This window comes from Lactuca serriola, chromosome 4 (assembly GCF_051521515.1).
Source record: "Lactuca serriola cultivar US96UC23 chromosome 4, Lser_US96UC23_V15, whole genome shotgun sequence".
NCBI classification, from domain to species: domain Eukaryota; kingdom Viridiplantae; phylum Streptophyta; class Magnoliopsida; order Asterales; family Asteraceae; genus Lactuca; species Lactuca serriola.
In genome coordinates, this window is record NC_136411.1 from 18,315,742 (window position 1) to 18,387,830 (window position 72,089).

Consider the following 72,089-nt stretch of genomic DNA (forward strand, 5'->3'; position numbering starts at 1 on the left):
TTGACTAAAATAATTAAACAACTATTAAAGGACAATCCAAAGTTCGCCAAGGATTAGTCGCTTGTGAGTAGTTGGAAGTATAGTATTGGAAAATATGGAAATGTTTCCATATTGGATGGACCATATCGACATTATTACGAATAGATAAGATTCTATTAAGAATGAGTTGTCATATGGAAAATATGGAAGCGTGTCCATATTGGGAATTGAATATTGAAAATCTATGTCTAGATTAAAAACTTTTATGCAAAAGGATGTTCAAAGGAATGTACTTTGAGTGAGAGACATCATATCTAAGGAATTGTCTTGTAACAATGTCCAATAGAGGACTTTGTAATATCATTGGCAATAGTCTTTGTGACTTTGGTGCAGTGACATTACAAAAGGATCATTGCATTGAATGTTAGAATCTAGCATATTTTTTAAGTAACAAGAAATTGATATTCTCACACTTATGAAAAGGATTTGGAGTTGTGAAATGAGAAGGATTGGAAATGTGTTCAATTTGATCTATTTCACAAAAGTAAGAACCATAGGTAAACATTGTGTGCATGCTAAGAGCATGGGACAAGTGTAATAATTCAAGTAAGAAGTTGATTACCCGAAACGAAAAATAATGAGTAATCGATATGATGATAAATAAAAGGAGTTTTATTTATACTCAAAGGTTTGAGGCCATATATTATTCTTGTGTTTCACATTTGCATGTTTTGACTTCCAGAATAATTGAATTTATTAAGAATAATCGAATTATTCGAACGGGCCACAGTCGTTCATATGTTGGAAGTAGATATGAATGAAGACTGTCATGAATTGGTGTGTGGATTGTCTATAAGGTATTAGACATAAGCAAATGTTTGCTGCAATGTTCATGAGTGCTTATGAATATGATTTGAGCATTGAATTAAACCCACGCTCACTTGGATCACTCCATGGATTGTATCACGAGTGATTGGTGAGACGATAACATCTTATATTCTTGAAACCGAGATGTGTGAGTTGTATCTTGCAAATCGGTTGCACATTGATGATATGTAAACGCACTAGTAACTTGGTGTTATAAAACATATTGTTGTGTGTAATTCGGTGGGTGAGTGCAAGCGAGCATTGTATCAAAGTTTATCCGTTCCTTTTATCCAAAGTAGGATAAAAGCGATATCTTTGGGCCCCTCGATGATTTAGTGATGACAACGTAAATGCTCGGCCGGGCTAGGGCTAATTTGATTTGTTCAATTAGTCAGTCGTCATAAATCGGAAATCGAGATATAGTACAAAGAGAATGATTTGAAATCATATCTCATATGATATCTAGAATGGAGGAATATATGATCCCTTATCTAAGGACACGCGTATCTGATAGGATCAGAGTTGACAGCGGCTTTGGAAAGCTACGATTGCAGATCAGGATCTGAAGTCATACGCATAATAGTTATTAGACTTATCCAAGTGGGAGACTGTTGGATTAGTGTCTAAGTCCATAACTATTTTGGTATGTACTTGACTTGATGGTGCATGGTCCTTTTGGGTTGCCTTCACCAAAGCAACTTGATAGGATGAATTATGGAGAGAAAGGATTAAATATGATTTATTAATATATTATGGGAATAATATATTAAAGGAGAAATCATATTGTTTAATTAATATTAGTCAATAATTAATTGGTAATTAGTTTTGTGACTAAAAGAGATTAATTAAACTTAAGGGACTGGAATTGTAATTATAAGATAATTGCGATTTGGGCTATGGATTGCTTTATATTAAGGAGTGGACGAATTCTATGGGGAAGCCCATAAGAAATCGTCTAAGGCCTTAAGGAAAGGGATCCATGGGCTGCTTAGGGCTTAAGCATCCAAATTAGGGTTTCCTTGTTAGATAACCCTAATAGCCTCCTATATATGCTTCCCTTATGACCCAAAAACGTGGAGAAGCATTATTCTAGGGTTAGAACACGTTTTGGGCAGCCTCCATCCTCTCTCCTCCTCATCCTCTTGCTTATGGTGTTTGTGAACCATTAGAGGAGTGACATTTGTGACTCTAAGCTTTCTAAAGTCAATACAAGGAGATTTGGGATTGTTATTGCTACATAACAATCAAGGTAACATCTTAAACCTATTCCCATGTTAATATGATTACTTGAATGCTAGAGTTAGGGTTTATAGTCTTGGATAACTTGCATGTACAATAGAGAAACCTAGATCCAAGCATTAGGGTTTGTATGAGCACATAGGATGTCTTATGACCAAAAAACCATCAGTAATAGTCTGGGTTAACCTTTGTAACACGTTTTGAAATAATAGAAGTGTATTATTTGAGTATTATGTGTTTTGTGCTTAACTGTGTGACTTAATTGAATTAAGTATGAAAATAAGCATCAAAAATGAAATGTTAGATAAAGCCGACATCTATGAATAATGTTGTAGTAGTTGAAACGAGGTTTACGAATATATAAAGAATGCCGAAATCTGAGTTATAACGAAGAAGTTATGATCTGTCGAAGTTTCGCGACACAACCAGCACGACGTTGAATGACGTAAAAAGTGAATTTACGATGGAGCGATATTTAGCCTTAGTGATTTAAACGAAGATCGTAGAGTTCATTAAACCGAGAGCGTGCATAAAAAGAATGCCCAGATCTGACTTCGTATGAGGAAATTATAATTTTTCTAAGTTTCAACTTAGCAGTATGCAACCCGAAGTTCGAGTACGAGATCGAGTGATTTCTAGCCGAAACAATCTAAACGAGAATTGACGATCTCTTTATTAGTAGTGCAACGATAAAAGGACAGACGAAAACGGACGTCAGATGAAGTAGTTTTGAATTTATAACGGAGTTTTCCTGTCCCGACCTACTACAAATAATATAATAAAAATAAATTCAAAATTAGCCGACGGAGTCTAAACGAAAGTTGTAGAGCATAGTCTCACCTACGCGTGGATATAAAGAATGTCGAAAATGGAGTTCGTATGAGGAAGATATGGATTTCTGAATTTTTTAAATAATTAAAATATATTTATTTAATTATAAAATTGGATAATACCAAACCCGTGACTCATCCGGCCCTATCCACCCGGTACGCCCAACGTACATGTCGACGAAGGATTACACCCAACGTAATTTGGGGTTACGCCCAGCGTAACTCGGGGTTTCAGCCCCTATAAATTGAAGTCGAGGGCTGCCGATCTCTTTGCCAAATTTCTTCCTTTCTCTCTCATTTTTGCATCGTTTTGCGTGTAAGAAATACCCCGAAGCCCCGGTATCTTTCCCGAGACCCGAAGCAAGTCCCGAAGCCCCGAGGATCCCGAGAAGTAAAGTTTCCGAGCCGAAACCCTGCCCGCGTAAACCTCGGTTTTGGAGAAAACGTCCCGGTTTTTATCGGAAAAGATTATTTTAATAGACGAGGTGCTGTCCGATCATCTTCTTATCAAGTGAGTGTGTAGTTACTTTCTTCTAACACATATTTTGAAGTATTTGATACGAAATACGTGTTATGTGTACATATTGTTGTTTATATGTGGGAATGTATATTCACTTTCTTCTAACTCATGGATATGATTTATTCTCTATGAAATACGTGTTATGTGTATGTGTCTCATCTGTTATCTGGAATATGTATTGAATGAGCATGCTATACAGGTTTTAAACTATGTATAAAAATATATATTTTATCTACTAATATGTTGGGTAGAACATAGATAGATAGTTGATGTGTGATAAATAGATGAGAAGCCTCGATGTTGTTGTTGATCTAGTCATCTAGCGGAGTATGGGTGACGACCACCGACTCTTTCTAGACAGTCCAGTGGAACGCTGGCAGGTTCATAACATGTAGATGTTGTGAACGACGTGTTCACCGATGTACTCTATCCCCCTCATGGTTGTCTTAGGACATTCATTGTTGAGGAAACCACTTGGTAGTAGTGTTCATCCCGATGAAAATTCTAGATTAGGTCCGTGGTAATAGATGTTGTTTTAGGGACGTAAAGTGATGATAACAGGAATGAGTAATCGGGTTATTGTTGGTTGGTGAAATTAAATATAATTATTTATTGTGGGTTGAAAACCCTATATGCTCACCTAGCTCCCAAGTCTGATCCACTCAGTTTTGTTGTATTACAGGTAGTGGCGCGAGAGCATAAGTTGGATGACTTATCAAGATCTTTTGATATTAGACCAGTTGTTATATGTAACTGTTATATGGTGTATCTTATGTTGTTTATGCTTTTTGTTTTGTATCGGAATATGACATTCCAAGTTTTGATATCTAATGAAAATGCATTCCTTTATGAAATGCTTTGGTAAATATTATTTTATCCTATTTTGTTTTTTAGAACAAATTCTGCAACTCTTTTAAATCAATGGATTTACTCTAAAACTATTTTAAAAACATAAATGAAACTGGTCTTTTTTGGCTGTGATATTGGGGATGTCACATTACGTAACAATGAGAGTAAAATTAGTAAAATATTTTAAAGAGATGTCACCACTTTTTACTTGTGTCGCAACTTTAAGCCCATGTATCAATGTTACATGTATAGAGGCTTTACTTACTAAAATTTCAACCTCTTTAGGTTTGCACAAAGAGGACTCTCGCTACATCAGTAACCAAATCAACTCTTTCAATAACACTTTTAGTAGTTTGCTTGACATTTACACTAGAAAATATGGTGAAATGCCAAACACTTTTACTATTGTATCCGAAGTTACTAGTAGTGCATCATGTAGTAGTGGAGGTTGGTCGAATTTTTAATCTCAACCTTTATAACTATCTTTTGGAGGAACAAACAAAAGATCACATACATTAACCCCTAGTAGCGAACTTGGAATATATATATATATATATATATATATATATATATATATATATATATATATAGGCCCAGACTTTTTAAAATTCATGAGTGCACTACAATTTAAAATTTTGGATCTGTTGGCTCAACGGATAAAAAAAAGCACACCATCCTATTTTCTTCGTCATGGTCTGCGATTTACTAACTGTCTAAGTTTTCACAGTAGCTTCGAAATCAACTTTTTCTTTTAGTGGCAGGTTTTGCTAAGGTTGAGAGCGAATCCTACCCCGTTGGAAGTGTGGGTTTGTGTTTGTTTGAGGGATTACTTGGATTCAGTGGAGCATATACACCATTTGGCATCACTCAAAGCCCCCTACAAGACAATGTCGAGTCGGGGATAATAAAACAAGAATGGGAACGAGTCATAGCAACGTCTCCAAAACCTTCTCTTGAAACCGACGACGACGAAGACGAAGATGAAGACGAGGGTATTGATGAGACCCCTATCGATTTGCATGACGGTTGAACAACAATAAAGTGAAAGCGAACCCGAAGTAGAAAACCAAAAATTGAAGACTATTTGGTCAAATGTTATTATGTCGCTTTATTATTATTATTATTATTAATAGTTTACTAGTTTAATATTGGGAAAATGACTTACGAGGGTAATTATCTTTATCGATTTGTTCACATTTAGTTATATGTGTTCACATATTTACAATGTCACCGGCTATAGCAGGTGACAATGCTAATATGTGAACAAATTAACAAGTTAAATAATTAAATGTGTAAAAAGAAAGAAAATTGTCTAAATGTGAATAAAACAAAAAGTTAATTACCCTGATAAGTCATTTTTTGCCACTTTTAATAGCAATTTTATTTTTCATATTTGTTTGTATTATTTTTTTTCAAACGTTATATTTAAAATATCCATATTTTCCTAAATATTAATTAAATATTGTATATGCTTAAAAATATTGTATATGCTTAAAAACAAAATAAAACAAAAATTATAAGAGGCTATATAAAATATTTTGCAAAACAAAAACATATTTATTAATTAAAAAGTAAAATTTAAAATTGGTCAATATTTAATTAATATGGATATTTTAAATATAACGTTTGAAAAAATAATAATACAAACAAATATGAAAAATAAAAACGCTATTAAAAGTGGAAAAAAATGACTTATCAGGATAATTAACTTTTCATTTTGTTCTCATTTTGGCAATTTTTTTTCATACACATTTAACTATTTAACAAGTTAAATGATAAATGTGTACAAAAATAAAAAAGTTACCGAAATATGAACAAAACGATAAAGATAATTACACTCCTAAGTAATTCTCCTTTTAATATTAGCATCAAAACTCTTTCCATTTTGACATTTGATATGTGTTTTAAAAATTCTAATGAATCTACGTTGTATTTTATGTTATATATAAGTGTTTAAAAATGTATTTTTTTAAGAGAAAAAAAATCAAATTCTGGATCGGTTTAAACTGATTTGGATCTTGCAACTGGAGAACCGTTTTGGATTTAGGACAAGCAGGCTTGTCGTTGACGTTAACGAAACCGGATCAGATCGGATTCGGATTTAGGTTTTGTGCCAAAGGTCCAAAACCAATAGTTTAAGGGCACATCATTCTTTGGTTTATCCTAGGGTTCAGAATTGCCCCAATTCGTTTGAACATAATTTAGCTGCTGCCCTTGGTCTTCCTCTCCAGTCTCCCTCTTCGACGAGGAGGTTTCCAAATCTGTCTTCAAGAACACTAGATTGCGACTTGTTCTTAGCAAGATGTCGGATAAACGAAACATACAAGACCAGAAACGCAGATTGCTCGGTGAGAAGTACGAATTGAGGAGAAAGCTCTACAAAGCGTTCTCTAAAGATACCGATCTTCCTAATGATGTGCGGGAGAAACATCGTTGTAAGTTGGCTGATTTGCCGAGAAATAGTTCATTTACTCGAGTAACAAATCGGTGTGTTTTCACTGGTCGTGCTCGTTCCGTTTATCAGATGTTTCGAGTTTCTCGTATCGTGTTTCGTGATTTAGCTTCTCGAGGTCTTTTGCATGGTGTTAAGAAAGCGTCGTGGTAGTATCATCAAGTCAATTCGAGAATAAGGTTAGCTTTCTCTGATCTGTTTGAAGAATCTCGATATTTTGATCGATGATTGTTGTTGGATACTTGGATTAGCTACCTCTTTGCTTCCTTTTAACTTTTTTCACTTATGAGTTCACGAGAATTTTAGATGTGATATAGTTAAGATTCAATTGTTTACTGATTTTGTTGAATAGCAAAGAATGTATGTAAAATCTTGAATATAACAAATAGAGGAAACCTTACCAATTTTTATATATTATAACTTCTCATTCTATATTTCTATAGAATTAATAGACATGAAGTAGCTGAATAACCCTCCATCAATACTAAATGCTGACTAAGTAAATGCCTTTTAAATACCCCATTTTTGTAAGCATGTGTATACAAGTTTCATACGAATTAGCTGTCGATAATAGTTCAGAATCTTGTTTTGTTATACCTAATCATCATCAATCCAATGTGTAGTAAGACATAATTAAAATTCTGAACTTAAGACCAAGTTTAAGTGGCAAGATACATTGTTTGGCCTCTTAACAACTTCTTGAGTATTTTGGTCTCTTCTCTATAAATGGATATACATTGTTAAGCAAAGTCCATTAAGATGGAAACTTAAACAACGGATTCAAATCTCATACAATGTTGAGCCGATGAAAATAAAGTGGAAACAATAACCATGTCTTGATGTTGAAACTAGATGAAATTCCATTTTTTTTATAATGTTGGTTATAGCTATAAATATGAAAATGTGTTTCATATGTATGCTTATTTCATTTGTGGGGACCTTGAAGACGATTTTGAAGGGTGCATATGGAAACAAGAAAAGTAGAGTAATTGGTGTTTCGACTTAAGTGGATTGAGAGAAAGCTAAGTATTTTATACTTTTTTAAATTTATGCATATATGTCGTTTGTCTTTTACATACTATGTTATGTTTTATTTTGTCTTTAAAATAAGATTTTTATCAAGTGTTTGTAATTTTTTTTTTCTAATGTTACAATCAAGATTTATGGTTTCAAGTATGTAAACATCGAATATTTTTTTCCTGAGCTTGTGACAATGCAACCATCAAATGCATGTGCTCTAGTCTCAATGAAAGAAAAATTTATAGAACAGACACTATGACAAATATTGTGACAATATAGAAAACATGAATTTCCTGTTGTTTGTTGTTGCTTTGTATCAACACAACAAGATTTCCCCACCTCACGTTCTGTATACAAATGATTTATGGCAAGGACATTTTTCGGTTTTCAACATTAAAAAAGTATCTTCTCAAACTGATAATTTGTTGCCCTCTTACTCAAAGGGGACCTCACCTCGCCCCTTGTGGTATTGTCATCTCCTCGAAATATATTATCATTCGGCCAAATCATCAACCAATGAATCCATCCTTAAACAAGATGAGAAAGGTAGAGACAGACGGCATCAATGTCTGCTAAAGCTAGAAAACTCCCAATTGCCAAATACTTGTAATAGGTTGAAGAAACTGATTTTGCTAAATGTTCTTATATTACGAATAATGGAGTTTAAAAATATGACTAAACTAGAGTCATTCATTATTACTTGAAAACCAAATATGTACTTGTGTTGATGTCATTTCTCCTTTGTGAAGAAGCTTACACGGGAGAGAGTCATGAGAGTTTCGTGAAAGGTTTGCGAACGTTGGGTCATTTCCAAGAGCTCACGTCCTCTAATTTGAATCATAGATAATGAAATCATCAACGATTTGACATTTCTGAACTCGGACTATAACTCACTGAGGTCACATTAATGGAGACCTTACTATTTTGGTTAGTTTCTAAATAGCCGCATATCACATAAATAACTAAATAAGCAATTATTTAAACCCATGGTTAAGCTCTCTTATCATTCTACAAGCACAAAAATGATCCCCGTCGCACAAGGACTATTTCAAAAGCAAGATTTGATCTGTACATGGATAATAGGATCCTCTGACTATCGTTATAAAATTTTACCCCAATTCGGTCCCACCCCTTTAGTTTTTATTTTATAGTCAAATTTTTAGTTTTCCAAGCCCTAAAAATTTGTGCATTTAACTTGAAATCGAACATTGAATATCACAAAGAGCCTCATAAAGCATTATAACTTTATCCATTCGTCTCAAGAATTAGACAAAGCATCACGAAAACACAAGTTAGTCCTATATGATATTGTGCTTTTGGTTGTATATGGTCACCGTGATTTGTCTCTTTTTATGTTTAACATGTTATTGTTTTCACTTAAAAAGGTTCACGTTGTGATTGTGATGTTACAATGGATACCTCACAAACATGATTTTATGAAAAAAATTTAAGACTAGTTCATTTTGATAAGATCTTTCGATTTAGATTGTATCTTACAAAACATAAAACAATTATTAACATGCGATTCATAAAACTAACCAAAATTAGAGAATATTCATGGAGACGCTCCCATTCATAAACCTTTTATGCATAGATTTGGAAAACATATTTCTTAAAATAAAAGTTGATTTAAGAATATAATTTGAAATACTAATTAATCACTCGGCATAATTTAATAGGATAATAAACAAAAAAACACAAGGTACAAGTACCAATGCACATTTTGCACTTCATAACATGTACTCATCTACGTGTAATTAATTAGAGACGTTGTGCATTGTGGATTGATTATAGGAAACAGAAAAAAAAAATGAACTTTTTGTAGCCATTTTCGTTTTCGTGACACTAAAATAATATTTAAGTGGAGATAAAATTGTTGGGTTTTGGGTGACTAAAACAAGAACTCAGAATCTGATAATTCGAGTACTTTGTGAATCCCAATTGGATTCACACCTGGTCGGAATGCATTTCCTTCGATATATCTGCAAAAATATGCAAACATTAAATTAAAAAAAAATACATTTCTTAAAATATGCAAAATCAAGAATGTATTTATGTAAGGTAAGGCTCACAGTTCTTTGAGATAAGGGTGCTTGTAGAAAGCATCTGGAATCCTCCCACTCAATTGGTTGTGATCAAGGTACCTAACAACCAGACACTCCCCCACTTAGATGTGAAATAGAGACAACATTTTATTTTATATTCCTACTAATATAATATTTATTATTTAGTAATAGTAATAATAATAATAATGCTTACAAGTAAGTTAGCTTGGGAATATGAGCAAGTCCAGCTGGCACGATCCCCGACATCTTGTTGTAAGATAAATACCTAAAATCATTGCAATTATCATAAGATTTCAAGAATTTCACTACAATGTTATAATTTTAAAAGTTCTAATTGGATGAAAATACTACTTACAAAATTTCCAGATTAGTCAAGTTGGCAAGCTGTGCTGGAATTCCTCCGGTCAGATAGTTATTATTAAGATAACTGCAAAATTCCAAAAAATAATATTTAAATGATATATATATATATATATATATATATATATATATATATATAAAGTCTTTATTTATAACATACAGATTGCGGAGAACCGGAAAACATCCTTCTATGCGTATCAGCTCCCTTATAGTTCCAACCAAGTGATTGTTACCAACATCTCTACAAAAAGTAAATTACATTTTACACCATGATTTAATTTAATTTTAATTTAATTAATTAAAAGAGTTCATTTATGATTTTGATTAATATAAGGGGGTTGAAGTGTACAGGTGGCGAAGATTTCTTAATGTGCCCAATTCTGCTGGGATTCGACCAATGAAGCGATTTTCATGAAGATGAAGATATTGTAAATCCGGAAGATTAGCAAGCTCCCTTGGGATTTCACCTTTAAAGCTATTGAAACTCAAGTACCTGAATGAGTGTAATTAATTACTAATTTGATTAGTGGTGTTTTATTTTTATATATTAATAATGGAGTTTAAATGAATAGTGTGAATGAATACTCACAGATGTGTTAGTTTCTTTAGTTCACCTATTTCAGGAGGAATCACATCCTGCAACTTGTTCCACCTCAAATTACTAGAATAAGATTGACACACATCAGCAAAAATGTTGAAAATAATATTATGATTTATGAATCAAGTAAAGGATCATAATTCATACAGTACTTTAAGACGCTTCAAACGCCCAATTTGAGGTGGAATTGGACCAGTCAACTTATTGTTGTGGAGATCCCTGTAGAAAAGTCAAAACAAAAGTCAACACCCATGACTACATGATAGTAGTAGAAAAGAGAGTCTTACAGTCTTGTAAGATCCAAAAGATTGGTTACAGCAGTAGGGAAAGGTCCAATGATTGACACTGCGTATACTTCCCTGAAATTAAACAGTTGAATACAATGTCAGACAATTTCTGATGAGTTGCATTGATTTGTAAGTGTTTTAGTAACTAATATAAAGACATAGTGAAGTTATACTTACAGTTCAGTAACTACTCTATAATCACCTTGTGTGGAGCAGGTGACTCCAGACCAGGCTGGTAAATCACCATCTCCACATGGATCATCTCCAACCCATGCATACACCACCCTCCATCCAAGAGATGCTTTAATTTCATTGAGGGCTTTCACTACATTAAACAAGAAATCACTATTAATTCACTCCAAGCAGATCAATCCTATACTTCTGTTTCCATACTTCTCTCAAATCCAAATCAATTATATGAGTAGTACCAAAATACATCAAAAAATGGGGAAAGATTCATGGATTTGATCAAAACTCCTTGAGCCAAGGCAAAACAAAAAGCACATACATGATCTCCCTTGAGGATTGTCACAAGAAGAGTGTAGATTATCATCATCTAGTCTTTGAATTTATGTTTTCAACTTCATTTCCATGGCTAATTTAGTGATATTAGAATAGCAGACAAACAAATTGAACTATGATTCCTGCTCAGATTACATGCTAGTAAACGCGCATATATAAACATGAACTTATTCTGGCAGCTGCTCAACCGCATAAATTTTTACCAGGCACTAAACTAAGACATATAACTATTTCAGGTTTAACAAAATATCAAACAGATTCACATTAAGTAAATGTTGAGTCGATGACAATAAGATGAAGAAGCTACCCCCAATTTCAACTCTAAATCGTGGGATCTAAGATCAATTGAAGTAGTTAGAGTAAATATCCCTCTGAATTACAAGATAAACAACTGTATATGTATATCGCATCTTCGTACACTAGGATACATAGAATACATAACATAATCACGCATTCATAATGAAAATTCTGAATATAAGCGAGGCATTACCGTCTCTTTTTAGCGTTTTGCAGTCAACAGCGACATTGAAAAGGAAAGAAAGCAAGATAATCAAAGAAGCTGCTGCATGTACACGAAAGCACACCATTTTCACTCGAATCAATTGCGATCCCCTTTTGTTTTCAGAGTTTCAAACTCTCATTAGTTTGTAATATGTGTATACATAAGATTGAGAAGCGGATCGAGAACAGATTAAATCAGAGTAGGATCTCAGTGGAGATGCAGAGGGAGTGATAGAGATTTTCAGCAGAAAGACGACGCGGAGGTTGGGCCTGCTATCGTCGGTGGATCTCGAACTCCGTATTGTCTTTGTTTGTTTTTATTTTTTCATTTGATGCCCTTCCTTTATAACTAAATCACAACGACACTCCTCATACTTTTCTTATTACAGTGAATTCTTTCAAAATTTCAAATAAATACTTTTTTTGAGTAAATTACACGAATGGTCCCTATGGTTTGGGGTAATTTGCGTTTTTGGCCCCTAACTTATTTTTTTAACTCGGAAGGTCCCTACTGTTTGTTTTTGTTACGCGCTTGGTCCCTACTGTTTGTTTTTGTTACACGATTGGCCCTGTCTTACCCAAAACGACTATTATTTAAATAGGAAAAAATGATGGGGTAGGTAAGGTAAGGTGAGAGGGATGGGATTGGGGGTGTGTTTATTTAAATAAATTAAAAAATCAAGGACAAAATAGTTTTTTATGTATGACAGAGACCAAACGCATAACAAAAACAAATAATAAAGACATTCCGAGTTAAACAAATAAATTAGGGACCAAATGCACAAATTACCCTAAACCATAGGGACCATTCGTGCAATTTACTCTAATTTTTTTTTATTAAAAGCTCAAAATATAAGGAAAAATAAAATAATTTATTAGTTAGCCCCTTAGTTTATCCATGACAATTAATTGATAAACACAACTAAATGAATAACTTTCACCCATTATATAAAGTTATCATTTAAACAAAACTTTATTATATACGATTGAATTCTTTCAAAATATTAAAGAAACTACTTTTATTATAAACCTATTAAATAAAAAAAAAAATATATATTTATATAGTGTTCCATGAAAATTGTGGTTAAATACTTTCAAATTTGAACTATGCAAACTAAATTCTTTTAATAAATTTAGATGTTTGGTAAAAAGAAATAATGATTAATTCAATTATATATATATATATATATATATATATATATATATATATATATATATATATATATATATATATATATAACCACAACCAGTCATTTAACCACTAGTTTTATTTTTAATCGTTGGATCATACCTAAAAGTAAACATTAGTCGTTATAATTCGATATCCTTTTAACCTTGAAATACCTTCTTGCAAATTTAAAGAAAGTGCTCCTTCCACGATCTCTATATTCATCTCCTCCATCCATGATCTTCGCCTCCTCGCCTTCAACCTCATACGATCTTTCTTCATATCTCCATTTGGGTTCATCGATTCCTTTAAATTTCTCATCTAATTCGTTTACTTTTTTAAATTTCTACTTATTTTTTCGTTAATTCATCGATTTTTTTCATTATACATAATGAGGATTTTGGTTTTTTTATCGTGCAAAAGGTCTATTTCTCACATCATTCTGCTAAGTTTATGTATAAACTAGGCGTAACCTCGCACGTTGCGAAAAAATGCATTTAAGTGGTTAAAATAATCATGGAAAAAATAGAAATATGTTGAAATTTACGTTTTTAGTCATGTTTTGGATATTAATCGAAATATCAAATAACATAAAAATTCATCAATTTATATTTTGATACTATCTAATATAGTCTATACCTTATAAACTTTACTTCTACTTTTATAATATCTAATATATATTATAAGTTTTTGTATAACATCAATATAATCTACTTTTCTTATGTCTGATAATTTTGGATAAAATACGAAATAAGTTGTTTTTAATGAGTTATTAATAACCAATATTAAACTAATAAACTTTGTATTACACTATTTATATTATACCAAAACATTAAAGTTTCATATATGACATTTCAAATATTAAACATTGAAATTAAGAATGAAGTCATATAAAATATATCATTATACATAAATGTCATCAAGAGTTTTAAAATAAGTCGATTAGTAAATATGATATCTAATTTTAATTATATATTTTACAAGGCGTACGTTTGACTTTATGTTGGTGCGCAGATAATCCCCTTCCTTAATTTGTACCTAAAAAATTAAGGTGAATAGGAATATAAAATAGATATTACTAAGCATTAATATAAATAATTAAAAAGAGTATGTTGATCTCTTACCACCGGTTAAAGACAACATAACTCTCTAGTGGTATCGATTCCTATGTGAAGTTGAAATAATCATTCTATATACACCTTGTTTTCTAATTACATAAACAAATATGAGTAACCAAACATAAAAATGTTATCTTTATGTAGAAAAAATATTTTAGTTACTAACAAATAAAATAATATATGTTTAAGAGTTAGGAGTTTCAAAACATTAATATTTTTATTAATCAATCAATTAAGTAATACATGTTGAAATTTTTACAATCATTATTAAAAAACATTTGGGATATTAGATTTTAATTGAATTTTGGTTGAAATGTTTTGACATCTATTATATATATATATATATATATATATATATATATATATATATATATATATATATATATATATATATATATATATATATAGAGAGAGAGAGAGAGAGAGATGGAAAGTATAACATATGCATGAGTTTTAATTAATTATCTTTTTAAAACGGTACAATTACAAAACAAAAAAAAACATTTTTAAAATATTTAATTAAATATTTTCGACATCACCCTATATAACATATGATCAATATATTAACAATCTAAACCACAATATACAACGACTATATTACAATAATCCAAAAACGAAGAAAATATAAAAACGAATTAGTATAACAAACTTACAAATTAAAAACTCTAATATAATAACATATCTCCAAAAGTGGTCATAAGACATCAACTCAACACAAAAACATTTAAGTTTGTTTTCTTTCTGAAATCTGTATATGATTTGTATTCATGTTTTCCCAAAAGATTGACTTTTTTATAGTAAACTTTTCACTAAATGCTAATTAAACATAATATAAGTTATAAAACTTTTGAATGTTAAATCATAATTAAGAAAACTTTTGAGTTGCATTAGTTAAAATATGAGAGTTTTAAATTAATGTGGTTTGAGAAAGTTAAAAAAAGACTGTTTCAAATGCATGAGATCCAAAAAAAAAAATATTAGTTTTATAAGTATGTATGATATGATAGATTCATTTTTATTTCTTACATTCTTCTGCTAAATTTATGTATAAATAGACTCCTTATGATTATCGTCATAATACAAGTTATGATCATCTTTGTGCTTAATTCATGTTCATATAATGCCTCATGTTCACATATAATGCTTCTAAAAAAATACCCAAAAAAATTAGCTTTTGAAATTTAATGTTTTATTTCATATCGTTGCATATGTAGATCTCACGTATTACCCAAAATAATAAGCTTTTACATCTACTAGGTATTAAATTGAATTATTCAATAAAATGATCATATAAAAAAACAACATATAAGAAAATGACATCATTTCAATAATTATTACAAAATGATCATCTAATTTTCTACAAATTCGCAATGCTTTTTTTTTTTGGCGTACAATAGTCATGAATAATAGTGATATACACTAGATGCACGAACATGATATATATATATATATATATATATATATATATATATATATATATATATATATATATATATATATATATATATATATATATCTGATTATCAGGTATTATCATTTTAGCTCTTAACTTTATCAAAGTTGCATAATTGACCCCTTGTGGTAAAAGTTTAACGTTTTAGCTGTACGTTGGGCGTACTTAAGGTACGCGCAACGTACTCGTGTGATACGTTATCGCAGGTGTCCTGCTAGTACGCTGGCCGTACGTGTGTGTTAGGTGCTATTTGTGCACCTTTTTGCACACATTTTAGTCCATTTTGATGCATCAATTTAGCATAATTGCTCTTCCTTTTTCTTGCATTTCATCATATTCATGTTAGTCTCTAGAACAACCTTATTTGCACACTTTCATGTATTTCTCAGGTAAACCGGAGGTTGGGACGCGCTTTGGGAGGTGCCGGGAAGCATTGGTGAAGGTTTCGGGATGATTGGGGGAAGAGCGGAAAAGTTGAAAAAAATGAAGTTTGGAATTGGAGTCAGAGGGGTACACGGCCCGTGTTGGTTTTACACTGCATAATGGGCACAGGTCGTGTTTGACCATAAAAGGAGAGTTTGACCTTGCTGAACACGACCCGTGTCATTTTAACCTATTTTGACATGGGCCTTGTTGGCTTAGATGAGCAGTTTTGAGCATCAAACTTTGGAGTTGGAATTGAGGATTGAAGACCATTTTTTTTCACTCAACACGACCCGTGTTGATTTACTCTATTTTGACACGGGCCATGTTCGACCCAAAAACTGCCTTTTGGCAGTTTTTTCTATTTTTCATATCACGGAAATTGGGTCATTTTTAGACACACATGATATCAGAGCACCGTTGGTGAGGGGATTTCGAAAGTTTTTGCAAGGATTTGATCGTTTAGCATTTGGAAACATTATTTCTCTAATTTGTAAGTTATAATTGCACAACATTTCCATCTTTACAACTTGTGATTTTGTTCTAGCCAAGTGTGGATAGAACCCTAGTTTCTCCAACTTCATGTTTTGACTTCTTGGTTGGGATTTCAATCATATGATTTGATGTTTGTTTTTAATTTCTATCTAGTGAAATTGATTTTGCTATAATTTAATGTGTGATTCTAATTGTGATTCTTATTGGCCACTTGAATTAGGGTTAGGTCATTCAAGTTATTCATTTTGTAAAATCCGTAATTGTTTTGTGAATTGGACTAAGTAAGAAGCATTAAATTGATTCTCATTGAATGAATTTAGTGTAAATAATTTCACACACTTTTACACTCCCGAGCTTGTGAGGTGTATTAGATGTTGTTGGGAACATTCACACAAAGCTTAATGCAATATTTTAATCTAATTCTAAGAGTTTGTTTAGATTAGGTTAGTAAGGTTAGGGTTAATCAAAGAACTTGTTTTGGTTTATTAATGTGGTGAATGGAAAGTGTTAGAGCTTGTTAATACTTTCAAGTACCAACTTAGATAGAATTTAGCAAATATCATGTTATCTTGGAATCGCATTGCTAAGTTGTCATACATAGAGTTGGAGTCCTTACAAATTATGAATTTAACTCACTCATTTAGCTGATTACTTGTGTTTTTAATTGTTTGTTTAATCATTGCATTCTAAAACCCTCCTTTTACTGTTAGTGACCATAGTACCTTGTGCAAAGAGGTATAGACTAATTATCACGTGTCTATGTGGATCAACCCTACTTGCCTTGTACTACCTTTTAATGCAATATAGTAGGATTCTTTTGGAATATATCGTACCCCTTTATTTGTTGGGTTTGACATGCCTAACAGTGTGGTACATCGGACGTACTATCTCAGTCTCTAAACCCTAATTTTAAGGGTTACTCCCATTTTAAACCAACTTATGCCTCCCTTGGACTTTCCTTATCAACCACCATTCCCTCTAAAAACCTAATCTCGAGTCTAAGATTGTTTGTTGCATATTGTTGAAGAAGGAGGCTATGGAATAAGGAGTTGTTGCTTGCAAGCTTGTAGATCCAGAAACCACTCCTCATTGTGCATCTTTTTCATGTATATAGTTTATACTTTGATGAGTTTCCTTTTTGATCTACATGGATGGGTTTTATGAGCTTTTTTCCCCATAGTTTAGACTTGATGAGTTTGGAGCACTCCAGAGAATATTAGTTGTTCTTTCATGCATTTTATGACTTGTAGATTCATAAAAATGGTTGGTTGATCATTTCTTATGGCCCATGCATGAGTAAAGTGACTTAGAGTGTAATGGAAGCTAAAGTTTTTTGCATTGGGTCCTTTCTAGCCATGCAAAGGCTTAAAGTCGATGACTTTATGGTTTAAGACACCCTAGGATGGTCAGATCCGAGGTTGGGATAGGTGTCTTAACAGATTAAGACATAAAAGTTGGTGAAGTTGGATTAGGTGGAGTACCCCCGATGTACTCCTAGCTACGTCCCGCATAGCCAGTCCCGTCACCGATTGATTACTCATCGATGGGCAGTTGACTTTTGTTGACTTTTGACCTTTGGTCAAGATTTAGGGATTTGGACCATGAGAAGGGCAAAATGGTCTTTTTGCCCTTAAGGGACTTAGTTGTGGGATTGGACTCGCGAGTTGAGTTATGGAACTTAATTATTAATTAGGGTTAATTATTTCGTTGATTAGGCGGAGTCTAGTTCCGACAGTTCAGGTGTGGGATTTACTTGACATCAGTATCAGGTGTGTCTCCTCACGTATTCTTACATGTGTGGTAGAATAGTTGTATTTGTGATGACCAACTGGGTCTACTGTTATTTTGTATTATGATTTCTAAGTGTAACTGAGACTGCGGGTGGTCTAAAGGGTTGCTGATAACCCACGGGTGTGCTGTTGCACATTGGGACTACTGATAGTCCCCATGGTTATTGATAACCCATAATTGTTTATTTTATGTTGTGTTGTATGTGTTCTATTGGGGAACTCACTAAGATCCATGCTTACAGTTGTTGATTTATGTGTTTCAGGTACTTCTGAAGACCGCGGGAAGGCGAACGTCTGATTGTACACACTTGCTGGGAGATTTGTTACTGGGACAGTTTGAGATACTCTGATATTTTGTGATGATGTTTGTTTTAGACACTTATGTTATTGATGACTTGGGTTGTGAAACTTTATTTTGGTAAATTAAAAATGAAAATTTTGGTTTAAAATTTAAGGTGTTTCAATTTGGTATCAGAGCCCTGGTTTGAGGGATTTGGATGAACCTCAGGGTAATCCGAAACTCAAACTAAGGATTTGAAGATTTTTATAAAAAGTTAACAAAGAAATGAATATTTATACAGGAGAAAAAACCAGTGAAGCAGTGTGTACATCAACCAGAGCTCGAGCGGTAGTTTCCCAAAATACCTCCATTTATAATGTGAGTAGTGTAGAGATGATATTTTATGAGCTGATAGAATTGTATGTTGGCTAGTGGTAGGATAAGGATACTGTAGGAATGTTGTGATAGTGTTGCCTTAATTGTGATGCCTTTAGCCTAAGGGTTCATTCTTATGAGATTGAATCTGCCATTGCTATTTGCTTAATGTATGCTATATAATTGTACATAGTTAGGATTTTATAGCCTTAGAATGCCTGATTTAGCCTTTCTTCATGTTCCTTGTTTGGTTATGGATTTGACATAGAATCATTTATTCGAATGTCTATCGAGTCTCATATTGTACAATCGAGTCTCGTACTGTGTACAATTGGCATGCGCGAAGCAAATGGCGAGGAGAACGGAGATTTTGTGAGGCGGAGCAGTGCTGGGGAGCAGTGTAGAGTTAGTGTCTAGATGCTTGGTCGTGGTTCTCTTGGACCAACAGGGCGAGTCTATAGTTGATTTGAGGAAATATAGTCCTTTTGACTTAGGGTCTTGAGAGGACGACTTAAGATAAATACGGGTTGGTGTGGAATGTAGTATTGGGCCTGTACTACTGAAAGCATCGGATCTGTACGCGGATCAAAAAGGAATCTTAAGTAACTAAGGAACATATATAAGTGTGTGGGTGTCAGTGTATGCGCTTTAGCCTAATTTTGATGGTTTTATTGTGTGTTTTAGTATGGTGGTTACCCGAGGTTTAGGCCTCAGTGACCCCGAGAAGTCAAGTGCCAGTGATGATGAGATTCATAGGATTGTTGCCGCTGAGGTGGCCATAACAATCAGAGGGGATATTCCAGAGATGTTTGGGTCTATCAAGACCATGCATATTGAGACTTTTGATGAGTGTTATGTCGCCATCACTGAGGCTCTTGCTACCACAACCACTGCATCTGTTGTTACTACAAGACCGTAGGAGGGTGATTCATTGTGCTACCGAGAGTTCAACAACACGAAGCCACCCGAGTTTGATTGGACCTTGGATCCGATTGCTGCTATAAGATGGATCTTTGTTGTTGAGGAATGTTATTACACTTGCTCCTGTCCGGAGTGTTGGAACCTGAAAGTGAACCTCTATCAATCCTAAGTACATATTCTGAAGGATGTTGGTTCCGAAGGAAAAGTGCTCTGGAACCTGTCCGAAGCGAAAGAGTATTTTGAAGAGGAAGAGGAACACATTCCGGAGTGATCTTAACGTCCGAAATGCATGCTGATCCAGAAGAATGCTATTTTGTCTTTTGTCATTTATTATCCTTGTATTGATGTAACGTTTCATAGGACTCAGTCTTTTGTTGTATTAGACAATCAGAATGTCAGAAATAGTTCTATGTAAGTTACTTAGTTAATTCACTGTAACATTCTCTCCTATATATAGGAGCATTCAATACAAGTTAAGGATGGATCTTTTCACTCACTTTTGGCATTGAATCTATCATATTTAAAACATTCTTCTTGTTCTTCATTTATTAACTTTACCTTGATCTTTTGTTCTTTAATTAATGTCTTGATCATTTGTTGAACTTATTATCTAAGACTTGACTGATCTTTCCAGTCTTGACTTGAATCTCTATTAGCAAGCAAACATTAATCTCAAGCATTTACTCAAGGTTTGAGTTTTCAAACCTTGTCCCAGCGCATCGATCTTGTTCTCTCAATTGGTATCAGAGCTTGAGTGGTTGTCCTTTGAATCCATAAGATCAGATTATAGTTGGCTTGAATTTACCTTGGTATTTCAACCATTTCTGTGATAAGGATAAAAGTTCTTCTATATACGACTTTAGCTTGAAGATATCTTGACTTCAATGGCTGCTTCTAATCCTCAGCAAATGATTTCAATGCAAATCACAAATAGCGTGGGTGGCCCTACACGTGCCCCATTGCTAGTTGTGGAAGAATATGATAATTGGAAAGTTAGAACGGAAAGGTTTTTACTGGCCAAAGATAAGGGTGAACAAATCTGGAGATCCGTCAAAAAAGGCCCTCATGTTCCTGTAAGAATAGTTGTAAGTGATGCAGCTGCATAGCTCATGCGAGAAGATGCAGCTCGTCTAGCTCCTCTAACCGCAGATGATATCGAAAAGTTGCATGTTGATCAAGTTGCCTTCTTTGAAATGGTCTTTGGTGTTCCTCCATCACTCTTTGAGCATATCAAACTATGCAAATCAACCAAAGAGATTTGGGACACTCTTCAGGACTTGATTGAAGGTTCCGAAAATATGAAGGACAAACGATTTATCTCGGTTGTCAATGACTTTGATACCTTCACCACTACTCCAGGTGAATCTGTAGCCTCAGCCTCCAACCGTTACCGAATCATTGTCAACAACATGACTGCTTATGGGATTGTTCGAACTCCTTTGGAGTCTGGGCAAAGGATGGGGAAATGTAGAGTCCTGTCTCTAAAGTAATGGCTCCTTAAAAAAGCTGAAGCTTTATCAACTCTTTGATGAACTTCAAGGCCATGAATCCAATGTTGCTCAAACAATAAGGGAACTCTCCGTAGGTCCTCTTGCTCTTGTCAGTTCTTTCGAATCAAACATTTCGAACTCATCCACTTCGGATCCCTTCAAACCCATTGTTTCGTCCGTTCAATCATCCTCACCTTCCCTATTAACACAAACCTATCCCGTTGATGATTTAGAAGCTATGGACTCTGAACTCCGTTTCCAACAGGAGTACTTTCAATGAAGTACAAATGTCCCTTCAATCCTTCCTACAAACCATACCATAACCAATTCCATGCTCCTCACTAGAACAATCCCCCACCATATTCAACTCCGGAATCTAAAACATCCAAGAATCCTCCTGCATACAAACCAAACCTCCCTAAAACAAGCTCTACTTCGGAACCCTATCAGAGTACAAAATCAGACAAACCAAAAATCTTGTGTCATAAATGTGGTCATGCAAACCACTTTGCCAAAGATTGTCTGGCTGATGCTCCACAAAAACCAAAAATCAAAGACTCAACTTATTATGTCCGAAGAGCACAAGAAATGGCTGAAAGTGAGAAAGCCTTTGTTACTACGGTTTCAAGAGATGTCGAAGGATATTGGTCCCCCGGGGATGATGATGATGTGATAACTGGAAGGAATATATGTTTGATGGCAAGACAAATGGTTGAATGTGATGAAGGTTATTGGTCTTCTGGGTTCGAAGATGAAGATGATGTTGCTGAACCTCACTACTGCTACATGACCACTAACGATCCACCAGGTCGAAGCGTCGTTCAGCAGGTAAAATCTATGATCTCTGATAATAATTTTGATTTGACTTTATGTGAACCTTATCTTACCCAGATCCAAACAGATATGAACACCATTTATAAAGCCTATGAGTCTGCCATATAATCCAGTGAGAATAAGGATTGTGAACTAAGTCGTCTTAGGTTACGTTTTGAAGATAAAATTTTGAAAATCGAGTCTTTAGAGTGTGAACTTGTAATGTCAAACGATGAATGTATCATTTTGAAAGATAAATGTGAAATCACCTATTCCGAACGTAACATGTTGATTTCTGATAATAAACGTCTTAATGCCAAAATAGATGCTTTGCATAATTTTGTTGACATGCTTGAAGCGACATTCGGATGTCTCATAATTTTCGTCATCCATGGTCTAAAGCACCTGGTCTCGGAAGTGAGTTTCCGAAATTAATTGTTAGTCCCCTGAAGGAATTGCAAAATTTGACATTTATGGGAGAAGTTCCGAACCTCAAGCATTCGGACACCCCTGTTTCTCCTTTGTCACCCCTTCCGAAGACCACTGATCATTTTGATTCCCTAATTCCCGAGTTCAAACCAATTGTTGTCAAATGTCCTGATTCCACGCAAATTTTGCCTCTGATAAACCTGGACCTGAATCGGACCACAAAATTTCATTACAGTCTTCCAAATTGTGTAGACCATGTTCCTAGATGCAATCAAACTAACAATTGTGTTGTTGAAGAAATTCCTACCATGACAACCGAAAACGATACCTTTGAGGTTGTATGGGCATCCTTAGATGATAAGGTTGGAAAATCAAGCAGTGTCTCCTCTGATTCTTGTGATTCAGATTCCTTAGTTGTTTCGAAAACTAAGTTGGTTCCCATTTCTCCTAAGTTTAATAATCTTTCCGCAGGACAGACCTCAAAGTCCTTGTCTCACACTAAGAGAAAACCTATGCTGAATAGGAAGGATATGTTAGATCCCAAAGTAGAAGCTAAAAATGCACTTAAAAAGGAAGTTAAGACTAGACAAAATTCCAGGCTCATTGCAAATTCCAATCGTAGTCAAAACTCCTTTTCTCTCGCTAAGATTCTCAAACGACCTTCCGTGTCTCATGATCATGAAGAACCTAATAAAGCAGATTGTTCTACTCAGCCTAAATCTCATGTGAGTGTCACAAAACCTCGAAACACACATCCTCAGACAAACCCATCTGTTTTCATTGCAAAATCTGATGGCACAATTTTTAATACAAAATCTACCAATTTAAATGTGTCATCAAGCAAATCCACAAATCAAAAGAAAACCTCTTCCTCAAAATCCTTGAAGAAAAATTTTGTGTGGAAAATCAAAACTCCCATTGATGAAAAATCAATTCTGGAGGTAACGAACATTATCAACACTCCGGAAGTCAAATGTGCGAAGCAGACCATTTCGAAACACCAAGTCATTGAATATGACTATTGGATAGATGAGAAGACATTAGCCTTTTGTCTGTTTCCGAAAGACTCAAAGAATTCCACTCAGAAACACAAAATTGTTCCAAAATCACTGTCTAAGTCCAAAGCATGTGCCTTTGTCCGAAAATCTAATTCGGAGCCTAAAAACTCCATTTCTCACTAATTTTTGCAGGCACTTTGTGCTTCGGAGCAAGAAACAATATGGTATGTTGATAGTGCTTACTCCATGAACATGACAGGGTAGAAGGAATTTCTGCGAGACTTAAAACTCACTCCAAATGCTGGTTATGTAACATATGGAAACAACTCCAATTCACAAATTCATGGTTATGGAACTCTCACCAATGGAAGCTTTTTCTATTTCACATGTTGCTTATGTATTTGAAACATAACTTGATAAGTGTTGCTCAGATCACTGACTCAAGTCGTCGTGTGGAATTTTGCAAGAAGTATAGCTATATGATGACTGAAGACCGAAAAGAATGTTTGATAAAGTCACTCCGCAACAAGAACATGTACCCGCTTGACATCAACATGATTATTGGCAAACCACAACTCTTCCTTCTCTCCAAAGTTGTTCCTGACGTCAGTTGGTTATGGCACCGGAGGCTCTTTCATCTGAATTTTTGGTACATGAATGATCTTGTATCAGGCAAAATGGTAAGAGGTTTACCTCTTCTCAAGTTTGAAAATGATCATTTGTGTTCTGCTTGTGAGTGTGGTAAGCAGTCCAAGAAGGGTCATCCTATCATCATTGAAACATCCATTTCGGAACCTCTGGAGCTTCTACACATTGATCTATGTGGACCTTCCACTGTAGAAAGTCTTCATCATAAGAAATACATTCTTGTGATTGTTGATGATTTTACAAGGTTCACTTGGGTTTTCTTCCTTCGACTGAAATCTGAAATAGCCTCAGAGCTCATAAATTTTGTCAAAGGAATAGAAGTTCTTATCAAACTCCCAGTCAGGAGAATCCGAAGTGATAATGGTTCGAAATTCACAAATTCCACCATTGAAAAATTCCTCATAGAAAAAGGAATCGACCACAACTTCTCAGTTCCCTATACTCCACAACAAAATTGTGTAGTCGAAAGACGCAACAGAATTCTCATTGAAGCTGCTCGATCCATGCTGAACTTCGCAAATCTACCTCTTTACCTTTGGGCTAAAGCTGTATCTAATGCGTGCTTCACTCAGAATCGAAGTATCATCAATCAACGACTCAACATGAAACCATATGAAGCAATGTATGGTCGGAAGCCATCAATCTCGTTTCTTCATGTCTTTGGATGCAGATGCTTCATCAAGAACAATCGTGATCAGCTTACCAAGTTCCAACCTAAAGTTGATGAATCCATTTTCCTTGGGTACTCCTCAAAATAGAAAGCTTACAGAGTTCTTTACCAGAGAACTCGTGTTCTAGAAGAAAGCTTTGATGTTACTTTCGATGACAACTTCGTTCAGAATTCTGGCCTTACTCATATTACAACTCACATCATGGAGTCTGATGCTCCTCCGCCAGGATGTCCAAACTCTCATACAATTCTTGAAGTTGACTTTGAAACTCTCTTTGGTCCTTCCTAAACCGCTTTTGATTCGGAATCTCAATCAAGACCATCTCTCATTCAAATCCCTGCTTCGGAAGCCCCAGTCTCACAAAATGTTTCCGGTCCTATTCCAAGCCTCCCTCCATTTGATTCTGAACCATTTCAACCTTCTCAGGTTGAGGGGGAGAATAATACAAATCCATCTCTTGAATCAAATATGGACGACTTCCAAGATGCAGCTGCTGATTTCGATGACTCTAATCCTCTCAACATTGATGAAAATGAAAATTTCTTCAAGTTCCCTTCTGATGATGATGCTAACCTCTCCGGTTCAGAAGTTTAGGGGGGAGCATCATCCCAATATTCAAATCATTCAGGGGGAGTAAATCAATTCCACTGTAGGATCTACGGCTGCGCAAGAACTCCCTTGAAAACATGTTTGGACGAAGGATCATCCTCCGAACCAAGTGATCGATAATCCTAATGTTGGTGTACAAACTCGCTCAACTACCAACATCCAAAATTAATGTCATTTTTTAGCATTCATATCCACGATTGAATCCAAATCCATCAAGGAAGCTTGGGAGCGAAGGATTGGTAGAAATTTTTGACAGGTGATTATACTATCGCAGAGCATTTTGCGGTGATCTGGGAGAGGTTTACTGAGATGTTTAGAGATGAGTTTGTTCCATCGGTTGATAGAGAGATGTTAGCCTAGGAGTTCCTGTCTCTCAAGCAGAAGACAGAGACGATGACCGAGATCACCCAAATGTTTCATGAGAGGGTCTTGTTTTGCCTTGAGCACGTGTCTACTGAGCAGGCACATGTGAGTTGGTATTTGAATATTCTGAGGAGGGATATTCGTGATTTTGTGGTGAACACTACATATCATACATTGGTTGAGCTGCAGACCAATGTCAGGAGCACAAAGATTGAGTTGGAGACTCAGGATATGGATGTGACATCCCAATTTTCGCGGACATAAAATATCAATTTGTTTATGCTTATTTAAAAATCAGATCATCATTTTTGAAGAATTGTATTGCGGAATTTGTTCCTAGAAAACATGATAAAGATGTTATCAAAGCATTTCCGAAGAAATGTATTTTATTTATATTAAAACATTGGGATGTCATCGCCAATACAGAAACATAAGCATAACGAAATATTACAAGCCTTATAGTAATTAAACTAGCTAGTGGCTTAATACTCCTTGAATCTCTCAGCAGAATGTATCTTTCATATAGCTACCTGTGATACAATAAACTAAGTGGGTCAGGTTGGCAAACCTGGTGAGTACATAGAGTTTTTAACCCATAATAATATAATTATTATGTTTAATCATTAAACAATTAACCCAATTTCCCATCCCCATTATCTTCTTTACTCTTAACGATCTTCCCTAAGAATCATCTATTCTTTATTTATTCATTCCTAAGGATTGTATTAAGGAATATGCACGAAGTCCATCGCTGCCAGGGTTTATCTAACAGGCACTAAGTCCATAGTTGTCGGTGTTATCTATTAGGCACAACAACCAATGTTATCTATTAGGCACAACTGCCAATGTTATCTATTAGGCACAACTACCAATGTTATCTATTAGGCAAAACTGCGAATGTTATCCATTAGGCACAGCTGCCAGGATTTTTAAAGTATATCCGGTGAGCACGTAGTTCAAAAACACATATAGGTTTGATCCTGGTAGTGTTCCACTGGACCATCTAGAATTGTTCGTGGTTGTCGTCTATACTCTACTAGATGACTGGATCAACTTTAAAGTCAAGGCTTATCATCCTCTTTCACCTCTCATCATTTATATCATCATTCTTCTCTCATCATCCATATCATCTTTCATCTATCCATCTTTACCCATTATATTTATAGGTATAAAATACATATACAGTTTAAATCAAGTAAAACATGTATAAATCGTTCATCTAACATAGATATCAGGAACACATATAATAACCACATATATAATGTATTAATATTAAATATTTCATATCTATGTGTAAGATAAAGTAACTATGCACTCACTTGTTAAAGTGACGACTTGAAATTCGGGTAGCGCTTCGTTTCTAGCAACTGTCTTTTCCTTTGACGTAACCTAGTGTGATTATCACTAAGTTTTAATCTAATATTTATTGCGACTAATTATTAGTCTAGATTCATCATTAGCTCAAACTCTACTTCAAGATCTATCAAGTAGGGAACAACCAGGTAGGATCATATCGGAGGTAGGGTCCGTTTGGTATACGAAGTATACTGTTTGGAAATCCCACTTTAAACAACTCAGTAAATCCAGCCTAGACACCATCCCTGTAAGTAGATCAATCAGTATAATGACTTGGCTTCACTGATAAATCTTGTTTATAGGTACATAATAACGATAATGAACTTAAACTTAAGTTATACTTCAAGTACGGTAAGAATAACTCAACTTACAAGTGGTTTAGCGAGAAATCGGGCTCTACGTGGGCAAAACTTTTAAGCCAAAAGCTCTTATTCTCGGGGCTTTCCGGCACTCCGAACTTGGCTAATATCACCTCAGAAGTGCTATAGAAAATCTTCGAGGCTTTGGGGGGGGGGGGTTGGGAGAGAGTTGGTTCAAGAAGTGTAAAGAAAATAGTGAAAAACGCCATCTATTTATAGGCTGCAGCAACCAAGTATGCGGGGCTTATGCAAAGGGTACGCTAGGCTTACTCAGTCTAGGTGTCGCGATCTTGTGGAAAGCCGTGGGGAAGAAGGTGTGGCCTAGATCATTCCAAGTGTCACTCCGAGGTTAATCCGAAACTTAATTATCTTCTAAAAGTCGTAACTTTCTCATACGAGCTCCGTTTTTGATGATCTTTATATCCACGTGTAGATATCGACGTGATCTACAACTTTCATTTAGCCCGTTGGCTAATTTTGTCACATCCCCAAACCGGATGGCAGAAACGTCCAGGGGTGGAGCGATGATCACAATATCACAATAATTGTATACATTGAAACACAAGTACATCAACAACCATTATATCATATGATGATATCAGTTACATGACCCAAATGTTACTTAGTATCAAAATACATTACAAGGTTTGCATGTTATCAAATAAAGTAGTTATCGTAATGATATTTGGTGTCTTGTCTTCGAAAGTAGCTCCACTAACCCGAAATTCGTTGTTTCCTGAGATTACATGTCATTTTAAAAGTCAACATAAAGTTGGTGAGTTCATAAGAGTTCAGTTGTAGAAAAATCCAATATTTTTCCTTATGTAAAAATGGTATGCTTACAAAATGTTTTGTATGTGTACGCCTTCAGTGTAAAAGAAGAATGTATGTGTGTAGTATGTATCCAAAAACATTTATAAAGTAAAAGTTCTCATAACTTATAAACTTATAAAAAGTGTGACTTGTCATGTGATTTATATTATCCAAAAATTGAGTGTATAAGTAAATAACCATACGTACTTATAAATGTAGTATATAAGTAAATAACCATACTTATAAATATTGTGTACAAGTAATAGACATACTTATAAATATTGTGTATAAGTAAATAACCACACTTATAAATGTAGTGTATAAGTAAATAACCATACGTATAAATGTAGTGCGTGAGTAAATATCCTTACTTATAAATGTAGTGTATAAGTAAATAACCATACTTAAAAATGTAGTGTTTGTTCCCAGAAAATACAATATTTCCTTTAAAATGAGTTATAGTCTTAAAAACCCTAAGACCAAAAATGTATAAGTATTTCTATACTTAAAGTAGTATTACGTAGTTTTATTCTTATATAAAAGCATTTGAACGCATGTTACCCTGTAAACTAAATGTATCGTTGATTTTTTATGTGCGTTATTACAACCATGCTAAAACCAAAGTTTGCCTGTTGCGACGTTCTTTAGGTGTCGGAATGTTAGACATTTGTCACCCCAGACCTGCCGGTCTAGCTATAGCTAGCAACTTAGGTGCGGGATTGTCAAACCCATATAGATCTATACACAAGTATCACGCTCTCTTACCGAGATCCTGGTTATAATTCAGGACTTTAGTGTGTACTCCGGTAGGTATGGTGAAGACTTTGTCTCACATAATTGTTTCAACAAGTTTGTGTTTCGGTGCAATGAAAACCCTTGTATGTGTAAATATCACTCTTCCATTGTATTAATATAGTGTATAATAGTATTACCCAATGGATAATGGTATTATCCAAGGGGTAATGGTTTTATCCAATGTGTAAACACAAAGTTTTAATCTTTCAAAACTAGACTTTTGGTAAAAATGCTAGTTTGTGTTTATCCAATGTGTAATAATATTATCCCATGGATAAAGGTATTATCCATCATACCATAGATACAATATGAGAAACTTGTGCATATGAAAGAATAAGACTTGTGTGCTTTCTTTGAGAACATGAATATATGTATATATCTTCATAAAAAAGAACATAAACATGCATGCAATAGTATTACCCAAGGGTTAAAAGTTTTATCCAATATATATATATATATATATATATATATATATTAGATCTAGACTTAGAAATCTTATCTAACATGCATATAAGAGAGTAAAACTTGTATACTTGATTTGAAAATACTAATATGTGTATATATATTCTCATAACTAGGATATAATCTTGTATAATGTTGTATTACCCAAAGGTTAGAAGTTTTATCCAACATATATTAGATCTAGGATCTTTAAGTAAAGTCATTGTCCAAATGTAGTTTGTTAGCATGGCATGTAACCTCCCCCGAAAGTGTAAAATGAGTGAAAACTAGTAAAAAAGGGGGTATGAAATCACCTTTTGTGTTTTCCCTAAAAGATGGCAAGAAATGGTGTGAAAGATGAGGTAGGAATCAAGCTTTAGAAGACAACACCTCCTTGAACTTCAAGATCTCGCCTAGGGTTTTTAATTCAATATTAGGAGTAAAATAACAAAAAGATGATGATGGATGAGTGATAGAACTCGAAAATATGGAAGAAACTTACCAAAAAGTCTTGCAAAACAGTTGTCAAAATCAAGTAGAGATTTCTAAGAGGGATTAGAGAGAGTTAGAGTGAGTTTGATTAGGGCACAATGAACTCAAACAGATACTTCCTAACACCCGATTCTTGAATGTACTATGTTTAAAACACTCAAATAGACTCTAAACAGTGCTAAAAGATGGCAGAAACGAGTCTGAATTTGATTGAATTGATTGACTGTACAAGATGGAAATTTTGGGTTGTCACATCATCCCCCTGTTTGAGAGAATTTCATCTCGAAATTAGAGTTTAAGCAAGAATTGATAAATAAACTAAGGATGGGAGTTTTAGTTTCATCTGATCCTCACTACTAGAAAAATAGCCTTTTACGACGTGCAATGCATGTCATAAAACGCTCAGACGACGCGTAAATGTGCGTCAAGGAAGGCCATGTCATAACGAGAGATGACGCGCTTTTACGACGCTCCTTTATGACACACAATGCGTATCAAGGAAGGACCTGTCATAAAGGAAGACGACACTCATTTGCACGTTGTAACCTTACGACGCGCAATGCGTATCAAGGAAGGCCGTGTCATAAAGGAAGACGACACGCCATTGTGTGTCGTAACGTTACGAAGCGCCTTGACGACTCGCAATGCGCATCATTAAATCTGTTGTATTAGACAAAGATGACACACATTTGTATGTCATAAATTCCAGCTGCACGACTTTGTACACCTTTACGTCATGCATTTATAACACAAATTTACAACGTTAATACACATAATAAAAAAACAGATATATATACCAAAACATTCATTTTCATCTAAATGTCAAACAAGTTACTTACAACATTACATATATGTCAAATTACGTAAGTTGTACTACATGTCAAGTTACCTAAGTAACATTACTAAAAGTTAACTAAAACATGTACACATGGGTGTCAAAAGACTACCTAGCGTTACACCACATGTCAAAAGACTACCTAACATTACACCACATGTCAAGAGACCATACCTAGCATTTCACTGTTAACCATAACATTGTTTTGATACATTGTCAAAAGACCATACATATCATCGATAAATGAAGCCCGTAACAAACTCTGACCATTCTTCACGTATCTCATCGATATCATCAGTTGTGTACTCAACTTTGCCATCCCCGATCTGTGAAAAAATTTCATATTGTTTTTATTAATAAAAATTAGCATATTAACATATTCTGTAACAGCAAGTTGCTATATTTAACAAATAAGCATAAAATGTAAATTATTCTTTCTTAATGGGGCATTGTACTTTCAAATGAATGAAAGCACATTTTATTTTCGCATTTAACCTAATATTTCAATTATAATTGTGAGAGTAGGATGCAATAAAATGATCCTTTTTTCAATTCCTTTCCTATTAAATTATAGTAATGAAAGTAGATTGTTATATCCTTAATTACATTGTCTTTGACCAACACTTCAATTCCTTCTTCCACTATATCCTTCATGAACCTTAGCATGTAGTAGCCACATTCGGTACCTCCAGGATGAACTGGACACTACACAATTACATATAAAATGATCATTGCAATTGATCCAAAAAATAAAGTTAAAACTACAATTTCAATAAGGAATTAAGTGCTGACTGTAACATTAACCCAATTTAGTTTAACCCTTTTGTTGGATCCACTTTGTGTAGCGTACAAAACCATTTCCCTATAAAAACATCAACAAATAGGTGTTTATTGTATTCACATCAAATGCTTTGATAATTTATATTACTCACGAATCAACAATTTGCTTCAACTGCATATTGAAATTGGCAGAATTCAAGGAATCAAGATAATAGCAAGTATCCGATTTCATGTCTAGTACACCCAATACCCAATGTCTTCTACAAAAACCACAAACAAAATTAAGTCAAATAATTAACATAATTGTAGTCATTTTCAAAATAATACGTCAAAATCAAACCCGGGATTGTAGGGCATAAATATGATGTCATTGCCCTGTCTTTTAGACAACCAATCTGCTAAACCTCTGCTTGCATCGTCAATATTCTTAGATTTCCCTTTACGCGTCCTTGGCGAAATTAATGTCGGGTTCACAAAGCAAATTCCATGATCTCTTTTTGGGGAGCCATACTTCATTTTGTTAAACAATACCCTGTTATCATACAAACACTAAATTCATTAAACAAATTTTGTTTTAAGACACAATGATATTTAAATTAAATTTTGCACTTACATCATATAAGACACAATAATAGCACCAGTCAGCTCATCCATTGTAAGAACTGCTTCAAAATCATCCCAGTTTAAGTACGTGTAACTATCGTACCCAAAAAGATCGTTCTCACTCTGCAATTTTATAGAATCAACCTTTGTAACTTGTCCATCAGCCATCATTGTAGTCATTTTCAAAATACTACTCTTCTCAATCCTTATTCTTGTCTTCATCTATGCTCTGGTCTACCTTCTTTGTAAGGTCACATTTTGTTTCTCCTTCTTTTTAATTGTCTTTTCTATTCCATTCCCTTCTTCCATATCATCCAATTCTTCCACATCACATGGTTCTTTTTGCTCATGATCAACCATTTTTCTTGTCCCCTTTTCTTTCTTATTACGTCCTATTTCTTCTTTTAAAGGTGTTGCACCTTCCTTCACTGGTGTCACAGGTTTCCCTACCACTTTTCCCTACAAAAATTATCAAAAATATAGAATGAAATAGGAATCATTTACTGAAGCTGAAAAATAACTCACTCAAATATCAGAAAAAATAAGAAAACCAAGGGCAAATCTGTGAAAACTTTGTATGTTTTAAATCTGTGAAAATTACCAGGACAGAGCATCGAATAACTAAGTGTCTTGGCCAACTTAGTATGTGTCCCAGTGCATCTTTGCCTTCAGAATGAACTCCTCTTCAAGTGGAATGGGTATTAAAGCTTCTCCTTGAAAAATTGTTTCCATCATAACTTCAATGTTTTCATCTGTTACATAAACGAAAAAAATAATTAACATCCAATCTTCTAAAAAATGAAAATATATAAATAGTAATAATGCAAATATTTTTCAAAATACCCGATGCACTATACTTCATTATGGTTCCTTTAGCGACTACATTTGCAGCAAATTCAACCACAAGAAGACATGAATTATCCTACCAAAATATAGTATGTTAGTTTGTAGAAAAAGAAAATTTTTTAAATATATTTTTCATAATTGTCTTCAAGGACTTACAAGTGATTCATCCCGTGGTTCTTTTTCAACATCTTCAATGACGCCCCCTACTTGGCAACTTGCGGCTTCAGAAACATTAAGTACACCTCTTTTTAGTTTCTCCAAGTCATCTTCAAGTTTGTTGATTCGTTTATCCACCCTCTCGTTCTCAATGTCCAAGTAATACTTAACATTCTTGGGTAAATAAAAGTATTTCTGTGTCGTTATAAATTTACCCATCCCTCGTACATGCCCACATTGTTCCTGAGTACCCAAGGCCTCTGTAAGCACATCATGTGTTCCACATGTAACCTCTCCAAAGCTTCCCGATTTCTGCAGCTCATGCTGTAAAAAAATTGGGACAAATGTTAGAAAAAAAATGGGACAAATTATCAAGAATAACAAAGTCAATGAAACTTACATTTTATCAACAATCATCTTCACATCTGATTCGTATCCTCCTGTCTTCAACTCTCTTGCTTTTTTCCACAACAACGTCTTATCAATCTCCTCTTCCGTCTTGCCGGTTTCTTGCATCTAAATTATCAAGAATAACAAAGTCAATTAACATAAATATATACAAATAAAATAATCAATACTTAGTGGGAATCATACAATGTCAATAATGAGTCCGACATATCCTTTTCTGCTCAAACGATGATGGTATTTATGATGTGCACGGGTGTTTTTAGCTTTCATACTTTTCTCTTGCATTAGAAACATTAAAATTGTAACTACAAACTTTTAACTTTCCACTTTTTAATTTTATGGGATACAAATACATATAAGAAAAGTTTAACAAACCTCCCACTTTTTTGTAACTCTATGGGATATAATAATTTTCCAGTCTTCTTTCTTTATAAACGGATAATCTTTCGGAGGTTTGAATTGATTTGCCTTGGGATCTTTACTTCGGTTCTTGATGAACTTGGCATATAGATAATGTTTGAAGTTTCTCCACTTCTTCCCGATAGATTGGAGAGTTTGCTTCCGGCTCTTTGGTTCAACTACAAACTTTTCCTGAAACATAAAAAAAAGAGTTAGTCCATAACCAGGGACAAAAACAGATATGAACAGGGACAAAAACACATCTGAACAAAAGGTAATAACAGGAAGAAACAGAGACTTACCAAAACATATTGCCATAACCCTTCCATTACTTCATCACTAACTTCCAACCAAGACTCATAGGTTATGGGAACCATTGTTCTTGCAACCAAACCCTCAAAAGTAGACAGTTTTGTGGCTGCTTTTCCAACCGGGACACCTTTTTTATTGTAAGTTACTACTAGTTTCACTTTATTAGCTTTTGCCTTTGTTGTTGGACCTCTTTGTTTGGAGTCCTCATCGTGATCAGAAGCTGAATCCGATTCCATGTCACAAAAACACAACCTGTTTCAACAAGATTCAAATAAAAGTAAGTACATTGTTATTTGTTGTAGTTGAAAAAAATTAATCACATTCAAAATCTGAAATAAAAACATACCAAAAAACTTTATTATTCTGCAAAAAAATATTTAAACTAATATGCCCTCGCCATCCGGGCGCGTACACAAAAAATCGTCATCAAGGTCTAATAAAGCGGAGTCTTGTGTTAAATCAAAAGTAGCATCAAATTCCAACATATCATCAGTTTCACCATTTGATCCATACTTGTACATCCTATGTGGTGTGAATCCAACAACATGCAAATTCTCACCTTCTTGATCTTGAACATAAAAAACATGTTTGACTTGACTAGCTAATATGTCACACCCTGAAACCGACGGCGGAAACGTTCCGGGGGGGGGGGGGGGGGGGAGGGGGGGAGGACGTCATGCGTAGCATCACAACCATTATACATAGTAAGCATAGTAAACACAACCATTACATTACATATGAATATTTACATTTGTTTGAAAGCTGAGAAATACATAGTTTATATCCATCAGTATAAACAAAAGTATAGACGAGACTTCAATATGCACCGTCTTCTCCAAAAGTAAGCGTGATATCTGTCTAACGTTGACCTGAGAATACAAGCGGTTATAAAAATATCAGCATAAAGCTGGTGAGTTCATAAGCGGTTGGTTTCTGGTGAAAGAAAATGTTCCTTTGATTTTATGAAAAGTTGTTTCCCAAGAAAATCCCATATTCTCTTATAAAAGAAGTTTAGTTATCCATTTGTCAAACAACCTGTTTATGAAAAGTTAAGTTATCCCAGGAAAAACCCTTATTTTCCTTAAAATTTAATGGTTGGTTATCGATCCGGAATGAAGTGTACAAGTATCTACCGTACTTGTTTAGTTAGGCAAAATTTCCTTGAAAGCCGGGTTAATCTTGATAAAGTACATTAGTTCTAACACATATATAAAACTAATAAGTAGGTAGTGAACTAATTCCTAAGGGTATCACTGATACCCTTTAGTAATCAAAACAGTTATTAATCTGAGGTTAGTTCACTAGGTTCATTATAACTAAAAGTAAATCTCCATTATCTATGTTGCGAGTTCCATAACCAGATAATAAACTGGATACGGCTCGTAACAAGGCCAATATCATTTTATGACTTTGTCACCCGTAGACCTGCCGGTCCCACTGTAGCTAGCAGCAAGGTGCGGGATAGTCAGTCCCGTATAGATCTATACACACAAATCATGTTCTCCCTCCAGGAGATTCTGGTTACAGGGTTAGTCCTACACTCTCGAATCCAGGGAAGTGTTACCAAGGACAGTCTCCAATCTTAAGAATAATGAATTTACAAGTAATAATATGGAAAATCCCGTTTTATGATTGGCATGAATCCTTTGTGAAATATAAAATATAACATTTTATAATGAGTTGTAACATCCAAAGTTTTGAAGGCCAAGAAAGGAAAGAAAACCCTAAGTTTAGGGGTCGACTCGGCGAGTCCAAGGAGGGACTCGGCGAGTCCGAGCGGGATCCGAGTCGAGGAGTAAGTGACCGACTCGGCGAGTCAGCCAAGGTGACTCGGCGAGTCTGGTCTGTGCGAGGAAAACCCTAAATCCGGGGCTTGGAGCCTATTTAATCGCCTCATTCTTCTTCCTAGGGCTCCTTTACTGTCTCTCACACCCAGAACGCCGCACCCTAAGCCTCCATTGTGCTCATTCAAGGTTTTAGCCATTTTTGAGTGATTTAGAAGCAAAAGAAGAAGTGGGAATCTTTGAAACATCAAGGAGTGGCCTTGGATCCGAAGTTTAGGGAACATTTCAGAGCATTTGAAGGTATTAATTCGTTCTCTCCTTTAGATCTTCTTTGGTTATGAGTTTTGGGGCTTTTAAGCCATGTCTAAGATCAATTTCGAGCTTGAGGTCCAGATCTGAGGTTGCTACCTCAGATCCATGCTTGTTTTGGTTTAGAATCCCGTAAAGTATCAGCCATTGGGTGGATTTTGGAGCCTCTTGGTCTTAAACCCTAGTTCATGGTGTATTTTGCTTAGATATCCATCTTTACACGTAAAGTTGCAACTTTACGTGGGGAATAGGCTTGGGAAGGGTAGATCTACAGTTTGGAGTCCATGCATGACTCGAAAGTCCTTTGCATGTAAGTAGATCCGAATGGACTCGGCGAGTCCTTCGAGTGGACTCGACGAGTAGCTTGAAGATGAGGAGGAACTCGACGAGTAGGATGAACAGCTCGTCGAGTCGGATGAAGATAGGAATGAACTCGACGAGTTGGATGAACAACTCGGCGAGTTGGATGAAGATTGCCGTGTGCTCGGCGAGTCTGTTCTTAGACTCGGCGAGTCAGGTCGTGTAGTCCCCAAAGCCTTCGAGTTAAGACTCGAGTCAACGAGTCGAGCAAGGACTCAGTGAGTTGGACAGGACATGATTCGGGAATCAGTAGACTCGGCGAGTCAAGTCGTGATTGGAAGGACCTTGAGCATAGGGACTCGGTGAGTCAGTAAGTGGACTCGGCGAGCAGGGTTGACCTGGAAGGTTGACTTTGACAAGAGTTGACTTGGTTGACCTTTGAAGGTCAGTTAGACTAAGTGTTATGTTGATATTGGTAGCTCGGGGAGCTAGTGGAGCAGCAGTTCGGAGTCAGTGGTCAGGTAGCGGTCAAAGGGATTAGCAGCAGCAGTTCAGCAGTATCAGGTGAGTTTCCCTTTGTGTGAATGGGTCTACGGCCACAATGCCGGCCCATGTAGACATGAGTAGAAGACCCGGGGGTTAGCCCTAGGCATCGTATGATAGTATGTTGTCCAGGACGAGGTCCAATGTTAGCGGGCGGGTGCCCAAGGAATGGTTTATGTAATAGTTTATACTTGTTGTCTGTGTGATACTTGTATGTGCCTGGTAGGGAGGTGAGTGTGGGCGAGGTCACGTATCTCACCAATAGCAGAGTGTGGATGGTGTTCCACATCTCAGTAGCAGCAGAACAGGGGCGAGGCCCAAGTCAGGAAGGGAGTGAGTGTGGGCTGGGCCCGTATCTCACTACCAATAGGAGCATGGACGGGGTTCCGTGACTCATCAGTAACATGTCAGGGGCGGGGCCCAGAGATAGGCGAGGCCTTAGGACAAGATCCGTTAGTATGTGTTTAGCTTATGTGAGATGTTTATGTGCTATTATATGTTAGTGGGCGAGGCCCTGTGACAGGTGAGGCCTACGTGAAATAGATCTGTATCCAAGCGGGGCTCGAAGCCAGGTGGGGCCATTGTTGCGGGCGAGGCCCAGGATAGCGGGCGCGGCCCAGTATGTGCAGTATGTGGTTATGCATGGTATGTGGTAGGGTGGGGAACTCACTAAGCTTCGTGCTTACGGTTTTCAGCTTTGGTTTCAGGTACCTCCAGTAGCGGATGATGGAGCTCGGGATGATCGCATGGCAGACACCATAGCTTAGACAGCCTGGGAATGTTTACTCTGATAACGAATATGTATTTTGGAAACTAACACTTTGTTTATGTTTGAAAACTATGAATTTGCTTAACGTAATGTTTTATCAAATGAAATTTTTAGTCTTGAATTTTGGGATGTTACAAGTTGGTATCAAAGCCTTGGTTTGAGGGATTCGGACATGCTCTCGAGCGTGTCTGGACTCAAACTGAGGGATTGGTATAGAAGTTTTCAAAATGAAAATAAAGTTTTGTAAAAAGAGAGTTTTGGGAAAGAAAACAATTTTAGAAAGGCAAAAATAATTCAGAAAGAAAAGAACTTTGAAAAGAGAAAAAGGGTGTGGTGCATGCAATCAACCAAGCTCAAGTAAGTACCCCAAAATACCCATACAAGTTTATGTTATGATTATCAGTTGAAAGAACAGTATACTAGATTAGGACTAAGGATCTAGGAATGATGCCTTATGTGCCTATTATATGTGTTTGAGCTGCATGATAGTGCTGATTAGACAGTAGTAGGATAGCCTGTTTAGGTTATGCCTGAGTTTATGAGTTGTGTTGCATGTTAGTTCAGATTATGTTGTTTGGATATGATTGCTTGAGTATGTTGTGGTTAGATTTTCCCCTTGTCCGAATGCTGCTTGCTTTGTGCATTGTGGGATTTTGAGTGATGGGAGTTAGCCATTAGGTGGATACGTCACGTCACATGTGATCAGGGTTGAATAATCTCAGAGTGCTGGATTTGGCCCTATTGCGCAGCTCTTGTTTGAGTCCAACCGTTGTAGGGACGAGTCTTTTACTTGAAGGATTATCTGGGCCTCGTCACATGTGATGGTATCCAGGTGATGGCTAATTGGCATCACAAGGAGACCTTCAGCAGTTGAGGACTGTTTGAGTTGAGTCAGAGGTTTCCCTAGGGTAAGCCTAGGATGAGATAGTGCTGGGAGCGGTAGTAGTGGATAAGGGACCTGGTGGAGTCGAAGCAATTCCTGAGGAAAGTACGGATAGATGTGGAAGGTAATATGGGCCCGTACTACTGAAAGCAGAGGATCCGTACTTGATTCGGGAAGGGCCAAGACAAGACCGGGAACCTAGTAGGGGGTGTGTTTGGTCTCGCAGCAGTGATGAGTTTTATGATAGTGGTTTTGTTATATGTTTCAGCATGGTGACGTTGCAAGAGAGACCAGCAGGCGGATCAGGCTCCGGAGAGGGATCAGGCTCGGGTTCAGGGGCCGAGCAGCTCGAGGAGCGGATGAGAGAGTTGATATCAGCTGAGGTTACGCGCAGTATTCTAGCTCAGACTCCTGTGATCTTTGGCATGGTCAAGGAGGGTATACTGGAGATCTTGGATGAGAGGCTGGGAGCCTTCCGTACCGAGATGATGGTGTTGTTGGGAGCGTGTACCTTGACATTTCGAGAGTTCAGGGCCTGCGGGGCACCAGATTATCATGGGGCTAGGGACCCCATTGCTAGCAGCAGATGGTTGGCTGATGTTGCCAACGCTTTTTGTACGAGCAAGTGTCCCGAGGGGGACAAGGTTAGGCTCGCCTCCTGTCTTCTGAAGGACAGAGCGAGGGATTGGTGGGAGGAAATTGGTCATGCTTTGGGGGATGATGCCGTGTTGGACGCGATGACTTGGAGTGATTTCTCGGCCAGTTTCAGGGCGGAGTTTTGCCGATTATTGAGGTGCAGCAGCTGGCACGAGAGTTTCAGGATTTGACGCAGACTATTGAGACTGTGGTGGAGATCACCGCCAAGTTCAGGGAGAGGGATCTTCTTGTACCGCAGTATGTCGCGAATGAGGAGATGAAGAAGGCTCGGTACCATGAGATGTTGAGGGATGACATTAGGGAGTTTGTGAGCAGATCCAGCTGTAAGACGCTGGAAGATATGATTTCTCGAGCTAGAGAAAGGGAAATTGATTTGGAGCAAATCCGGAAGAGGAAGCTGGATGAGGTTCAGGTAGCTGTGGGTTCGGGCAAAAGGCCCAAGGGATCGGATTCAGGATCGAGGGATCATCAGGACCGCAGTCGGTGCGGAAAGTGTGGTAGGGCGCACGGGGGCGCGTGCAGGAGTGGTAGCGGTGGTGAGTCTGGTTGTTTCAAGTGCGGTCGGACTGGTCATTTCAGCAGGGATTGTACTGTTACCGCCGCGCAGGGATCAAACTTGATATGTTTTCACTGCAACCAGCGGGGCCACAAGAAGGCCCAGTGTCCCAGTTTGTTTTCAGCAGGACGGGTGATGGCACCTTCCCCTGCAACTTTGAGGATCACGGATGGCCATCAGGGCCGGGTAGAGGCACCTGCGGCAGGGATCAGGGCTTTTCAGATGACGACCTTGGAGACGCGAGCAACGCCGGACGTTGCAGGTATGCAATTTCCCATTTTCAGTTCTTTTATTTGTGCATGATTTTATTGTTATGGTTCTGCATCATTATCGGTAAAAGTGTTTTATTTTGAGTGGTTGATTGCGATCGAGTTATATGCCATCTGCATACCTTGGATTTTTGTATGGTAGTTAGGGGATATGCCCTATTGAAGAAGGTTTCGAAGGATGCAGTAACTGTAGCATGCTTGGGAGAGATTTGGTACGTCTCGCTAAGTTCGAAGTGGTACAGCGATTGTGATGGATTGGCTAAATCCCTAGTTATGGCGGGATTGGGTTCCTCAGTAGATGGGTTATGGAATGGTAGCTAAGATCGGGATCTCTTTTGAGTATTGAGCAGCGAGGGGTAAGCAGGATCGAAGTGGGGGAGAATCCTCCGGGTGTGCCTAGAGAGGAGCACGCAGACCCAGAATGAGTACGTGACCTCCGAGAAGGAAGAGAAGTAGTTCAGCGTTTGGATGGTTTGAGGATTCAGGGTTGGGAGTTTGAGAAACTCCCCATCAGCTAGTGCGTGTGATGGTAATGGTTAGTTATGGTTGAGAATTCAGGTTGTGGATCGCCCGTAGGACTCGAGGGAGTCGGAATGAGGATCTTGAGAGCTAATGGCACATGGGTGCCTTTGTTTTAGCAGTCAGTGGTAGGAGGTGATGTAAGACTACGGGGCAGCCGTAGCATTCACTAGCAGTCAATGGTGGAAGTGTCGTAAGACTATGGGGCAGCCGTAGCATTCACTATCGGTCAACAATGGATGGCGATGTAAGACTATGGGTAAGCCGTAGCATTCCTTAGTAGTTTCGTTAGCAGAGTTGGGGCGAGGCCCTTATCTCCTAGTGATCAGATAGGGATCAGGAATGGGTAGTGGAAGAGAATGGTATGGAGTTGCCTGTATAGCCCTAGAGAGGTGAGACCTTGGGAGAGGCCGCTCCAGGATATAGTTGGGTGAGACCCGTGGGTGAGGCCCGTATGAGATTAGCAGTGTAGATGAGACCTGGGAGCAGGGTTGCTCAGTCGTGTGGTTGGGTGAGACCCGTGGGCGAGGCCCGAGCGACAGTGATTAGACTAGTGGGAATAGAAGGATAGATGCGGGTGGGACCCGTGGGCGAGGCCCGTGAGTTTTAGCAGCACAGGTGGGACCTGGTAGGGACCTTAGTGTTAAGTTAGGGAATCGAGAATCCCAGGTTTGTAGTGCCTGAATGGCAGAGTAGATTGAGCAGTTATAGGTGATCGAAGTTCTTTGGAAGTCGCTGGGAGCGACTATTGGTGGTGTTGGGACTAGCTACCAGTGGGAGCCGGTAATCCAGTCAGTGATAGGTTGGTAGGGACCAGGGTGATCTCAGTTCATCAGGAAGTCAGACGGGGTATAGCAGAATTGCCAGTCAGTGGCAGTGCGAGTATGCAGCATATGGTGGAATTCAGTTAGCTGATCATGTGGTGCTCGACACCAAATTGTAGTAGAAAGGAATGCCCAGTGGATACTGGCGATAATGACCCGTACTGGAAGTAGCGGGAGTAATAGAATCGGTGAAGACAGGGTCTTCACAGTGGCAGAGGGAATAGTTGGTTATGGAGTATTGCTTTGGGGAGGCAAGGAAATCTCACAAGGAAGGAAGTGGAGAACCCCTATGGGTTCAATGCAGTACTCGGTGAGTACCAAAAGGATTGTCGGTTGAGTAAGTTCTGTTTCTAAGTTGTTTAGGGTCAGGTTTGACCCGAGGTTTAACCGCGAGGTTTATGTTAGTCAGAATGACCAGGTGGAAGACCAGCGCAGGTAGGCGGCTGGTGTTGGGATAATTGGTGGGTATTGGAGGCGGATCGCAGGCGGTGGGCTATGGCAAACTTCAAGGACGAAGTTTAATTTAAGTGGGGAAGAGTTGTAACACCCAAAGTTTTGAAGGCCAAGAAAAGAAAAGAAAACCCTAAGTTTAGGGGTCGACTCGGCGAGTCCAAGGAGGGACTCGGTGAGTCCGAGCGGGATCCGAGTCGAGGAGTAAGTGACCGACTCGGCGAGTCGGCCAAGGTGACTCGGCGAGTCTGGTCTGTGCGAGGAAAACATTAAATCCAGGGCTTGGAGCCTATTTAATCGCCCCATTCTTCTTCCTAGAGCTCCTTTACTGTCTCTCACACCCAGAACGCCGCACCCTAAGCCTCCATTGTGCTCATTCAAGCTTTTAGCCATTTTTGAGTGATTTAGAAGAAGAAGAAGTGGGAATCTTTGAAACATCAAGGAGTGGCCTTGGATCCGAAGTTTAGGGAACATTTCAGAGCATTTGAAGGTATTAATTCGTTCTCTCCTTTAGATCTTCTTTGGTTATGAGTTTTGGGGCTTTTAAGCCATGTCTAAGATCAATTTCGAGCTTGAGGTCCATATCTGAGGTTGCTACCTCAGATCCATGCTTGTTTTGGTTTAGAATCCCGTAAAGTATCAGCCATTGGGTGGATTTTGGAGCCTCTTGGTCTTAAACCCTAGTTCATGGTGTATTTTGCTTAGATCTCCATCTTTACACGTAAAGTTGCAACTTTACGTGGGGAATAGGCTTGGGAAGGGTAGACCTACAGTTTGGAGTCCATGCATGACTCGAAAGTCCTTTGCATGTAAGTAGATCCGAATGGACTCGGCGAGTCCTTCGAGTGGACTCGGCGAGTAGCTTGAAGATGAGGAGGAACTCGACGAGTGGGATGAACAGCTCGTCGAGTCGGATGAAGATAGGCATGAACTTGGCGAGTTGGATGAAGATTGTCGTGTGCTCGGCGAGTCAGGTCGCGTAGTCCCCAAAGCCTTCGAGTTAAGACTCGAGTCAGCGAGTCGAGCAAGGACTCAGTGAGTTGGACAGGACATGATTCGGGAATCAGTAGACTCGGCGAGTCAGGGGCTGACTTGGCGAGTCAAGTCGTGATTGGAAGGACCTTGAGCATAGGGACTCGGTGAGTCAGTAAGTGGACTCGGCGAGCAGGGTTGACCTGGAAGGTTGACTTTGACAAGAGTTGACTTGGTTGACCTTTGAAGGTCAGTTAGACTAAGTGTTATGTTGATATTGGTAGCTCGGGGAGCTAGTGGAGCAGCAGTTCGGAGTCAGTGGTCAGGTAGCGGTCAAAGGGATTAGCAGCAGCAGTTCAGCAGTATCACGTGAGTTTCCCTTTGTGTGAATGGGTCTACGGCCACAATGCCGGCCCATGTAGACATGAGTAGAAGACCCGAGGGTTAGCCCTAGGCATCGTATGATAGTATGTTGTCCAGGACGAGGTCCAATGTTAGCGGGCGGGTGCCCAAGGAATGGTTTATGTAATAGTTTATACTTGTTGTCTGTGTGATACTTGTATGTGCCTGGTAGGGAGGTGAGTGTGGGCGAGGTCACGTATCTCACCAATAGCAGAGTGTGGATGGTGTTCCACATCTCAGTAGCAGCAGAACAGGAGCGAGGCCCAAGTCAGGAAGGGAGTGAGTGTGGGCTGGGCCCGTATCTCACTACCAATAGGAGCATGGACGGGGTTCCGTGACTCATCAGTAACATGTCAGGGGCGGGGCCCAGAGATAGGCGAGGCCTTAGGACAAGATCCGTTAGTATGTGTTTAGCTTATGTGAGATGTTTATGTGCTATTATATGTTAGTGGGCGAGGCCCTGTGACAGGTGAGGCCTACGTGAAACAGATATGTATCCGAGCGGGGCTCGAAGCCAGGCGAGGCCTGGAGCGGCGGGGCCGTTGTAGCGGGCGAGGCCCGAGGTAGGGGGCGAGGCCCAGGATAGCGGGCGTGGCCCAGTATGTGCAGTATGTGGTTATGCATGGTATGTGGTAGGGTGGGGAATTCACTAAGCTTCGTGCTTACGGTTTTCAGCTTTAGTTTCAGGTACCTCCGGTAGCGGATGATGGAGCTCGGGATGATCGCATGGCACACACCATAGCTTAGACAGCCTGGGAATGTTTACTCTGATAACGAATATGTATTTTGGAAACTAACACTTTGTTTATGTTTGAAAACGATGAATTTGCTTAACGCAATGTTTTATCAAATGAAATTTTTAGTCTTGAATTTTGGGATGTTACATGAGTTTCACAATTTCCTTGTTTTAGTTTGAAAACTAACTCTACAAGTTAATCTCTTAATCAGTTGGTAAAAACGGTTTTCTGTGTTAAAAGCGTACATAACATACAAGTATTTCATACGAAATAATAGGTTTTGAGTACAAGTTCCCTTGTACTTTTGCTTGTATTCCCTCCCTGAAAACATGAAAAACTCGGAAAGAGGTAGGGGTATGAACTTACCTGACGTGGGTGTGCCGGGTAGGACGCTAGGTGTCAATTTAGGACTTGAACACACGCGAGGATCCTATGTAACATGAAGTGATACATAATTGTATCTAATTAGTCATTAAACCAATAATTAAGCAAGTAAATACACTCTAATGCGTGGAAACACTTTATTTCAAATGTTAGGAATGATATGGGTTGCATCTAAGGAGTGTATGGCCTCGTTAAGGAGTTTACTCTTCAAGTGTAAGCCCTTAGGGGTGTTTACAGCCCAAAGACCACTTCCCCATGAGTTTATGGCCGTAAACTCATGGTAGTGGTGTTCTTGGTTGCTTAAAGATCTTATATCACTTAGGGAAGTAAGCTAGGCTCCATTTTAAGGCATAGGAAGTGACTAGGGCTCCAAATGGACCTTTGGGGGAGTTCACGGCTATAAACATATGAGTTTATGGCTGTAAACTCATATTTGACCCTTCATTTCATGATTTGGTGGTTCTAGGTTAAGCATACAAGTTTCTAGTCATTTATACAAGCCATAGGGGGAAGTTAGGGCACCATATGACCCCTTTAGGGAGTTTACGGCCAAAGGACCAATTCCTTGGGGGTTTATGGCTGTAAAATCTATAGGGACTTGGTTTCTCTGATGTTTAAGGTCCCTACTTCGGTGGTGGTTGATTCTATGTTGAGTTCTAGGCATAAGGAAGGAAGAAAGGGCAACTTTGCACCCTTAAAGGGAGTTCACGGCCCAAGAACGTTCATTGGCCGTAAACTCTCATTCATCCTTGATTCATGGTGTTTTCTAAGTCCAAAACATGTTAATCCTAGTGTAAGATGAGTTAGGATAAGAATACTTACAATCTAGGAGCTTGAAATGGATGATTCTTGATCAAATCCGAGTTTGAAGAGAGAGGGTAGAGAGAGGGACTTCTAAGAGTTGGAAAAGAATGAAATAGAGGACCACTCATCCCTTATATAAGGTGAGTTTACTGCCCAAGTGAGTCTACCGCCCATAGTTTACCGCCCGTAAACTCCATGTTTACGGCCGTAAACTCCATCTTATGGAGTTTATGGCATGGTTTTTGATGTTAGAACTTTAGTGGCGGTTTTCTAACACTTGATCCTTAAGTGTAGTCGGCTCGGAATACTAATACGGATTTTAATTTGGGCTAAAAGGTTGCAAAAATGAATTTGATTTTCAAATGAAGTTATAGACTGCTGAAATTATATATACGAAATATTCGGGTTGTCACATAATACGAATGGCTCAGACTTCTGACCAAGCCTATCAAAGTTAACTACCGTGAATCCTAAATCATCCTTTTTTACTCCATGACTATCAACCCAATCACACATGAATACAGGAATAGTAAACATGCGATAGTCAAGATCCCATATCTCCTTTATACGACCGAAGTAAGTAACAACACCATACACATGATTGGAGTCTTTTGCACTAGCAATTTGCATAGTATGTGAAACTAAAGATACTCCACTACATTGAGTTGTTCTAGACTCATCTCGAGATGTTGTATGAAAATGATACTCATTTATGGCAAAACCGCTATATTTACTAACAACAAAATTAGGCCCTTTGGCCAACCAACGAACATCATCACAAATATCTTCCCCGTTAGCCAAACATTTTCCAACCTATTAGAAAATATCTAATTAATGTAATCCAAACAAAATAATTAAAAATATTGTAATCCTAACAATTTTATTTAAAAATAAACCTCTTTCTTAAACCAACTAATAAATGTCTGACTATGTTGGCTCTGCAACCATGTACTCTTACAAGCATGACGGGGGTTGAGATCCTTCAATTCCAACATATGTTGCCTGAAGTGTATTACAAGTGTGAAGAATGATTTATATGATAGATAATGGTATAGGAGTATACAGTTTCATGTAATTCTTAATCTATATACGGCTCCACAACAACAGTGTTTCGTAATACATAAAGATGAGCTTGATCAAGTAACTGAGCATCTACAACATCGATTGTAGCCTTTGATAAAGGCTTGCCGCTACGGATTCTTTCATCAACGCATTCATGAGTATTGCCAATTGATTTCATGTTTTTTAAGTAGTCTGAACAAAATTCTAAGGCCTCCTCCGCCACATAACACTCTACAATGCAACCCTCCGGTCGATGATGATTTCTTACATACCCTTTAAGTGTTTTCATGTATCTCTCAAATGGATACATCCACCTAAAATGAACCGGGCCACACAACCTCACCTCTCTAACTAAATGCACCATCAAGTGAGTCATGACATCGAAAAATGAAGGAGGAAAGTACTTCTCTAACAAACATAATGTTAATACGATGTCACTTTGCAACTTGCCTAGCTTACTAACTTCAACAACTTTACTACATTACTCATTGAAAAAATGACACAGGCTTAGGATTGTTCTCCACACCTTCACATCTAAAACCCCTTTGATTGCAAAAGGGAGAAGTTGTTGCATTAGTACATGACAACCATTAGACTTCAAACCATTCATCTTTGAAATATCATCCAACATGAGATTCTTGAAATTAGAGCAATACCCATAAGGAACTTTTATGTTAGACAGGGTATCATAAAATAGATGTTTCTCTGCAGAATTCAATGTGTACTTGGCAGGTGGAAGCCAATGTCAATCACCTTTTGGTTAAGGTCGTAATTCAGTCTTAATGCCCAACGCTTCTGTAACAACCTTATTTTTATCTAGAAATTTTTTTCGTTTTTAATTATTCAAACAATTCCCATAATTCATAATTTTCCAAACCATTTGTTTTTCCCAAATCACAATTATTACAGTTTCAATGTACTTTGAAAACATCAGATAGTCCCATCACACAAAAAGAGAGGTAGAGTGCACGCCACGTCATCACGCCTTGCCTTTGCCCTTCGGCTCTGAAGTACCTGAAACAATCAACAACCTGTAAGCGAAATGCTTAGTGAGTTTCCTAGAGCATACCACACACACACAAACCACATATCATAAATCATGTTAGCTATAAAAGCCACACACATATCACGTAAGCCATGCATACATGAAACCTGAGAGAATGCCATGGGCTACCCCACATGGTCTTTACCTAGGACTGCCATAGGCTCCCCCACATGGCCTTACATCCAATGCTATAGGCTACCCCACATGTTCTTCACCTAGGACTGCCATGGGCTACCCCTCATGGTCTTACATCCAATGCCACGGGCTTCCCCCAGGGTCTTTATACAAAACATGCAATCGCATAACAAAACATAGAATATCTAACACACATGTCACAATCACATAATGGGCCAGCCTTGGTGCCTTAAACCCATAGGTATGGTGAGAAGACTCACCTGTCACGAATGCTGAACTAACACTTTGCGACCAAATGTACCCCACAGGCTGCTCCATGCAACTGCCTACAAGTGTCATACAGTTTCCAGTCATTTCCCAAAGTCCATCCTGGTCAACTTCAGTCAAGGTCAAGTCAACGGTCCATGTTGACCCTCACTCGCCGAGTACGACTAGTAACTCGCCGAGTTTCCCCAGAATAACATCTACTCGCCGAGTCACCGAGGCGACTCGTCGAGTTCATACAGTTTTGAATGATAATCTAAGGTCATTCGTCGAGTTCCCTTGCTTGACACTCGACACGTCTACGAACATCCAACCATTGGGGAAATCTTACTTGACTCGCCGAGTTGTTCCTTCAACTCGCCGAGTTCTAGGTAACCTTCCGACTCGCCGAGTTGTTCATCTAACTCGCCAAGTTCTAGGCAAAATTCAACAGGCTCGCCGAGTTGTTCTTCCAACTCGCCGAGTCCATGCCTGCCTTCAAATGACTCGCCGAGTCACCCCCTGTGACTCGCCGAGTCCTTTCAGATCCCAAGCCATACAGACCCTTTTTGAGCCATGCAAAGCTTCCAAACTACAGATCTAGGCTCCTGAGGCATGTTTTCCACGTAAAGTTGCAAACTTTACTTGCATGCAAGGCTTTAAGGCCCTAAAATAGCAAATCTAAGCTTGGAATGGGGTCATACACTTGAGGGAAGGTACATGCTAAGCTCAACTATTAACTTTATGCATCTTAAGGCCAAAAGGAGTTCAGATCTGAAGTTACAACTTCGGATCTTGGCTTAAACACAAAAGCCCTTTATTAGAATCCAAGCACAAGAGGGTTTGGGTGGAAATGAGCCAAGAGACAGCTTAATACCTTCAGAAAGTGCACCACATGAGTTGATCTAGAATCCCCACGAGCCCTTGCTTCTTCTAGCTTGATTCCCCAAGAGATCCCTTCACCAAATCCCTGCTTCAAGCTTCAAAATCACCAAGAACACACTCACACTCGAATAAAGGTTTTAAGGAGGTATAGAGCTGTAAAGGGGAGGCCAAGGGAGGATAATGACCCTTTAAATAGGGTGTAAGGCCCTGGAATCTAGGGTTTCATCTGCCAGCATCTACTCGTCGAGTACCATAATGGACTCGGCGAGTAGATCATTAAACCCCCGCGTCCAAACCCGCTACTACTCGACGAGTAGGGAAGCCAACTCGCCGAGTAGGTCCTCCAAGAATCCAAACCGAAATGTCATCATCAATACCTGAGGATCGGGGTGTTACAACTCTCCCCCACTTAAATTAGGCTTCGTCCTCGAAGCCTGCTGGTCCAAACAACTCCGGATAGAAGCCCCGCATCTCACTTTCCGGTTCTCAAGTCCATTCGGAACCCTTTCGGTGCTGCCATTGCACCTTTACCAACTTCACTTCTTTATTATGGAGCTTTTTCGTCTTCTGGTCTAGAATCGCAACTGGTCTCTCGACATAATTCAGGCTCCCATCCAACTGAATGTCGTCCAAGGATATGACTGAAGACTCGTCGGCAACACACTTCCGTAGCTGAGACACATGGAAGGTGTTGTGAATGCAACTAAGCTCCTCTGGGAGCTCTAAACGATATGTCACCTTGCCCACCTGAGCGATGATCCTGAACGGGCCTATGAATCGAGGCCCCAATTTGCCCCTCTTGCGGAACCGGATAATCCCTTTCCAGGGTGACACCTTAAGTAAGACAAAGTCTCCTTCCTGAAATTCGAGGTCTGAACGACGTTGGTCCGCATAGTTTTTCTAACGACTCTGCGCGACTCGCAATCTATCGCGCACCTGCTGAATCAATCTGGTGGTCTCGAGTACCACCTTCGTGCTCCCCAAAACCCGATGTCCAACCTCATCCCAGCATACTAGGGTCCTGCACCTAAGTCCATATAACATCTCAAATGGTGCTCGGTCAATACTGGCATGATAGCTGTTATTGTATGAAAAATCTGCCAGTGGGAGGTACGTATCCCAACTCCCTCCGAAATCCAGCACACATGCCCGCAGCATATCCTCCAGTGTCTGGATCGTCCTCTCACTTTGGCCGTCGGTCTGGGGGTGATATGTCGTACTAAAATGGAGCTGGGTACCCAGTTCCTCATGGAACTTCTTCCAAAACCTCGATGTAAATCGAACATCCCTATCTGAAACCACTGATACCGGCACTCCATGCCTGGCCACCACCTCTCGAACATAAATGTCCGCCAACTTCTCTGCAGATATACTCTCAGAGATTGGAATGAAGTGAGCACTCTTCGTCAGTCTATCCACAATCACCCATATGGTATCGACTCCCCTCACTGTCCGCGGTAGCTTTGTGATGAAATCCATAGTGATCTCTTCCCACTTCCACATGGGAATGGGTAGTGGTTGGAACTTACCATGAGGTCGCTGGTGCTCGGCCTTGACCTTCCTACAGGTCAAGCATCGCTCTACATACCCGGCGATCTCCCGCTTCATGTAGGGCCACCAATAGCTCATCCTCAAATCCCTATACATTTTTGTCGCACCTGGGTGTATAGAAAATTTGGACTTATGCGCCTCCTCTAACAATCTCTGTCTCACTCCCCCTGACATCGGCACCCATACTCGTCCACACTGCATCAACAAGCCATGACTATCCTTAACAAAAAAAGGATACTGTCCTCGAATTCTTTCCAATTTCCAGTTTTCCTTCTTCACTCCCTCAACTTGAGCCTCTCAAATCATGTCTATCAGGGGTGGGCTTACCGTCACCCTCAAACAAATATCCCTGATCGGCGACCTCGTCGCTTTGCGACTCAAGGCATCGGCCACTACATTGGCCTTCCCTAGATGGTATAGGATCTCGTAGTCATAGTCCTTTAGCACGTCCAACCATCTCCTCTAACGCATATTCAGGTTTTGCTGGTCCATCAAATATTTCAGACTCTTGTGGTCGGTATACACAACGAATTTCACTCCATATAAATAGTGCCTCCAAATCTTGAGGGCAAACACCACTGCCTGCAACTTCAGGTCGTGCGTGGGGTAATTTGCCTCGTGAGGCTTCAACTGTCTCGAGGCATATGCGATCACACGTCCCCTCTACATCAGTACCGCACCTAAACCTGAAATCGATGCATCACAATATACCACGAAATCGTCCAATCCCTCGGGCAACACTAGGATCGGAGCCTCACATAGCTTCTGCCGCAGAGTCTCAAAAGCCCTCTGCTGATCCTCACCCCATCGAAAAGCCACATTCTTCTTGGTCAAACGGGTCAATGGCACCGCAGTCTTGGAGAAATCCTGGATAAATCTCTGATAATAACCCGCTAAACCCAGAAAGCTACGAATCTCCGAGGCATTCCTTGGTACCTCCCATCGCATCACAGCTTCTACCTTCACTGGGTCAACCGAAATACCCTCTTGATTAACAGCATGACCCAAAAACTGCACTTCCCGCAACCAAAAGTCACACTTGGAGAACTTCACATACAGTTTCTCCGCCCTCAAGGTCTCCAATACCTCTCTCAAATGTTGTTCATGCTGTTCCCTGGTCTTGGAGTATACCAAGATATCATCAATAAAAACAATCACCGATTGATCCAACATCGGCCTGCACACCCGATTCATGAGATCCATGAACGCGGCCGGAGCATTGGTGAGCCCGAATGGCATCACCACGCACTCGTAATGCCCATAACGAGTCTTGAAAGCTGTCTTTGGTATATCCTCATCCCGAATCCTCATTTGATGGTACCCTGACCTAAGGTCAATCTTAGAAAACCACGATGCTCCCTGAAGCTGATTAAACAGGTCGTCAATCCTAGGCAAAGGATAACGGTTCTTCACCGTCAGCTTATTCAGCTCCCTGTAATCGATGCACATCCTGTGCGACCCGTCCTTCTTTTTCACGAAAAGGATCGGAGCTCCCCACGGAGAACTACTCGGACGGATGAACCCTCGGTCTAGTAGCTCTTGAAGCTATGCAGATAATTCCTGCATCTCAGGTGGCGCCAACCGATATGGTGCCTTAGCTATCGGGGCAGCACCGGGTATCAGGTCAATTCGAAACTCCACTTGCCTCCCCGGAGGCACTCCGGGAAACTCTCTGGGAAAAACATCCCGAAAATCCTGCACCATTGGTACACTATCGATATCCGTCGCTGTCTCCACTCGCGTATCTGAAACATAGGCCAAAAATCCCATGCAGCCTTGCTGCAGAAATCTCTTCGCCCTCGCAGCTGAACAGAGGGTTGGACCCTGCGTGGTCCTCTCGCCGTGAATAACCAGTTCTCCCCCTTGGGGTTGGAACCCGGACCAGCTTCCGTTCGCAATCGATCATGGCCCCCCAGCCAGTCCATCCCAATAATCACCTTCAATCCCTGCAATGGTATGGGAACCAAATCAACGCAAAACCTTTCGCCGTGCACATTCAGGACGTAATCCTGACACACCCTCGCAGCACTCACAGTGCGATCATCTGCAATCTCCACCTCGAGCGGGGTATCTAGAGTCCCTGGTGCGTCTCGGAATTTCTTGCTAAGCGCAAGAGATACAAAAGATCGGGTAGCCCCTGAATCAAATAAGACATGGGCCGTCATACCATTGACCAGAAAGGTCCCTATACAAGGCACTATAAGCATACACACAAACATTTAACATAAAAGAAACATAGGATAATGAACACATACCAGCCACAACGTCTGGCGCGGCCCGAGCCTCCTTGGTAGTCAGCTGGAATGCGCGGCTCTTCACCGCTGGAACCTCCGCCTTAGGGCGGCCATCAGTAACCCTCATAGTGGCGGGCACAGGCGCTGCCACAGATCCCCCTCCTCAACCTTGCAACCTCGGACAATCGTCCTTTTTATGGCTTGTCTGGTTGCAGTGAAAACATATCAAGCCCTTCTTGGGGAAATCCTTACTCAAGTAACCCTGCTGGCCACATGAGTAGCATCCCGACATCCCAGCTGTCCGACAAGTCCCACTATGAAATCTCCCGCACTTGGCACACCGGCCCCGACCCTGCTGGCCCTTACTCGAAGAATCGGAGGTCTTAGGCTTCTTAGCCTGGGCCCCCGCTGCCTGAACCTGCTCATTCTTCCGCTTCGTGCGGGACTCCAACTCCATCTCCCTGTCACGGGCCTTATCAACCATCTCGTTCAGGGTTTTGCACCCTGTAAAGCTCACAAATTCCCGTATGTCCTCTCTCAACATAGAGTGGTATCGGGTCCTCCTCAAATCCTCATCTGCTGCATACTGAGGGATCAACAAAGCTCGCTCTCGAAACTTGGTGGTGATCTCCGCCACAGTCTCGGTGGTCTGCTGTAAATCATGAAACTCCCTCACCATCCGTTGCACCTCAATAGGTGGTGCAAACTCCTGATCGAACCGTCGCACAAACTCGGCCCATTACATGTCAGCCACACCGGTTGTTCCCACTTGACTAGTAATCTCGCCCCACCAGTCTCGGGCCCTGTCCCTCAACATACAAGAAGCAAATCCAACCTTTGCCTCCTCCGAGCAAGAACTCGTGCGCTGGGCATTCTCAATGTCCGCCACCCAACATTTGCTCACAATAGGGTCCCTGACCCCTGAAAACTCTGGAGCTCGACATGCCTTGAACTCCCTAAACGAGGGGGTTTGAGCTCCACCCTGGCCTGCAAAAATATCGGATCTGAATGCTCTAAGCCTCTCTTCCATGATCTCCATCATACCCTCCTTGACCGTCCCAAAGATGAATGGGGTAGCGTCAAGGATGACCCTCGTAACCTCGGCCGCAATCAGCTCACGCAGCCTCTCATCGATACCATCAGTAGGGCCGCCTGACCCAGCCCCGGATCTCGATCCTGATCCCGGTCCTGATCCCAATCGCGTAACTACCATGCTGAACTGCCATTTCACAAAACATAATGATCAGGATACCTATAACGAGGTTAATTCCATACTGTTTCCTTTGAAATTCCCAGGTAGAACATGGGTTTGGGTACAGGTCCTGTGCTTCTAGTAGTACGGGCCCAATACTACCTTCCACACCTACTCGTACCTTACCCCACTGCTTTACCTGGTACTTCCAAAGCTATCCACACAAACCATGACTCACATCCCTCGCATGAATGAAACCCGGACACCCTATGATTGTACTACTCATAACAGTCAAACCATCACTACCGGTTGCTTTTAGGCATGCAAATTATACACAGAAAGTATCAATAGGCTAAATCAATCGTTCTAAAGCTATCAACTCCTAACCGTATGTAATTTTAAAAACATACACTTAGCAATTTCATATAACATGGCTAATCAACTTGGGAAACTACTTACTTGGCTCGGTTGATCACGCGCATTGCACTCTCCTCTTTCCGACAAAAAATCCTTTTTAAGTTTCTTTTGAAAACATTTTACCACTTGCTTAGTTTGAGCCCCGACACACCCGAGAATGTGCCCGAATCCCTCAAACCAAGGCTCTGATACCAACATGTAACGACCTAATTTTTATCAAGAAGTTTCATCGTTTTTAATTACTCAAACAATTCCCATAATTCATAATTTTCCAAACCATTTGTTTTTCCCAAATTACAATTATTACAATTTCAATGTACTTTGAAAACATCAGATAGTCCCATCACACAAAAAGAGAGGTAGAGTGCACGCCACATCATCACGCCTTGCCTTTGCCCTTCGGCTCTGAAGTACCTGAAACAATCAACAACCTGTAAGCGAAATGCTTAGTGAGTTTCCCAGAGCATACCACACACACACAAACCACATATCATATATCATGTTAGCTATAAAAGCCACACACATATAACGTAAGCCATGCATACACGAAACCTGAGAGAATGCCATGGGCTACCCCACATGGTCTTTACCTAGGACTGCATGGGCTCCCCCACATGGACTTACATCCAATGCCATGGGCTACCCCACATGGTCTTCCCCTAGGACTGCCATGGGCTACCCCTTATGGTCTTACATCCAATGCCACGGGCTTCCCCCGGGGTCTTCATACAAAACATGCAATCGCATAACAAAACACAGAATATCTAACACACATGTCACAATCACATAATGGGTCGGCCTTAGTGCCTTAGACCCATAGGTATGGTGAGAAGACTCACCTGTCACAAATGCTGAACTAACACTTTGCGACCAAATGTACCCCACAGGATGCTCCACGCAACTGCCTACAAGTGTCATACAGTTTCCAGTCATTTCCCGAAGTCCATCCTGGTCAACTTCAGTCAAGGTCAAGTCAACGGTCCATGTTGACCCTAACTCGCTGAGTACGACTAGTAACTCGCTGAGTTTCCCCAGAATAACATCTACTCGCCGAGTCACCGAGGTGACTCGTCGAGTTCATATAGTTTTGAATGATAATCTAAGGTCATTCGTCGAGTTCCCTTGCTTGACACTCGATACGTCTACGAACATCCAACAATTGGGGAAATCTTACTTGACTCGCTGAGTTGTTCCTTCAACTCGCCGAGTTCTGGGTAACATTCATCCGACTCGCCGAGTTGTTCATCCAACTCGTTGAGTTGTTCCTTCAACTCGCCGAGTTCTAGGTAACCTTCATCCGACTCGCCGAGTTCTAGACAAAATTCATCGGGCTCGCCGAGTTGTTCTTCCAACTCGCCGAGCCCATGCCTGCCTTCAAATGACTCGCCAAGTCACCCACTGTGACTCGCCGAGTCACCCCCTGTGACTCGCCGAGTCCTTTCAGATCCCAAGCCATACAGACCCTTTTTGAGCCATGCAAAGCTTCCAAACTACAGATCTAGGCTCCTGAGGCATGCTTTCCACGTAAAGTTGCAAACTTTACGTGCATGCAAGGCTTTAAGGCCCTAAAATAGCAAATCTAAGCTTGGAATGGGGTCATACACTTGAGGGAAGGTACATGCTAAGCTCAACTGTTAACTTTATGCATCTTAAGGCCAAAAGGAGTTCAGATCTGAAGTTACAGCTTCAGATCTTGGCTTAAACACAAAAGCCCTTTTTTAGAATCCAAGCACAAGAGGGTTTTGGGTGGAAATGAGCCAAGAGATAGCTTAATACCTTCTGAAAGTGCTCCATAGTAGTAGATCTAGAATCCCCACGAGCCCTTGCTTCTTCTAGCTTGATTCCCTCACCAAATTCCTCCTTCAAGCTTCAAAATCACCAAGAACACACTCATACTTGAATAAAGGCTTTAAGGAGGTATAGAGCTGTAAAGGGGAGGCCAAGGGAGGCTAATGACCCTTTAAATAGGGTGCAAGGCCCTGGAATCTAGGGTTTCATCTGCCAACATCTACTCGTCGAGTACCATAATGGACTCGGCGAGTAGATCATTAAACCCCCGCGTCCAAACCCGCTACTACTCGACGAGTAGGCAAGCCAACTCGCCGAGTAGGTCCTCCAAGAATCCAAACCAAAATGTCATCATCAATACCTGAGGATCGGGGTGTTACAGCTTCAAGATCTTGTCGTGCTTTTAATCCATCCTTCGTCTTGTGAGGCAAATTCAACGCTGTCCCATAAAGACTCTCTGTCACATTTTTTTTTCTATGTGCATGAGATCTAACTGATGGTGAACATGCAACTTCTTCCAATATTCAAGTTAAAAAAAATCGACTTTTTATGCCAAAATTTAGATCTCTCATCAATACTTTCTTTTTTCTTTTTTGACTTTTCCTTCTTTGGCGTTTCCTTCTTTGACGCTCCCTTCTTTGACTTTATCTTCTTTAACTTGATCTTCTTTGACTTTATCTTCTTACCCCATGTAGTCTCAAATCCCGCCAGTAGTCATAAATTTCTTCACTTGATGATGGTTGTGGCATAAAATTGTGCTCCTGTTGATTGTTGAAATGTTTTTTTTCTTTTACAAAAAGGATGTTCAAGTGGTAGGAATCTTCTATGCCCAAGGAAGCATACTTTTTTGGACTTTGGCAACCATTGTGAAGAATTATTCTTTGAACATATTGGACAAGCATAATAACCTTTGGTAACACACCCCGAAAGATTACCATATGCGGGAAAGTCATTTATAGTCTAAAGTAATATTGCTCTTAGATTGAAGTATTCTTTCTTATAAGAATCAAAAGCCTCAACACCAGTTTCCCACAAAGCTTTAGATCTTCTATCAATGGTGCCAAGTAGACATCAATATTGTTACCAGGTTGGTTTGGCCCGGATATCAACAGAGTCAACATAATTAATTTTCTTGACATACACAAATATGGGGTTAGATTATATGTTATTAGGATAACCGGCCAACAACTATGCTTGGAACTTAATGACTTGTGAGGACTGATACCATCAGCAGACAAGGCTAATCTAAGTTTTCGTTTTTCTTGTGTGAATTCTTTCCACGCATTATCAACAAGCTTCCAAGAAGGGTTATCGCGAGGATGAGTAAGCTTCCGATTGTTGACCTGACCTTGTGCATGCCAAGTTAAGTCATGTGCAATTTGTGGTATTGAAAACATTCTTTTAAATCTACAGAAGATAGGAAAATACCACAAAACTTTTGAAGGTACGTTTTTGGTATTCTTCTTCCAACGAGAAGTGCCACAAGTTGGACATTGAGAAGCATGTTTATGTTCTTTCCAGAATAGAACACAATCATTTTCACATGCATGAATCTTCTCATATTGTAGACCTACTCCTTTTAGCAACTTCTTGGACTCATATATCGAGCTAGGGATGGTATTGTTTGATGGTAAGATATCTTTTAGGACAGATAACAAAACATCAAAACTAGCATCAGACCATCCAAACTGACCCTTCAAATTTTGGAATTTCAATAATCCACTAAGTGCATTATACTTTGACCCTACATAAAGTGGCTTATCACATTCTTCAAGAAGTGATTTCAATGACTCAGGTTCTTCGTCTATATATTTGACGGCATCATGTAGCATATCATTTGTATAAATAGCATTAGGAGGAATGGAATTGTTAGGGCATCTAGAATCACTCTTGGGTTGTTTTTCTCCATGGAAAGACCAAATCTTATAATTTTCATCGAAGCCGTGGGCAAACAAATGATAGCGGACATTGTCAATTGATTGGTGACACAAATTGATGCAATTTGCACAAGGACATGGAATAACATCTAACTTTGGATTATTACTTTGTGCAAACTCTAGAAATGCATTCACGCCTCCATCATATGCATTTGATAATCTACTAGAGGAAATCCATGATTTATCTATTAAACATTTGTTTCCAACCTACATAATTATATACCATTATAGGGACAAAAACTGTGCAAAAACAAAACTGTACATGGGCCAAAACTGTACATGGACAAAAAAAAACTGTACAGGGACAAAAAAAAACTGTACAGGGGCCAATCTTGAAGAGAATTGCTACCATGAACAATGGAAAAAGCTTTCTGGGATGGAATCTCGGATTCTATAAAACAAGAAAAGTACACTTTATTTCTTTATTTTCCAGTTAATATTTAACTTTTATTTATATACATATATATATATATGTATATATATATATATATTTATGTCATCAGTTATGTAATTAAAGTTGTCTTTTTATCTTTTTCTGTATTGACTTGAGCAGCTATGTGATGCAATGATTTTCAGCCATGACCCACCAAAATGTTTTGATTACTGGGTAATGTATACATTTATTGGTGATATTTTTTATGTTCATAATTTGCTAAATAGCTTTATTTTTTATTTTTCGCTATAGTTCTGGTTAGTAATACATATTTATATTGCCTCTTTACAGGAATGTGGTGGATCATCTCATCGTGGCATGGGTTGTAGTGCACTTATGTCAAATGTCATCTCAGGTATATTCTTAGTTGAATCTTTTATAAACAATTTTTGTTTATATAATATAATATACCCTTCATATATTGTGTTATCTGATATTTTTTTATACGTTTTTAATATTTTTAACATGATAGATAAAAGAAATCCTCAAATGGGCCTCGTTGTTAAAATGAAGCACAATGGCCCACATATGAGTTGTTCACTTTCAGTTTTTGTTGTATGTGATTCATATCAAGTTCATGTTGTTATGTTAATGAAGGAAGTGAGAGATAATATAAGAGGGTAATCTTATTATTAGGGGTATTTTGGGCATTTCATAATATTAGTTTTTGTTGTATGTGATTCATATCAAGTTCATTTTGTAGTTGTTGAGTTCACATAGTTTGGACATGAAATATCTTGGGAGAATCATGGAGAATTAGGGGTATTTTGGGCGTTTCATAATATTAGTTTGTTATGTCAGATAGTATAAGAGGGTAGTGTTATTATTTATTTTTCTGGCAAAAAGATAGTTTTCTTCTGCTTGTGATGAGTTCTTTTTTAATGTAAAGAGCTGAGAATTGCATACACTATAGCACACATAGAGCGTGAAGGTGCTGTGAGTCCAAGAATATCACCATTAGCACAAGTATAATATTTTTCATATCTATTTACTGAATTGCCCTTATCTATTTCCATCCATTCATTTGATAGATATCTATTTAAAAGGACAAGAAAGTAAAAAATGTTTCTCTCTTATAACACATGTGCACCCAAGACCCGCATCTTTATATGACACAATAGAATATGAAAAATAAAAAACTTATGTACCCTAAAAAATAGATAGATAGATAAATAGTACCTTTTCTTATCTGAGTATGTGGAATATCGGTGTAATTTACAGCAAAAACTGTTGCTTTATCACCCTTTGAGGCTGCAACAAGTAACAAAAAAATTGTAACTCATTATAACTATATGCATATTGCAATGCACAATTATGAAAAAAAATTAACGAACATTAGCATTTAGCAAGTTATGTGTGAAGGAAGGTTCACATAATGCAAGCTTGGATATTATACTTTAAACTAATTCAAACATGCTATCATCACTTTACCACATAAGGTACTAACACATTTAAGAGTATGATACTTGAATATGCAGTTTATTGAATGATTAATAACACATCTAAGCACATAATATAATAAATACATGAGGTGTTAGTGGGGAGTACATGTTTTCTTGCATGCATGTTATACAATCTACTGTTTTCACTTTTCAAATGAAGTCATCATCCCCTTTGCTTTTCATTTGATTGGTTAAACTCATAAACAGAAGCTCTTTTGAATTGCAAAATAAGCTCTAATTAAATCATCTGGATCAAATCTCTTTAAAACAAGGAAAAAACATCCAGACTAAGCAAAAGTAAGAGAAGGCTTGGAACAACATGCACACAGTTTTAACAAGTTGGGGCATTCTTTATTATAATTGGTGCAACCTTGTAGTTATATATTTTTCCTTCTTCTTGGCAAGAGCCAAATGTTGTAACTTCACTAGCACAAGATATTAACATTTTACAGAAACAAAATTATGCCTGAATTAATGTCCTAGAACATCCCAATTCATTAGGTATGTGATTAAGAAGGCTAATAAAAAGTGTACTATATATACTACATTAAGAGCTTTTAAAAGAGAAGAGTTCTGAGAAGAGTATTTTCAAATGTTTTATCATATAATAAGATACTAGTGAGTTGTGTAAATCATGATTATATCATATTTGGGTTAGGGTACAGGTAAAGAGACTAGTGGTGAAGAGATTGGGTTTTAAAGAAATTTCGAGGAAAAAATGAATTATTTCTAATATAAAATCTGTGTTTGTTTATGTTCAACTTTAGGTGAATGACTTACTTTCCAACGATCATCCATGGAAGTTAAGTGCAGAACTCTTGCTGATGTTCAAAGCTGTGAAGCAGAAACCCCATGAAGCATTTGTTTGAGAGTTGGATTGAAAGCAGAAGAAAGAATAGAGAACTCTAAGAAGTTGAAAACAGAGTACATGTAAACTTAATTGTGTATCTTGACTTGGTTTATATTACCAATTTATGTCAATAGGAAGGTTTTATATGATGTGTTATTCTATAATTATTCCATGCCTTCAAACTGTTTGATATAATATTTCAGTTGATTGGTGTAGAATTTTTACTACTTTTACATTTTATTACAGCACTATCAAGCTTTTGGATTCTTATGTACCATGTTAGCAGCTGGTGGAGATGATGATGGCATCATACTTATCAACACCATAGATGGATCAGTTGCTAGGGTTTTAAAAGGACACAGATGGCGAAATGCTAGCTGTTTCTGGTTTAAAAAATGATGTTGTTATGTATGATAGAGACACAGCTAAACAACTTTTCACATTAAGAGGTGAACATACACAACCTGTGTGTTTTTTTAACCTTTTCACTTAATGGAAAGTACGTTGCTACATCTGGATTTGATAAACAGGTTTTGATATGGGATGTTGCTACGACACAAGACATTGAAAGACAAAATTTTGAGGAAGTGATATCTTTTATGACATGGAAGCCACATGGGAATGCTTTAGCTGTTATTGATGTTATAGGAAAGTATGGTGTTTGGGACTCTGTTGTCCCATCATCCATGGCATCACCTACAAAAGGTAGGCCAACTTTGTATTCAAAGAAAAATGATGGTTTGTTTTTCTTTGAAGAAGAAGAAAAAGAGATTAGTACATCTGGAAGCATGAGTGATCATGGTGAAGAAGAAGATATTTTTATGAATTCTGAACAACCTACAAGAAAAAGATCGAGAAATTTCAAACATGATGAAGATTCAAATGATCATTGGTGGACAAGGGTTTGTTGTGGCTGTTTGTCACTACACTACAAAGTTCAGTAGACTATTGCATAACTTTTAGACAAGAGCCATTTCTATTTAGTGATTATTTTCTAAGCTTGAGAGGATATGGATTGAAAAGTGTAGAGTATGTTCAACTTTATGAATTAAAAAGGAAGCCAAAAGGTCAAAATGATAGATTTGGTCAAAAAGACCAAAATTGTCAAAATTGACCAAAATGCTCATATGACTAGAATATCTAGTTTGAGAGAATTCAACCACATTTATTTACATATGATAAGTTTGTGAAGAAGTTCATAAATTGAAAAGGAGACCCAAATGGTCAAATTGATTGATTTGATTAAAAAAAGGGCAAAAATGTCAAAATTAAGCAAAATGGTCAAATGACCAATTTTGGGAGCATAAAACTACATTATAAATATATACAATTTGTAACTTAGATAGTGATGCTTCATGAAGCCCATCTTGGGAAGTTTAAATCTGAAGTACCAAAAAAATTTGATTGTTAATCGTTAATTATTTGTGATTTTTTAATTATACACAATATTTTGCTAATGTTTGTAAGAAATAATTTTCTTTCTCACAGGGTTTGATGAAACTTGAAGTCGAGAAAAGAAGGTCAACAAACGGAAGGTGAAATCAGTTGAAAGAAATGAGCAACTTGAGGCTCTGGATGTAGAGCTTGACATGAACGAAACGGATAAATCTGGCCAAGTAAACAAGACTAACCTTTTTGGATTGCTTAGAGATGATCTTGGACAGTTGAAAGAACTTGAGGGGAAGACTCTTGTGTTACAAGAACACATCGGTGTAACTTATGAACGAGTTTCAGTACGTAAGTTTTTCCTACGATAATACTGCTACGAACAAGGTATATTGCAAAAAGCAAGTATAAGCAGCACGAGAGTCCCTAGAACTGATGGGAGCTCGCAGAATGATATGAATCGAGTTGCACTAGTATTTTTAAAGTTTATAAGTCGAATTTTTAGCGCTACGGAAAGTACCGGTATTTCAACGTGGGTCCAGAGTAGTCTCTCCTGCGGTGGTGATCCTTAGTATCTTCCCGTCTGCGCCAGAGTTCTTTGTTATCGGACAATCTGATGGGTTTGAGCCATAAGAACTTTCCTATGTGCACATGCAAACCCTAATGCTTGGATCTAGGTTTCTCTAATTGAACATGCTTTGTATCCAAGACTTTGAATCATAGATCTGGTGTAAACTAACAATTCATAACATATGAAAGCAGATCTAGAAGAATACCTTGAGTTACTTGCTTGACAACTTCTTTTCCTTGGAGCTTAGAGTCACAATTGTCATTCCTCTAATGGCTTACAAACACCTACTAGCAAGAAGATGATTTGAGAGAGGGAGAGAGGTGAGAAATCGGCTATAGGGTTTCCTCAAAACATAGAGTATCCGATTTCTCCAACCCTAAGGGTCTATTTATACTATGAGCTCCTAGGGTTTCACCTTAAACCCTAATTGGATAACTTACCCTCAAAGCAATCCAAAGATCCTTCTAGATAAGGCCTTGGACAATTTCTAAGATATCCATATCCTTAAAATCGTCCCTTCCCATATCCATAAGGATTCATAGCCCAAAACACAACTATCACACATTTGACAATTTATGCCCCTTTATTCAATTAATCTCTTTAAGTCACCAAATTAATTCCTAATTAATTTATGACTTATATCAATCAAATAATATTATTATTCCTTTAACATATTATTCTTATAATACATTAATAATAATAATAATAATAATAATAATATCTCTTCTCTCTATATAAATCACCTTGTCAAGTTGCTATGGTGAAGGCAACCCAAAAGGACCATGCACAACCGGGTTAAGTACTTACCAAATATAGTTATAGCCTTAGACACTAATCCAACAGTCTCCCACTTGGATAAGTCTAGTAACTATAAATGCAAACATAATCTGATTAGCAATCGTAGCTCTCAAAGACGCTGTCAACTCTGATCTTATCAGTATCATGTCCTTTAGATAAGGGATCGTACAGTCCTCTGTTTTGATATCGTGCAGATAATCTCATGAAACATTTTTCATACTTATTGTCTAGCAATTATTTTCTTGATCTCAGATATATTTGACATAGAACTTAATTGAACACATCAATTCAGTCCTGACCGGGCCCGACACATAAGTCAAATCAAATCATCGAGCGGTCGTGATATCGCTTTTACCCTCTTAGCATAAAAGTAACAGATAAACTTCGACTTATATGCACTTACTTATCCACTAATCAACTATACAAAACAATGCGTTTTATAACATCAATTTACTGATGCGGTTTCGCATTATCAATGCATAACCAATTAGTAAATAATAAACCATATATCTAGGTTTTAAGACCATATGATATTATCGTCTTGCGATCACTTGTGGTACATTCCGTAAGGTGATTCTAGCAAGCGCGGGTTTATTCCAATGCTCAAAACTTGTTCATAAGCACTCATGAACGTTGTAGAAAACCTCTGCTATGTCTAATACCATTTAGACAATCCACACACCAATTCATGAAAATCTTCATTCATACCTACTTCCAACACATGAACGATTGTGGACTGTTTGAATAATTCGATTATTCTTAATAAACTCAATTATTCTGGAAGTCAAAACATGCAAAGTGAAACAATAGTTAAACAATTAACATAAGACAAAACTTTTAAATAATACTCCTTTATTTAATCATCAAATGTCAATTACATTTATCTATTACATGTTTCCAACCTATCTAATCTAAACTAATATCATCCTTCTGCCCAATACTCCTAGCATGCTGCAAGTGCTTAACCCTGCTTAGTCCCTTCATAAGCGGATCTGCTAGGTTATCTTCTGATGATATCCTCTTAACCACGACGTGTCCTTCTTCTACTCGATGTATAATAAAGTGATATTTTCTGTCGATATGCCGAGATCTACCATGATCCCTCGGTTCCTTGGTCAAGGCAACCGCTCCTTCATTACCACAGAAAATTTCCATAGGCTCCTTTATGGAAGGCACAACTCCAAGGTCACCAATGAAGTCCTTCAACCATATCGCCTCCTTTTACGCTTTGCTCACTGCAATATACTCTGATTCACGCGTTGAATCAGCTACAGTTTCCTGTTTGGAACTTTTCCAAGTTACTGCTCCTCCATTAAGGGTAAAGACCCAGCCCGACTGCGCACGGTAGTTGTCCCTGTCGGTCTGGAAACCGGCGTCACCATACCCTCACACCTTTAAGTCATCACTCCCTCCGAGGACTAGAAACCATTCCTTGGTCCTCCGAAGGTACTTAAGGATATTCTTAACCACAATCCAATGAGCTCTACCAGGGTTCCCTTGATATCTACTGACCTTGCTCAAAGAAAAGGACACATCAGGGCGAGTACAAGTCATAGCGTACATGATCGAGCCAACTGCGGAAGCATAAGGTACTCGGCTCATCTCAACTATCTCGGCTTCAGTACTCGGACTTTGAGTCTTACTCAACTTGGCATTACTTTGTATTGATAGTTCTCCCTTCTTCGAGTTTTCCATACTAAAACATTTTAGTACTTTATCTAAGTAAGTATTCTGACTAGTCCTATTAGTCTCTTACCTCTTTCTCTCACTATCCTAATTCCCAAAATATAGGAAGCCTCTCCGAGGTCCTTCATATCTAAACACTTCCCGAGCCAGGACTTAACTTCCTGCAAAGTCGGGATGTTGTTTCCCATGAGCAATTATGTCATCGACATACAAAACGAGGAAGCTAACTATACTCCCACTGGCTTTGACATATACACATGATTCATCTTCGCTTCGTACAAATCCAAACTCTTTGACTTTCTCATCAAAGAAAAGATTCCATCTGCGAGATGCTTGCTTAAGTCCATAAATGGACTTTTCAAGCTTGCACACTCTATTGGGATGCTTGGCATCGACAAAACCCGTTGGCTGAGCCATGTAAACATCCTCAGCCAACTTCCCATTAAGGAAAGTGGTCTTGACATCCATTTGCCATATCTCATAATCATGAAATGCAGCAATGGCTAGCATCACCCTAATAGATTTTATCTTCGCAACTGGTGAGAAGGTCTCATCATAGTCAACTCCGGGAGTTTGAGTACAGCCCTTCGCCACCAGTCGTGCCTTATATGTGTGCACATTCCCATCCATGTCGGTCTTCTTCTTGAAGATCCATTTGCACCCAACCGTCTTACGTCTGTGTAACACCGAAAAAAATTTTAAACAATTTTTCGCAATTGTAAACACATTTTTTTAACAAAAACCATTCATTCATAAAATGTCATAGCATCATATTTTTGTTCACAAAATATCTCCCAAGATCAAAATACATCAAATCTCATGTGTGTGTGTGTGTGCAAATCAAGCCGACGCCTTCCCGCAGTCATCACTGGTACCTGAAACACATAACACTGAACACTGTAAGCAAAAGCTTAGTGAGTTCCTGAAAATACCACACTAACACATAATAGCCACTCGAGGCTGTAACTCTATTGACCCTCTGGTCAATGTGTCTTAGTGGGGCCCTCCAGCCCCAACTCTCTGTGGGCCCTCTGGCCCTAACTCTAGGGACCCGAAAGTCCCAACTCTGTAACTATGAATCATGCATATCACATATCACCATAAATTACAACACACAAATAACATGCAATCACACTGGCAGATAACTCTATAGTACTCTGTCACATAACTCTATTACCACACTAGGTAAAGTATAGTGAGAAGACTCACCTCGGTATCTCGGTAAATCTCTGACTCGGTAAACGCTGGCCTAGCCTCCGCCTAATCATATGAAATAAACACTTTATTTAATATAACTCTCAAAGGCTAGACTTTGTTCTCTTATGACACTCTCAGAAGGGTCTAAATCACCAATAACACTGAAAGGGGACAGATCACGGACCATGGAGCACTTTACACTCATAAAGTCTCCACCTTTGGGGTTTTTAGCCCTAAAAAGGGAACATACAACAACCAAAAGAAGAGGAAAGTTTTGAACTTTATACCTCCAAGTGTAGCCCTTTTCTCTGTAGATCTCAGATCCAAAATGGCACCTCAAGCTTTAGCTTCCAAGAACTCCCTTCCTTCTTCTTCACCAAGGCACTAAAGCACCAAGAAGCTCAAATCAACACTCTCACACACTAAGGACAATGGGGCTCTCTTTTAGGGTTTCACTCATTGATATGGAGGCTAAGGAATGAGCCATAACACCCTTTAAATAGTGCACAAGGTGGATTAGGGTTTTTGCACCTGGGCCGGGTACGCCCGACGTAACTCTAGGTACACCCAGCGTACCTTGGCGACTCCGCGTCCAAATTAAGCGCATGAGTACATGCAGCGTACCCATATGGTACGCCCAGTGTACTCACTTGCTACAATCCCACCACTCAAGGACTAAACATCCCCAATCAATAAAGAACAAGGATGAAAGAAATATACCTGAATCTCGGGGTGTTACAATTCTCTCCCTCTAGAACCAGACTTCGCCCCCGAAGTCTCATTCCTCGAACAACTCTGGATGCTGCCCTCGCATCTCCGACTCTGACTCCCAAATCCTCTCGGAACCCTTCCGATGTTGCCACTGAACCAAAACCAAAGGTACTTCCTTGTTCCTCAAAACCTTGATTTTCCGATCTCTGATTGCCACCGGTCTCTCAGCATAATTCAGGCTCGCATCCAACTGAATATCCTCTAATGGTACCACTGCCGACTCATCGGATATACACTTCCGTAATTGCGACACGTGGAAAGTGTCATGGATCTGACCTAACTCTGCAGGTAGCTCCAACCGGTAGGCTACCCTGCCTACCCTTGCAATCACCCGAAAAGGACCGATATAACGGGGCCCCAACTTGCCCCTCTTCCTGAATCGGATCACTCCTTTACAAGGAGAGACCTTCAGAAGTACAAAGTCACCGACCTGGAACTCGAGCTCGGACCGGCGCCTGTCCGCATAACTTCTTCTGACGACTCTGAGCGGTCAATAACCTCTGCCTGACCTGCTGAAGACACTGCCTCACTGTAGCGGCCGAACAAAATGCTGAACCAGAACGTGTACCCTTGCCGTACACCGTTAGAACTCCCCCACTAGGGTCTCGTATGGTCACCAGTTGTCGCTCGCAGTCGGTAACTGCTCCGAATCTGCTCAACCAGTCCATGCCCACAATCACACAGACATCACCCATCGCAATAGGAATCAAATCAATTGGGAACTCAACACCGAAAATCTCGAACACGCACCCTTGGATCACCTCTGTGGCATATATCACCCTCTTGTCAGCTATGGAAACCCTCAGAGGTCGAGTCAACGCCTCACGACTAACACTGATATGCTGACTAAAAGCCAAAGATACAAAAGACCGACTCGCACCCGAGTCAAATAACACCAAGGCAGGTACAGAATTCACAAGAAAAGTACCTACGCATAACATAATATAAGCACAAAATCTCAACATCAAAATAAATACAAGAAAGAAAACATACCAGCCATGACATTGGGCGCTGCGCGGACCTCCTCCGCGGTCAACTGAAAGGCTCTCCCTAGTGCCCTCGTCGCCTCGGCCTTCACTGGCCGAATCTCGGTAGCTCTGATGGCGGCAGGGGCAGATCCCTGAGGTGCTCCCTGTGTTGATCCCCGCAACTGCGGACACTCTGCCTTCCGGTGTCCAGTCTGGTTGCAGTGAAAACATATTGCAAACCCCTTGGGGCAGTCCTTGGCCATATGCCCCTCCTTGCCACATTTGTAGCAAGACCCTGCTCTGCACACCCCGTCGTGGCTCTTGCCGCACTTGCCACAAGTGCGGCCCCTCTGGCTCCCTGATCTCGAATCAGCGGGTTTGGCCCGCTTGGCTACCGGCTGAGACTGTACCGGTCGCCGATCCCTCCCCTAAGACTCAGCCTCCTCCCTATCCTGAGTCTCCAGCTCTATCTCCCTCTTTCGGGCATTCGCCTGAAGCTCGGCAAATGTCTGGTACGTCGATTTCGCCACGAACTCACGTATATCCCTCCTCAGAATGCTCAAATATCGACTCATAGTGCCTGCTCGGAGGACACGTGCTGTGGGCAGAACATCGCCCGCTCATGAAACATCCTCGTGATCACCGTAACAGACTCAGTACCCTGCTTGAGGGTCAGAAACTCCTGTGCCAAACGCTTCCTCTCCACCTGGGGAACGTACTCATCTCGGAACATAGCAGTGAACCTCTCCCAGGTCACTGCTGCAAGCTCAGCAGGCGTATAGTGCGCCGTCACAAACTTCCACCAGTCCTTCACTCCCAAGCGAAGCTGGTTCAGCGCGAACCGGACTCTCAAATGCTCAGGAGACGAGCAAGTAAAGAAACACCCCTCTATGTCTGAAATCCATCTCATCGCCGCAATCGGGTCCTGGGTCCTGTCAAACTCTGGTGGTTTTGTGTTGCTGAACTCTCGGAACAGCAACACATCACCACCCTGCGGCCTCGCCGCAGCTATAGCTACAGTAGCCGCAGCAACAGCAGCCTCAGAAAGAGCAACGTACTTCTCATCAAATGTCTCTATCAGCATGGTCTTGATAGACCCGAACATCTCTGGTATCTCTGCCCTGATGGCTGTAGCCACCTCCTCCTGGATGATCCTACGGATCTCCTCATCCCTCGTATCGCTGGTCCCGGGTGTGTGGCGAGTCCCAACCATGATCTCTCTCTCTCTCTCTGAAATACAACATAAGAACAATATCAGGGACTCGCTCGAGTATACTTACACTCGAATACTCCATCCTACTTATCCCTTGGTACTCCAAAGATTCTTACTCGGACTGTACACTGACCCGGTGTCTTCAGTAGTACGGGCCCAATACTACCGTCCACACCGCATCAGCATCCACCCCGATTCCTCCTCCCAAAGTCCCAAGTCCTAAGCACTCTACTTTCTTTAATCATATAATACTCGCAAGCAGATCTCTCGCAGTCTCCTTGCTGCTACCTAAACACTCTAAAATATTCATAGCAGCAAGACACCTAGACTCAGGCATCACATATCAGGCCACTCTAGTCCTAATAAGAATACCTAATCTACTCTAGCATGCATATCATAGCTCATCATATAACATATCACATCATATCTCATAACACTTATAATAATGGTATTTTGGGAAACCACCGTTCGGGCGCTGGTTGTTCGTACACACGACTCTGCTCTGTTTGTCTCGCAAGTTCTTCTTTTGAAAACTTGTTTTATTATCAAATTTTTTCTCAAATCCTCGGTTTGAGTTCAGATACGCCCGAAGGTGCACCCGAATCCCTCAAACCTAGGCTCTGATACCAACTTGTAACACCAAAAAAAAAAAATTAACAATTTTTCGCAATTGTAAACACATTTTTTAACAAAAACCATTCATTCATAAAATGTCATAGCATCATATTTTTTGTTCATAAAATATCTCCCAATATCAAAATACATCAAATCTCATGTGTGTGTACGAATCAAGCCGGCGCCTTCCCGCGGTCATCACTGGTACCTGAAACACATAACACTGAACACTGTAAGCAAAAGCTTAGTGAGTTCCCTAAAATACCACACTAACACATAATAGCCACTCGAGGCTGTAACTATGTTGATCCTCTGGTCAATGTGTCTCAGTGGGGCCCTCCAGCCCCAACTCTCTATGGGCCCTCTGGCCCTAACTCTAGGGACCCGAAAGTCCCAACTCTGTAACTCTGAATCATGCATATCACATATCACCATAAATCACAACACACAAATAACATGCAATCACACTGGCATATAACTCTATAGTACTCTGTCACATAACTCTATTACCACACTAGGTAAAGTATAGTGAGAAGACTCACCTCGGTATCTCGGTAAATCTCTGACTTGGTAAACGCTGGCCTAGCCTCCGCCTAATCATATGAAATAAACACTCTATTTAATATAACTCTCAAAGGCTAGACTTTGTTCTCTTATGACACTCTCAGAAGGGTAAAAGACCATTTTACCCCTCTCGTAGCTCAAAGGCCCCACAATAGACCATACCCTAAAAGTCAACTCTCCGAGTTACGCTGCGCGTACCAGATGTGTACGCTGAGCGTACCCGGCTGCACCTCAGAATCGGGGAGCGCCACCCAGTACGCGGCGTGTACTAGGAATTACGCCCGGCGTACTCCCCTGCTTCAGCCCTTTAGCTCTTGAGGTCTTAAACAATTAAGACCTACGTCCATATTTTAGATCTGACCCCTTCTAAGCCCCTTAATCCATAAAGTTGATGACTTTAAGCCTTTGCATGGCTGAACAAGTCACCAACTCTCACCATGATCCAACCTTCAACGCTAGAAGGCTAAATACACATGCATGACTTCAAACTAACATCCAAGATGGAAACTTTATGGCTCTAAATCACCAATAACACTGAAAGGGGACAGATCTTGGACCATGGAGCACTTTACACTCATAAAGTCTCCACCTTTGGGGTTTTTAGCCCTAAAAAGGGCACACACAACAACAACCAAAAGAAGAGGAAAGTTTTGAACTTTATACCTCCAAGTGTAGCCCTTTTCTCTATAGATCTCAGATCCAAAATGGCACCTCAAGCTTTAGCTTCCAAGAACTCCCTTCCTTCTTCTTCACCAAGGCACTAAAGCACCAAGAAGCTCACATCAACACTCTCACACACTAAGGACGATGGGGCTCTCTTTTAGGGTTTCACTCACTGATATGGAGGCTAAGGAATGAGCCATAACACCCTTTAAATAGTGCACAAGGTGGATTAGGGTTTTTGCACCTGGTTCGGGTACGCCCGACGTAACTCAAGGTATGCCCAGCGTACCTTGGCGACTCCGCGTCCAAATTAAGCGCATGAGTACGCGCAGCGTACCCCTATGGTACGCCCAGCGTACTCACTTGCTACAATCCCACCACTTAAGGACTAAACATGCCCAATCAATAAAGAACAAGGACGAAAGAAATATACCTGAATCTCGGGGTGTTACAGTCTGGGCACATTGTCAACCAAATTCCAAACTTGGTTGTCATACATGGACTGAATCTCGTTGTCCATCGCTTCTTTCCATTTTGTAGACTCTGGGCCTG

The 72,089-nt window shown here is 39.1% G+C and overlaps 2 protein-coding genes across 2 annotated transcripts; one reads left to right on the forward strand and one right to left on the reverse strand.

Annotated features, from left to right (window-relative positions):
• Positions 1–6,586: 6,586 nt before the first annotated feature.
• On the forward strand, positions 6,587–6,889 carry RPS14 (mitochondrial ribosomal protein S14). Its single transcript, XM_079035760.1, has one exon. It carries the CDS (start codon positions 6,587–6,589, stop codon positions 6,887–6,889), a length of 303 nt encoding a protein of 100 aa, XP_078891886.1.
• A 2,508-nt stretch (positions 6,890–9,397) lies between these two features.
• Positions 9,398–12,411, reverse strand: LOC145101116 (uncharacterized). Its single transcript, XM_079038279.1, has 11 exons — positions 12,080–12,411; positions 11,245–11,392; positions 11,068–11,139; positions 10,928–10,999; positions 10,772–10,843; positions 10,532–10,675; positions 10,343–10,423; positions 10,178–10,249; positions 10,016–10,087; positions 9,829–9,900; positions 9,398–9,738 (listed from the first exon to the last, which is right to left on the reverse strand). The coding sequence occupies exons 1-11, from the start codon at positions 12,174–12,176 to the stop codon at positions 9,648–9,650; spliced, it is 993 nt and encodes a 330-aa protein (XP_078894405.1). The 5' UTR covers positions 12,177–12,411; the 3' UTR covers positions 9,398–9,647.
• Positions 12,412–72,089: the final 59,678 nt, after the last annotated feature.

What these genes read in the sequence shown, in the direction of transcription:
- RPS14 (XM_079035760.1), top strand. Translation starts at nt 6,587, where the DNA reads ATGTCGGATAAACGAAACATACAAGACCAGAAACGCAGATTGCTCGGT.
- LOC145101116 (XM_079038279.1), bottom strand. Translation starts at nt 12,176, where the DNA reads ATGGTGTGCTTTCGTGTACATGCAGCAGCTTCTTTGATTATCTTGCTT. An exon ending in TTTCCGGTTCTCCGCAATCT is followed by an intron (nt 10,250 to 10,342) that starts GTATGTTATAAA and finishes GGAATTTTGCAG; the next exon opens with TTATCTTAATAATAACTATC. An exon ending in ATTCCCAAGCTAACTTACTT is followed by an intron (nt 9,901 to 10,015) that starts GTAAGCATTATT and finishes TCTGGTTGTTAG; the next exon opens with GTACCTTGATCACAACCAAT.